The sequence below is a fragment of the Erigeron canadensis genome, chromosome 1 (genome assembly GCF_010389155.1).
Source record: "Erigeron canadensis isolate Cc75 chromosome 1, C_canadensis_v1, whole genome shotgun sequence".
In the NCBI taxonomy this organism is placed as follows: Eukaryota; Viridiplantae; Streptophyta; class Magnoliopsida; order Asterales; family Asteraceae; genus Erigeron; species Erigeron canadensis.
Genome location: NC_057761.1, coordinates 27457691 through 27525311, shown reverse-complemented (window position 1 = coordinate 27525311; position 67621 = coordinate 27457691). Strand labels below are relative to the sequence as shown.

Genomic DNA, 67621 nt, shown 5'->3' with positions numbered 1-67621 from the left:
CGCTTTTTACTAGCCCACCAAGTTCACAACCACATGATATTTGTGTAATTGGACGAGTCAATCGTAATCATTTCGTGAGACTAGTGTTACAAGGAGATTTTCCAGTACCTCCTACGCATCCACAATGGTCTAGTCACGCATTTGATCGGGCATGGGAAAATCCTTTTTTGGATAGACAAAATATGTACAACCTGATTAAATTCCCTAGACATAATTCAGTAGGTGTGAGAACTTGTATTAATATTGATTAAGAAAATGATTAAAATATTTTATTATCTATGAGTATTATTTATATCTTCTATTATTATGTATCTTCTACTATTATCTATAATTATATAAGGTGTATGTTAATGATTTATTATATTTTTAGTGTTTCAATTGCAATAAAATGTATGATATTATAAATAAAAATAATGAAATACAATAAATACATACATATATATATAAAGAAAAAAGTAATAAGACAACATGATTATCAAAGTAAACTAAAAATAAAAAAATAATAAGACATCATGATTAGTATATCATGATTATTAATTTTTTATAGTAAAAGTAAAAAAAAAAAAAAAAAAAAAAAAACATCATAACTACATTATTATTAAGATTTTGATTAAAATATTGGTGTCAATTGAAAATAATTTGTGTGGATAGTCATCCCCATCAATAAATGTTAGTGTCTAGTCCCATCAATGTTATCGGAAGTTCCGACCAAAAAGTTATAGACTTGATGATTACTATTCCATAGCTCAAATAGATACAATTTCCGATGATCAACGAGTTCAATCACTATATCGTAACCATCTTTCTTCCGATGATCAACGAGTTACTAATTAGCCGCTAAAAAAAATGAAAAAAAAGAGTTACTAACATCTTCTTTTTTTCTATTACAAAACCTAAAAAAATAATAATAGAAAGATATACCCAATAAAAGTTTTGTAAGATCAATTTAATAAAAATAATTTTTTCTCGACTTCTTTTAACAAGAGTATTAGAGTTAATAGTCCAAAGTAATATTATCTTGGTTCGATCTTATATTTTCTGGGCATCTAGCGTTTTGACCGTGACCTTTTACTTTAGTTATTACCGTTTTAAAAAAAATAAATAAAAGAAAATAGTCCAATGTAATAAAAGAAAAGAACACTTATACTAAATGTATAAAACCAGTAATATGGCGCAAATGTAAGGTACCATTTCAGTAATTAACTCTTATATTAATTCCCGCTACCATATAACAAGGTTCGACGGCTTTTTAAATTGTGAGTGAAGCTTTTAAGTTTTATAGTGTGAAATGTGAAGTTTAAAATTCCTAATCTCGCCTTTAGTTACGACTAGATATTTGATTGTGGAATAATCAGCAAGGGTTTGAACCATAACTAGGCTTAATGATAGAGTGTTTGCATTTACACCATTTTATGTCTCATGTCTTATTTGTTTTGAAATATTTTTTAGTATTAGAAGACTAGAAGTTATAGATATATGTGGTTGTGGAATGAAAAACATAGAAGTGACATTTCTGTCTGAAGACTAGTCTAACTGCTTAGAGACACTGCACTCAAGGTTTTTACCTAAGGTTTTGAGTTCGATCCTTAGGGATGATAAATTCTGAAGTTTTTTTCTCCGAATACTTGTAGCGACCCATAGTCATCATCTTGTTGTCTAGAGTACATCCAAGGCTTTACCATTGTATAGTGAGATTTTCCTGATGTCGCATGCCGACTGAATGTTAAAAAAATACGAGTATAAGTGACATTTCTATGTGACAAACTGAGCATAATGTGTGACCAAGACTTTAATTTCTTCTGGGATGGTATCCATTTCTCACATGTATATGTTGAAGAATTTTTTGTACGGATACTACTTTTTTCGAGCCTCGTGGTGCATATACGAACTTTGTTTCAAAATTTTGTAAAACTATGAAGTCCGGTGTCTTAGACACCGATTTTAATGTTTTAGAGGCACGTGGCGCGATTTCTGACAAAGCTGGTGTCTTACATCTTCACATCCAAAACCAGTATCTTAGAGGCCGGGTTTATTGTGTTTACAACAGCGCCGGTGTCTTAGACACGGGTTTTAAGCAACTAAATTTTTTTTAACAAGCGAGGATTACTAAACAATGTTTACAACGAATGAAGTATGTTTTGTTAGTTTTGTGAAATTAAAAGTTTGTATGCTAATGGAGTTTTCTACCATCTAGTTTTCCAGATGTGGGTTTCACGAAGAAGAAGTACTGTACATAGTTTTTCTTTGTTTAATTTATTTCCTTAAACCCCTTATAATAATCTAGAATGTTTATACTAGTCCCTCAACTATGTACGTCTTGTTGTAGAAAAGCTATGCAACTCTTTGACTATATATATTTTCCAATATTTTAGGCTATATTATCAGCAAGTATTTTTAATTTTAAATAGTTGGTTGGTAATTAATAAAGGTTTTGACATTGCAACTCTTGTCAACAGTTTTTACATGTTCAATAATATGTTGTTTTAATCATTCGACCTGTTTATCAAACTTTTTTCAGATTTATACCCATTGTATTTATTAAAAATATACATATAATACTTTGTTGTAATAAAGTAATGATAAGATTAAAATGGGCAAATCCTGGTTGTCCGCTCTGAGCATCGGATAACTCATGACTGGCACTGAATTCATGTATATTTTTCATATTGTTTTGTAAGCATGCATATCATCAATAAAACCATAAATAATTAACACACTAAAAACATTAAAATGAAAACAGTTTATTAATATGATGATTGTATGTGTTTGAATAAAAGTGAAAATATTATGAGTTACTATGCATCACATCTTATTTTTTTAATCCATAAAATTCATAGGGGGTCAAGCATTTACATATATATTAGAAAATTAGTATGTGAGGAGTTTTTACACCCAAGTTTGGGTGTATAACAGCCACATACTCCATTTTCTCATATATATATATATATATATTAGGGGTGAGATTGGTCGGTTTTGGCCTAAAACCGAAACCCGAACCGATCCGTTCGGTTTTTAGAAAACCAAAACCGTTGGATTCGGTTTTTGTTCGGTTTGGTTTCTCGGTTTTTTGATTCGGTTTGGATCGGTTTCGGTTTTACTTTCGGTTTTTTTATATATTAAAAGTTTTTTTACGGTTTTTGTTTATTATATTAAAATTTTATCTTTTTAAAAATATATATATAATTTAGAAACTATACAAATATTTTTTCTTAAATAACTATATATCTTTTAGGTGTTAAAACATACATTTATATTGATTTGTATACTAAAATTGGTATAATTTTATATAAAAAGGAATGATTTTGTTGTCCGCTTTCATTTAAACATAAATTTATATTGATTTGTATACTATAAAAACAAAAGGTTTAAATATATTTAAAATATTTACTAACTATAACTAATAAATATACATGTAATATGATATAAATATAAAATGAAATGAAATAAATTTGATTCGGTTCGGTTCGGTTTTTTGGCATATGAAACCGAAACCCGAACCGATCCGTTCGGTTTATAGAAAACGAAAACCAAACTGATCGGTTTCATTCGGTTTTCGGTTTTTTTGGTTCGGTTTTCTCGGGTTTTTTCGGTTTTCCGGTTTGGTTTTTGCTCACCCCTAATATATATATATATACATTGGTTATAGAAGTAAATGTTTAAAACTATTGTTTTCTCAACATTTCACATATTTTTTAGACTATAACTAGTTTTTTGTCCCTGGGCGTTGCCCCGGGAGACATTACGTAACATGTAAACATGTGAAAAATTATATAAAATGAAATTTTCGTGCCAAAAGTTAAAAAGTTAAAAGTTATGTGATAAAAAGTAAATAAAATGAAACGTTGGTAGCTGAAGTTGAAAAAATAAAAGTATAAAAAGTAAATAGAACAAAACTTTGTGTGAAAAGTAGAAGAAATAAAAATGATGTGGCAAAAAGTAATATGACAAAAACTTCGTAAATTTATGTGATAAAAAGTAAAGAGAATGAAACTTTCGTGACAAAAGTTAGAAAAACAAATGTATAAAAAGTAAATAACACAAAAATTTCGTGTAAAAAATAAAAGTTATGTGACAAAAAGTAAAAGTTTAAAAGTTTATGTGATAAAAAGTAAAAAGAATGAATTTTCGTGACAGAAATTAGAAAAACAAAAGTTTAGAAACTAAATAAAACAAAGTTTTCGTGCCAAAAGTAAAAGAAATTAAATTTATGTGACAAAAGTTAAAAGTTTCCGTCATAAAACGTAAAAAAAATGAAATTTTCATGGTAAAAGTTAAAAAAACATATGTTTCAAAACTAAATAAAAGCAAACTGTTGTGCTAAAAGTAAAAGAAATTAAAATTATGTGACAAAAGTTAAAAGGTTAAAGTTATGTGACAAATATTAAGAAATTTAAAGTTAAAAGCTTAAAGTTAGCTGATAAGGACCATTGTTGTAACAAATTTAACGATAGGGACTATACACTACTACAAATTTGAGGCAATAGAGACCGGTTAGGAAGATAGAGACCTATTATTTTATAAAGAGGTGGTCTCTAAGCCTAAAAAACCGGTCTCTATAGGTACCGGGTATAGAGACCTGTTAAGTAAAGAATAGAGAGCTGTGAATTAAAAATACACCGGTCTCTATTCTTCAAAAACTTTAGAAACCATCTCTTTTCTATCTATCAGGTCTCTATAATATTTCTATTCTATATAGCATTTTCATTCTAAGACATTTTCATTCTGATGAAGTGATGATTAAATACTTCAAACATTATTTCCTTCAACTTTTCTCTACAATTAACTCTCACCCACCAGTCCACCACCACCTCCCTAACCTCCTGCCGGATTTTTTTTCCGGTAGAACGGAGGGTCTCTTTGGTTTTCATTTCCTCTTTTTCATCTCTACAAACCGTGGATCTTGGATTCTCAGATAAGATCTTGTACTAGTTGTTGAAGTTTTGAGCAAGATAGTCCGATTTTATTATGATGTAGGCCGATATTATTTTGTTATGAGTACCAATAAATCAATTTATCTTGACGGATTTCAAAAGATGACCACATGTGCAAAAATTAGAAAGATAGTATCAGAAAATAGAATCAAAGGAATCCAAATGTCAAATTTAAAATTTTTAGATTGATGTTTATATATATGAGTTAGATTAATTTATTATTTTCTAGCTACAATACTATTTTTTTAATTAGAAGTAAATGATAAATTAATCTAAATAATCATACCTAAAATTTAACTTATAGATTTTAAAATTTTAATACGCGATTCCACTAATTTGTTTTTTAATTTTATGTATTTGATTTTTTCATAAGTTTATCATTTTATGAGTATGTTGAGTTTTTGGTATTGTAGCCATAAATACAACCTCTAAGTCAATAGAGCAACTTATACACTCAAACAGTACTAGACTAGGTTATAGACCCAACTACCCAAGTTCCCAAAGAATTCATCACGTGATTATCAGAATTCCAGTTCATACTCATCCAATCAAAATACACATTAGAAACTAGCTTTCTACAATGTCGACAAACTTTGAGCAAAAGACTGTTTGGTTTTAAATGTTCACTCATCCTTATCTAACTAGCTAAAACCATGCCCGTACTGTATATATGCATAATGTTGTGGATGATTTTATCAAAAATTAAAATAGTAATGAATATATAAAACTCATAAATGCATTTTTTACATATGGTGTCGCCAGCTTTGCCGAGATTATATGACACGCGATCGAGTATATAAAAAAGCATTCAATTTAGAAGAATTGTATTTATATATATTGAAAGCTTTACATTTTGAAAATCATAATTTTCTAATATTTGTTAATGGATAAATAATAGGGGCTTTATTGTTTAATAAATTAAAATATCAAGATATGAGATGTTCTGTATTCAAGCTTTAAGTATCAGAAAATCATATATTCACATTCCTCTTATTATTATTGTTAGAACATTCAACTATGTAAATTAATATGTAAATAATTTAAACATTAATTGATAAAGTACTCGTATATACTTAAAAGTTTATTATAAATAGATAAAGCATATGGATATTGTTTTTGAAATTCAATTTTAAAAACACTAAAATTGCTAGATTATCATTTTACTTGATAGTTATTTATGGAGTAGTACATTACAAGATACAAAATAGTTAGAGAAAAGTGAATATAAGGTTGTCCGGTTTCTAAGCTTAGGTGTTGAACCTTTCACATACTAATTCTTTAACATTTGTTGAATTTTAATTAAATCACATGGCCTCATGATTTTTATGGATTAAAAAAAAACAATATGTGAGTGTTTCACACCTAAGCTTAGGTACCTAACAGCCTTATATTCCAATCCCCAAAATAGTTAATATCTATTAAAGTTTGTTAAAAATAAATTTAAAATATTTTAGTAAATAATAATGATGTATAAAGTTCGATATCTTAATTATACTACTACTACTACTACTGACATCGACTCCGCTAAATGTTTGTTGATAATTTTGAATATTTTGAAAAAATTAAGAAACTAGAGTAATTAAACTATTAGAATTCACGTATTGTGTGAATACATTCTTAGTTGAAGTTGAAAGACCAGAACTAGTTAATTTATATTTAAGACGTATGTAAAATTTCTTAAAATGGATTCGTGCCTACCCATAGAAAGATTATGTCTATTCTCGTAGTATATAGCATTTATATAGAAGTTGAAGTTAAGGATATATCGACTAATTAGAAATGCCTTTCCAATCTTGGTCACTAATGTGAAATCATGTAAATTTAAATGTATATACAAGGAAATCGGAAGTTCTAATGGAAGACGATATTTTCTTAATGTATTAGCCAAGTACGGCTTTTTAAATATATATATATATATATAGGGACAATCAAATAAGAACAGTTTTAAAATAAGAACGGTGACAACACCTTAAAAACATCATTTTGATGCATTAAAAGTTTATAAAACTGACATAGTGCATAACTAATTATCATTATTTAAGTGTTTAACAACACATTGATTCATCAAAATCGAAAAAATCACGTTTTTTGTTGGATGCATCATTTTGATGAATATGCATTCAAGATGGATGCACAAAACAAAAAACTTGATTATTTTGATTTTGACGGATGAATTTGTTGTTAAACACTTAAATAAAGATAATTTGTTATACACTATGTTAGTTTTATGGACTTTTAATGCATCAAAATGATGTTTTTAAGGTGTTCTCTCCGTTCTTATTTTAAGAGTGTTCTCACCGGAGTGTTACCCTATATATATATATATACACTAGGTATTTTACCCCGCGCGATGCGCGTATTATTATAAGTTATTGTTAAATTAGTGTTGATTTAAATGTTTTGATGTAGACATACACAATAACAAATATTTTGTTTAATTAGTTCAATATGATTGTTATTATTAATTTCGTAAGCATGTGAATATAAATAAAATAATGTTAAATATGGGTATAATATATCACTATAAAATGTTATTAAAGATAAATATGAAAACAATTGATGTTTACACTTAGAATAAATTCAAAATGTTCATTGGGCATTATGGAGGTTTTTACCAACTAAGTTGATGAACATTTCCTTTAACCTTAATCATAATAATAAGAACATATATAAAAATTAAAGAGAAAAGTCCTCCATGTTTATAAAAAGAATTTAAAAAAAAACCCTTATATTAAATAAAAAAGAAAATTGTTTTTACATGATCACCAAGAAAAAGATAATGGAAAAGAAAACTAAATTAATATATCAAATGATAAATGTGATATAGTTAGAGTTTATAATACGTAGGATTGAATATAACTATTTTAAAAACTAAGTATTTTCCAGTTATAAAAGTATATTTTAAGTTTATACAGTTAAAAATTTTTTTTTCTTTGCTTTTGAATTTTGGAAAAGACATATGTAAAATAGAAATAAATATTGTCAAAAATTATAGAGATGCCACATACGATAAAAGCCTATGTGGCAAATTTTAAAAATAGTTTTAAATTTGAAGAGGCCTTTAAAAGGCTAGGTTAACTACTGTTTTAATAATTATATATATATATATTTTGAACGGCATTAACGGTAACTTTGGACTTATGCTATGTTTTTGAGTTTTTTTAAGGGATGAAAAGAAAGGAATCCAAATGATCTTAAAACAATTTGTGTACTTGAGTTTTTTTAAGGGTTGAAGAGAAGGAAAATGATAGGAAGTTGAGTGATAATTTAGTTGATTTTGTTACTTAAATCTTCCTCCCATTTTTGAGATGATTTGAAAGGATTGATTATCTTCTAATCTCATCATTTCATTTCTTTTCTTTTAATAAGGAACTCAAGAACATAGCATTAAAGACATGCGTTTGTCATATGTAATTCTTAGGCCCATTTGTGGGGGAACGCTTATTTCCATTCTGCATTTTGCTCACTTGAGGTTTCGTTAGAAAAAAAAAGAAAAGAATGTGAAAGATTTTAAATATATTTGTGTTGAGTTTTATTAAAAAGAAGAAAAACAAAAGAAAAAGAATTTGAAGAAGAATTCAATACATTTTGTTTATTAATTTTTTCTTCCAGTTTAGAGATGATTTAAAATAAAGGAAAATTTACTCCTTTTATTCCATTCATCTCTTTTCATTTCCCCCCCTTCCTCTATAAGAAAACTCGAGAACAAAGGGTAAAATTTGAATTCAAAACCTCAAAGACTCTAAGTTACCCCAAATACCAATCTACTGGATATATATTTTGAACTATTATTAAAATAAAAGAGTCTAATAATAATATTACTAAATAAATAGTAGGGTTATATTTGAAGTAGGGGTTTGCTGAATACAGCCCTTAGGGCTGTGTTTAAGGTGCATAAATTGTTTGTACATTTACCATGAAAATCAAGGGGCGAACTTTTAATATGGAAAATACAAGTTTTTTATGCACGTGCATTTCCCTTTGAAATATTACTTTCGGATTTGAACTTAGTATCATAACGTTTAAATAAGGAAACTTAATTAAGTGCTTCGGGGGTAAGCAAACAATCCTTATAAATAGAGGAAGGGTTTAATGATGTATTTCATTTATTTTAAACTAGAAATTTCAACGCCCGCTATCCGGGCTGCAATAATCATGGATACGTGAGCCGCAAGTAAATAAAAATATATTGATTTAAAGGCAATGTTACGACAACTTTAAAAAATGTTACTCCATTCAAGCCCGAAAAACATATAAAAACATATATATGAAAAACCAAAAAGTAACTCGTGTTTGGAAACCCGAAAAAATGTGTCGTGGACGAATAGTAACCCGCCACGTAGGCGGATACTGTTCACGGTGGTGGATAAGTAGGCCTTTCTTGCAGAACGATCCCATTAAATACATAAATTTACTTTTTAAAAGAATCTAAAAAACAAAGCGAATAAAACTATTAAAAAAAATATAGATGAGCAAAATCCAAAATAAGATAGCTTAAATCTAAAAAAACTTTAAACAATATGATAAACTCACTGAAACGTCTGACATATAAGTTTAAAAAAAATAAAAATAAGCAAGCTAGTAGGCAGCTGCACAGCTATCTGGGAGCCTGCTTCACTATTCATCATTGTATTTGACGAATAGTAACGCGTCACGTGGCGGTTACCGTTCATTACTCCATCTCCATTAATATAGGACACGTGAAAATCAGTGACTAAAAACAATAATAACCTAGGAAACCAATTACGATTAAAAAATAAACTCTTGCAATTACCTTAATCGATTGGAATCGCAGCATTCCCTTCACCAATGGAAACGAAAGCGAAGACAACATACAACATACAACAGATTAGGGGTGTTCGCGGTTTGGTTTTTACCCGGTTAAACTGTAAACCGAACCGTTTAAAAAACCAAAAAAAACCAAACCATTTTTAAATTTGGTTTTGGGTTTGGTTAGTAACCAAAACCGAATTAAATATGTGATTTTTGGTTTGGCTATGGTTATATGATAATGAATTTGGTTAAATCGAAAAAACCGAATAACTTATATTACTATTGTTTATTATTAAAAATATTTAATGCATATATTTTTTTTGTATGGATAGTTATAGATGTATTTTTTACTTTTTATGTCTAATCGTCTATTATGTTAACTTTTTCTTGAAATTAGAAAAATTCAATTGACAAACAATGAAGAACTCAATGGAATTTTTTTTAATAATGATGACAAACAACAGTTTAGCCGCTTTAGTTATGTTTACTTTTTTATCCATATTGTGTTGGAAGTCTAAACTACTACTTTAGTGAAAACTGAAATTATGAACCTATTTTGATTGAACACACTTAGACAAAAAAAATGGTGAAGTTGTGTTTTTCATATTTGGTTTTTTCGGTTTTAAACCGAAACCGAACCGAATTCTAATTTGGTTTTTGGTTTGGTTTTTTAATTTTGAATTAGGTTTTGGTTCGGTTTTGGTTTTGAAAAATAAAAATAAAAAAACCGAAAAACCCGAACCAAATAGACCGAATAACCGAAAACCGAACCGATGAACACCCCTACAATAGATATATATGAAATAAAGATAAAGATTTTCCTATTATATTCCCCACTGTAAAAATCGTACACCAATAATTCATCCCATATATTTGCCACCTAGACTTAGACTTTTAAGACAAGCAAATAATAAAAATGAGAGGCGAAGGACTCGATCCCGGGTCAATGCAAACCGGAAACAAACCCCAAACCAACTAATCTAAAAGCAGTTTTATTAACTTTTTTGTGTATTAAATACATACGCAAACTTTGTTTGGCCACTGTTCACATTAGGGATGGGCTTTTAGCCTGAAAACCCGTGACCCGTTACTAACCCGCCCGTAACCGACCCGACCGAAGCACAAACGGGCCGGTTCTTGGGTCTTGATTTCCATGACTTCCCGGGTTCGGTTCGGGCCGGGTCAAAATCCGCGGTTTGGCGGGTTGAACCGTTAGACCCGTGAGTCTACCTAATTCACTGTGTGGGCTTCTCTATCTTCATATTTGATTATATCTTGAGTCTTGAGATGACCATGAGAATGATAAGCAACAACATGTAAAGAACGGGTTTGGCTATTTCCATATTTGATGTACGTATTACCTTTTATAAAACAATGGTTATTAAACCTGATGCAACACCATGATAACGTTTCAATTGGGAGGAGAAAATGACAGAGGAAAGTATTATAGAAAATGAGGATGAAATAAGGACCATATGTGAAATGGTAACATAAAGTTCATTAAATATTAATGTTATCTTTCTAATTTATTAATATATATATGGTACATAAAGTCTTGACCACATTCACATTGCTAGTACTGCTACTATGAAAAGTAACCCATAGGCCAGCTGTTTATTGTTTAAAAATAAGCCTAGCTAAATAAAAAATATTATATTACTAATATATGAAAACCACCTATATAAAACAATGTGCTTTACTTTTCATACTTACCACCGTATATTTGTTTTATATATATCTTTTTTCTCTTGACATCATCTCTCTTCTACCTATGATATCTATCTACGAGTATTATATATTTCTGTTTTTATCTTATTCTTCTTCAAAACCAAGTTCAGATGTACAAATTACGACGAAACCATATTTATGTTCTCCTTCCGATATAAATATAGATGTACAACTTGCGACCAACTGATGATGTACTTTGTAGTATTGTGATGAAGTATGAAAAGCTACCGATGTAATTGTAGTATGCATTACTGATCACTGATGCAATCATTTGTAGTCATTTAGTTTAAAAGAGATGAAGTCCAACAGATTTTGAAAGTCCAAAAGTTGCAGTAGCCCATCAGGTGACATTTAAAGCCCAGCTAAAAAATCATTTTCGGGTCACCCTTATAAACCCGGCCCCAACCCGGTGTAACCCGAGCCCGAACCGCCCCGCCCACTAGTTTCACGGGCCGGTTCACGGGTTGTCATTTCTTGCATTCTCGGTTTTCGGGTTTGTACGGGTCGGGTCAGTTCGGGCCGGTTTTGACCTGTGCACATCCCTAGTTCACATCCAATTAACATATTAAAGAAAGTAATATTCAGGGATGCTTCAACGGAGAAAGCAAATTTTGGCATTTGTCTAGAATTTGTCTACTCTTACGGTCAGAGTTTTGTTATTAATTGGCGATAACCATTAGAAGATTACGGATTTATAATTAAGGTCATGAGAATCTAATCAACCTTAGTTGTAAAGGTACTCATCTAATCAATTCATATTTTTTAAAAATTGTGAAGTACAGTAATTGTTTTCTATTTAATACTATTTATATTTAGACTGATGATACAAAAGAAATTCAAGGATTTTGGGATAATACAATTGTTTTTTCAAATTTTTACTTATTAGGATTGGTTCTAGTATAGTTGTTTGACTCGTACACCCCGTGTCGGATTTGCTCTAAAATAAAATATTAGTGTTTATTCTTAACTTCTAAAAGTGATACTTTTCCCTAAATTTACCCTATGTTCTCGAGATTTATTAGAATGAGAAAAAAAAAGTTTAAAATAAAATGAAAAGATTGTTTAGTTATTTTTTTATTAAATCATTTCCTCCCAAATGAAATGAAAAGATTGTTCAGTTATTTTTAATAGAAATGAAGACGAGATTAACTCTAAAAATAACGAGAATCTTTTTTAAATTAAAATTAAAAAAATATTTGGATAAACTAATTTATTATATATATATATATATAAATAAATGGTTATACATGTTCATAATACTATCCATGTACTTTTGATCACAAATTATCTTATAAAACATTTATTTACAAAATACTTGTATATCTATGTTTGACGGGCATACATACCCTTCTAGTAATATCATATTTATCATATTTAGGCATGTATGCTCATGGAATTCATGCCTTCACGTAAAATAAAATTATACTTAAATAACTAAAAAAAACAATGTTTGAGTTTAATTTTGGGATTCATGTAATTTTTGAGAATCCTAACTTAAAAATTATTATCAACTGTTCACATCTTAAGTTGCTAAAAAACTACTATTATTAGGATATTATACTCTCTTGAATATGGTTGTTTTTTCTCCATTATCAAACCACACACGATATAAATTCGTTAAATACGGCTAGTGAATAATATTTACTCATGTATCATAACACGTACAAGGTATCTTTTAATATACATATAATTTTAAGCTTTTTTCTTAGATAATCTAAATGGCCGCTTAGAAAAGAGTTTAAAGTTCTTGGTATGAAATACATTTTGTTTCATTGTATTATTTTTAGGGAGATTTTTATATATGTCCTATTTTAAAAACATAATTACATATATTTTCAAAACTTTAAAAACATTGTATTTATGCATTAAAAACTTGCACCTAAGGCATATATGTAATTATGTCTTTAAATTGGGATATATATGAAATTTTCCCTTAATTTTAAATCATATAATTAATAAATGCTCAAATGGCCGTTTATAAAAATGAATCCCCATAGAATCTTTTCAGGGAGATTTTTATATATGTCATATTTTAAAAACATAATTACATATATTTCCAAAACTTTAAAAACATTGTATTTATGCATTAAAAACTTGCACCTAAGGCATATATGTAATTATGTCTTTAAATTGAGATATATATGAAATTTTCCCTTAATTTTAAATCATATAATTAATAAATGCTCAAATGGCCGTTTATAAAAATGAATCCCCATAGAATCTTTTCAGGGAGATTTTTATATATGTCCTATTTTAAAAACATATTACATATATTTCCAAAACTTTAAAAACATTGTATTTATACATTAAAAACTTGCACCTAAGGCATATATGTAATTATGTCTTTAAATTGGGATATATATGAAATTTTCCCTTAATTTTAAATCATATAATTAATAAATGCTCAAATGGCCGTTTATAAAAATGAATCCCCATAGAATCCTCCGCATTTCACATTAATATCGCCTTATCTGTTTCTCGTGTTTATATTTCATGTTTGTTTAAGCATGCAAGGATTTTATATATAGTTTGATATCCTATAAAAGTATGCATGTAATGGGCATGTTAAAAATCTTTTTTATGCCGAAATCGATTACCCCATTCTCCATTATTGTCTTGATCAAAGCCCAATCGCATGCTCACACACACATACACATACAATTAAAATATATAGTTAAGGTATAGTTTGTGTATAAATTCAATTTTACTTTTTAAAGTATGGTTATTAAGATCGGAAGTATTTAATAGAAGTTTCTTGTGTAGATCGTGTTAAGACTCGTTATAAACTCTTTATGATCACATTTGGTTTTTCACATTAATTAGATATCAATGATCTATGAGAACCAACAGTTACATATTTCTTTGAATGATTAGTAACTGATTTAATGATTGACAAACTTTTTGTTTTATTGGATATAACTCACTACAAATCATATTGTATTTGTTCACACTTTTAGGTAAATGTGAACAAATTAAAAATTTTGTCACGCATATTAGTGTGTAGATATATATTGAAAAAAAAGTGTGTGGAAATTTCTCCACACTAAAAAGTGTGTACAAATAAAAGTTCACACTTTTTGATGTGAACTTTCATAATTAATTTGTTACATCTCATTTGTCCACGGTAACTAAAAAAGTTACCGTGAACAAATGAAGTGTGACAAAATAATTATGAAAGTTCACACTAAAAAGTGTGAACTTTTATTTCCACACACTTTTTAGTGTGTAGAAATGTCCATACACTTTTAACTCAATATATTTCTACACACTAAAAAGCATGACAAAATTTTTAATTTGTTCACACTCATTTAAAAGTGTGAACAAATGCAATATTGTTTGTAGTGACTACAAAACTATAGATTCCTTTTAAGTTGTTTTAAACGTTGCATGTTTCATTTCTTAATCATTAAGTGCTGAGTGTATTAAATGACCGAATTATTTAAATAATGTCTGTATATATCAAGTAAAAATAAGGACATGATGGTTATTTTTGTTTAGTAAATCAATAAAAAAACATGAAATTTGACTGAATATATTAAGCTTTTAACTACTAAGTTAAAAAAACATGAAATTTGACTGAATATATTAAGCTTTTAACTATTAAGTTGAAATTTGACCGGATTCTATGGGTAGTGATTAAATGAAAGATAGTTTATGTAATTTTTCTATGTGATATTTTTAATTTTTTTCCACGTTAGATTGTTATTGAGTTGTTATTTTTTTCTATTTAAATTGATATATTTATGTTGTTATGTATGATCTTAATTATTAATTTTAATTTTGACTCTAATCATCAATCATAGTCTTAATCATTAATATTTATTTTTCTATTTTCGATATGAGTACAAAAATGCGTATATACATTATAATATAACTTTTTATTAATTTAACAAATTTTTTTTTTCAAATTAGATAGTTTATTATATTATTTTTATTTTTTAAAAAGGTATTTATTATATTATATTTAATAAATATATATAATAAAAAAGATTATTATGATTTTAGATATTTATGTTTCATTAGTCATGTTTTAACATATTTGACATATATTCATATATTCATAAACTATAATAAAATATATGCATCGTAATCTGACAGTTTTTTATGATAGAATGTTTGTCTTATATTATTTGCATGAGTGACTATTTTTTATATAATAAGTTGTAAAATAATAAACAAATAATAGAGTTTTGTTTTAAGAGTAATTTTATAATTCAAATTCTTATTAAATTAACAACGGAATAAGGAAACCTAGTTGCTTCTGGAGCAAGGAGACAATTCTTATAAATAGAGGAAGGGTTTAATGTTTTCATTCATCCTAAATATTTGTGGGTTTTTCGGCCAGAAACGGAGAAAGCGAATTTCGGCACTACTAGAATTTGTGTATTACACACATACGGTTAAGGTTTGTTATTTAACCATAACCCATTAGAAGATTACCGGTTCATAACTAAGCTCGCGAGAATCCAATCAACCTTAGTTGGCAGGTACACATCTAATCATCGATCTCATATTTTCGTAAGATTTCTGAAGTAATTGTTTTCTATCGTATGAGAAGCTATTTATATTTAGATATTGTTAGTTTATAGGGATAAAAAAAAAATTCACGGATATTACAGAGTATGAATTCGCTTTTTTCACTGTGTGTACTAGGATAGTAGGATAAGTAAATTTATTACTAAGAGTTAGACTTGTAAAGATACATGAGCAGTCTATGATATTCATTTATAAGTCTTCTTAGAGTGTTTGTAATGGTGTTTGTGTGGACAAGGTGGAAGGCTTCCACCTTGGTGTCATCAAGGTGATCCATTACAAGAGTTGGTGTGGTTGTGATGTGGAAGCCTCAAGGTAGGTGTGTCCACTTTGGGAAGAGTTGGGTGGTGGTGGTGTGGTCAATTTTTTTCATGTTTTCTTTTGTTTTTGATTGCTTATTATAATATTATGGAGTATAATTTTTTGGGTTATTGTTATGGAATTTGTGTGGTTGTGGTGGAGTGATGATGTGGCACTATTACCTTGGTGTGGTAACACTACCATTACTAATGCTCTTAGGAGGAAGAGGGGGGGGGGGGGGGCGGAGTGGATATGGGGGAATTTATCAACCCTCCCAAATTCCACCAATAAAATCCTTACAACTCAATTTAATCTTCCAACCCTCCCAACCCTTTTTACTGGCGGCTGATAAATTCTCAACCCTCCCAAATTATTTTTTTTCTTTTTCTTTTTTTTTTTAAAACTTAAACAATTTAACAATAATACATAACATTTTATTTAATATTAAAAAAACATAACATTACATAAACTAGAAAAAGAAAAATACGATGCAAAATTTTTAAAAAACTGAATAAACTACAATATACTAAGTCAAATTTTCGATCGGTGGTGGTTGAGCTGCTGGGTCATCGAGGTATGCCAAATCCAACATCGATACATGCTCCGTAAGATCATACCGAAGACGATGATGGACGTTTTCGTCATGTAACTTCCGTAGAACTCTAAGCTGCAGGCACCTGTGGATCCATTATATGAACCGGTGAGATCCTCTCGTCGTCCTTTATGATCATATTGTGCAATATACAACATGTGTCGACGACTTTCCCTATCTTCTCCTTATCCATAATCCGGATTGGACGTTCCAAAACTTCCATTTTCCCTTAAGCACCCCAAAAGCCCGTTCTACATCTTTTCTCGCCGCCTCTTGCACTCGCTTAAATTTCACTTCCTTTGGATCAACTGGATGCGGATACGCTTTTACAAACGTAGACCACTTAGGATATATTCCATCAGTAAGCAAATACCCACGTCTGTACATGCAGCCGCGTAAAGTGAATGACGTGTTTGGAGCCGTTCCATTTCTAGTAGTATCATACAACGGCGACCGATTCAACACATTAATGTCGTTGTTTGATCCAGGGGGGGACCAAAAAACGCATGCCAAATCCATAAATCTTGTGACGCAACACCTTCAATCGTGATAGTCGGCACTTTGTGATCCCCTCGCGCAAATACTCCCGCTTGTACAAATGAATGACCGCATCACAAAAATACTCAAGAGACTCCCGACTTGTTCTTTCGGCCATACATAGATAGTCATCATAGTTGTCCACCGGTTCACCCGTTGAAAGTAGTTTAATTGCCGATGTGCATTTTTGAATCAGCGAGAAACTCTTTCTTCCACTCGTGTCTACTCCATCTCGAAAATACGGGAAAGTAGCTTCAATGTCGGCAACAATCTTCAAAAACAAACGTTGACTCATACGGTACCGATGGCGAAACCAACTCTCCCCAAACTTTGGGTCTTCGTTGAATGCGCGACTTCTCTCTTGCGATCTATATAGGTTCGGGTGTCACGAGAGCTTCCCGAGTCTTCGAGCTCTTCTATTTGTTTGATCGCGTTTTGAAAAAAAATCAAACGTACTACCCGTAGATAATTGGGGAAACGGAGGTGGGATGTTAAGTTCATCGGAAGAACTTGAAGACATTTTTAGGTGAAAAGGTTTTTGGGTTTGAAGAATTATATGTTTTTGTTTGAGTTTTTAAAGTTAAATTGATAGATGTATGTATATATATATATATATATAAAAAAGAAAAGGAGATTTTTTTAAAAATAAACTAATGTATGTATTTGGTTGAGTTTTGTTTAAAAAAAATTGATAGATGTATAGATATATATAGATATTAGATGAAAAAGGGTTTTTTTTTATTTAATTGAGCAACAGCTCTTTTGACCAGCTGGACCCCACCTCGAAATCCTCCCCCACGCTCCTCCACACTCCCCCACATCTTCTCTCTCCATTCATGGCCAGAGGGTATATTACCTTTCATCCATAAATTTAGTACTGGTGGTGGTATACTCCTAGGGCTGGGCTTATAAACTTCCATAAATTCCCCCCACTCCGCCCCCTTATATTTTATTTAAGTGTTGAATTTGTAGGTATTGTTTAATTGTTAGTTATCTCTTTATTTATGTGTTTTTTTGACCTAAATTTCTTACGTACTTTTTTGTTTGTTATTTCCAAATATATATTTTTTTCTTTGTTAACACGTTAAATAGACTTAAGTAAACATTATGTATTAAGTATTCCGAAGTCTATAATATTAAAAAGACTTAATTAAACATTAAGTATTAAGTATATAATATTGACACATTAGAAGTCAAATTGTTATAATGTTTTAGACAACAGACGATCATGAAATTATTAATGTATTATTTTGGCATACATTGACACATTATAGTACAAATGAATTAAAAAATGTTAAATACTAAGTAAAGTTTAAAATCTTGTATTTAATAACTGGATATTTAATGCCCCTTATGATTTTCAGCCAATTGTTGGTCATGGGTTTGAAATCTTTGAAAGACATATTGGAAAGTCATGCCCTTGGATTGACTGTACTGGTGACGTGGTGGATCTCTACCGGACGGTGAAGAGGCCGCTGAGTCCAATCACCATTGTTGTTAAAAAAAAAGGTGTATAAAAAAACTGTAACTTTCGTATCAAAAGTGTACTTCCTTAATTTTATTCAAATGTATAACTATTGTATACACTATACACCTTAACTATAACTATTTAGTAATACCTAAAAGTTTATATAGAATAGAAGATAATGAGGTTATTAATGCATGAATTGTTATTATTTTAGGTTTGATTTCTTTTTATTGTATTGTTTCGCTTTAGATCTTTTGTTTCTACCCGCTTTAAACATAAACTACAATAGGAATACATTATATATTAAGGACAAACGCCAAAAAGTTTCGGTTGACGTTGTTCAACATCCTTGATAGGTATGTAGGATAAGATTTATAATGTCAGTACATAATAAAGTTGGTTTTCTTATTTTACATTCATTGTTATGTTGGCGTCTTAATTAATAGTGAGTGCATATATTCTTTAGGTAATAATATAATAAGGGTAATTCTTTAGGTTTATGATTGTCATTATATATGTGATTAATTCAATATAGTTATATATTATATATGTGATTAGTTCAATATAATAAGGGTAATAATATTATAGTTATCCCCATATTACGCGGGTCATTAATCTAGTTTTCAAACGTAAGAATCAAGTGCATTAATTTAAAATTTTATATATAAAAGCCTTACACTGGTAAAATCCTTACTTTTTTTCCCATATTAGATGTAATTATTAAAATATAGATTTTGAACTATAGTTTTAAAAGTTTATGTATAACTAATTTCAAGAAGCTTTGTTGCATTTTAATTTTTACAAACTTTTCACTTTCAAACTAGATCTACTGTTTAAAATGGAAGTGTTAGATAACACATATGAGCCTTTCGTTTCTATAAAACGACAACTAGCTGCTGTCGATGATCGTGAGCTTGAAGATTTTGTGGAATCCAGAAGAACAGTGTCGAAATTCCCCCCTCCGGGAGTACAAGTTGTTCGTGATTTCCCCCCTGCAGGTTGTGGAATCAAACTGGAGAGGAAGCCTTTGAATAATCTAGATAATCGGAACTTATGTGAGAATATATCATCTAATGACATAAAAAAAAAGTTTAAGGGTTCTACACCTATTGAGAATAATATTGAATACAAATGCTACAATCCCAAAAAACTTGAGCAAACTAAATCTAATTGTTCAAGACCTTCTGGCAAAGTAAAATGCTTGGAACTCCCATGTTTAAAGAAGGGTGAGAAGAATAAGTTCAAGTTTAAACCCAAAGAAAGGGTGAAAAAGAAGTCTTATTTTGCGTCAAGGCCACCAAGTAAGGTCAAACCTTGGGATCCCACTTCATTGAAGAAGTCCATAACGATTGTATCGAGGGAGGAGGTAGTTCAACGTGGAAAGATCAAAGAATTAATTGATTTGTTTAACGACTTATATGATCAAAAATCATTTGAAGATAAGTCAGTGCATTGGAAGACTGCCCAACATGAAGTAGCCAGGATAGTTAAACAAAAGTTAAAATGGATAGAGCCCGAAAAGGTATTAGGCTCAGTTTGTGGGGTTCGAATTGGTGATAAGTTTAGGTTTAGGTTACAGCTTCATATGATTGGTCTCCATCGCCAACTAGAATCAGGAATAGATTATACGGAGATCAACGGGAAGAATCTAGCTATTAGCATCGTTGACTCACATCGATACTTGAATGAGAGCATATCAAGTGATATGCTGATTTATTCCGGTCATGGTGGTATTGGATCATGGGGTTGTAATGTACCCATAAAAGATCAAAAACTTGAAAAAGGTAATCTTGCTTTAAAGAACAGCATGGATGAAAAAAATCCAATTCGGGTAATTCGGAAAGTTGAAGTGGTTGGGAAGAGTGACGTCTTTTTGTACGATGGTTTTTACTATGTGAACCGTTATACAGAAAAACTAAATAATGCAGGTAAGATTGAGTTCCGATTTAAGCTATTTAGATTACCTGGCCAACCTGAAAGTTCAATAAATTTTTAACGCTAGCTATTGTGACTTCGTCATCAAAGTAGGTTAGTTAACTTGACATTTAAATTGATTTTGAAGTCTTGGATTAGTGTAGATGCCTAAATTGTATGCTAAATGTAAAAACTTTGTACTTATACATGAAATAGGTGGCATTGCCAAAGTTAAAACTTGTGCTTACATATTATGTAGATTTCAATTTGATTATATGGGTGCTTGCTACTACTCGCTTATTAACGCGAGTTTCGTGGTTCCTTTTCATACTGTTCTAGTGAACGAAGTCAAAAACCATTTTTATTCTTTTATGTTATTTAGATATTTTCAGTCTTCTACACATGTGAAATCTATTCACATTTAAGCAATTTTGTAAAACACTTTGAAAAATCAGGATCGAAATTAAGATCGGCGGTGCAAGTAGTTTATTGCGATTTTGTCGGGCATTTTGCGAATCGTCAGGAATCACAATGCGATCATGAGAATCGCAATGCGATTCCGCATAACCTCATTTAGATTTTGAAGTTCTCATTACGATTTTGAAGATCTCTTTGTGATTTTATCAGTTTATTGCGATTTTATTGGGTATGTGAAAATCCAAAAAAACTTGGCTAATTTTGTATAATTACAATAAAATTTGGCTAATCGCTTAGTTTTCTCTATCATTTATCTCATTCTTTATATATTTTTAAATAATAACTTTACTCCCCAAGTTTCAATAATACCTTTTTTATATCATCTTTCTTATAATTACATTTAATGTCCTTATATTTGAAGTTTATTTGATTTTCTACTATATATAACAAATAATTTTGTAAAATATTGTTATCTTTGTATATAAAACTTCAAATCCGATTTCTCCTCAATCCGTATCTGATTTTCACCGAGACTGACCAACCCAACCCCTCCCCCAAGAATCATCTAGACATGTTGTAACATCCCGAACTTTTTATTTAACGGTTGACATGAGTCGTTAAGTCAACACAACGTGTCCGATAAGTCTCTAGGAGATTTAATGCTTAGATGTGTTTAATGTGCTATATGTGTGAGGCTTTAAATCTTTAACTATTGGAGTACTAATGTGTTTAAGGTATATTTATATGTCTTTAGATGTGCTTGAAGTGTTTAATGTGTTGTAAGTATTCCCTATAGATGTTTTGAGTTAAATAATAGTCGTTTGAAAGTTTAGGGACTAGTTTTGACATAGGGTTAAACTAAAAAACGGGATTAGGGTCTAGGAGATGGTCATTAGCTTCTAATTACTGATATTATCATCTTCTCTTTGAACCCTAACCGCCCCTTTGACTCCACATCGATTCCATTGCAAAAATCTTCCAAAAAGTGTTGATTCGGGTGTGTTTGATCAAGTTTTTGCATCCTTTTTGTAACCTTTAGGTAATAGAAGTATAATAACATTTTATGTCATTTCAATCATATGATTCGCTTGATTACTGGTCTAGGTCATTAGATGATTAATTGATGACAAAAACGTATGCTTTGATTGATTCGGTAACCTAAAATTTTTGTTATTATGAAGCAAATCAATTAGGGATTAATCACTGATTTCATTGCATCATTATGGTCTTAAAATAATGAATTTTGATGTACAAAAGTCATTCATAAGGTTTTGGGTCGTTTGGGGTGTGTTTGGTTAAGTTTTGGAGGTTAAACAATGAGTTGTGTACAGAATCGGGGCCAGTTGCGGCGCAACGTTGAAAACAGTGACTTAAGTTGTGACGCAACTTGTCCATTGCGACGCAATAGCGATAGAATTTTCAAATGGCCATAACTTTTGAACCGTAAATCCGTTTTTGACTAATAAGCTATCCATGGAATCATGAGAGAGTCTACTTTCTAATGGTAATGTTTTCAAAAGATGATTGTGATGTCAAGTTTCCAGAAAGGTTAATTTAGTGAGTGAATGCCGAGTTTTGTCGAGTTATGTAAGCTCTAAAGTATTAATCGAATGTCTGATGCATCAAGCATTGCCATGGGTCATGTTTATAGATATGTAGGTTTGATTCATGAAAATAAGTAAGTAGGCACTTGTTTAGCTCATTATGTCGTATAATGATTATAGGTAGTCGGGAATACTTGCAAAGCTCGGTAACTTACGTTATCATTTTGTACGCTTCTACGAGGTAAGATACACTACTTTGACATGCTAAAGGTTCAACAAAAACATGGTTTTCATATAATAACTTCCCAAATGTTATCTTGTTTGCTTACGAGTATTTGGGGTTACATGGGAGGTGATATGGGCTATGTATATGACTATTGAAGCCTGAAATGATATCCCAATGATATGAGATGTTACGCTATGCTATGAAATATTATGTATGCATTGAGATGTTTTGAAATGTGAATATATGTTGATGATAAATGGAATGTGCATGAATGTATGACTTGTTCATCTAGTTCATTTGACTTAATAGGTTGCCATGACACGTGCACGTTTAAGGGCCCAAACATTAATATGATATGTGTTGTTGTTTAGGTAATATGAACACTTAAACAATAAAGATGTGAAATAAAGCTCGTAATTTAGATGTGAAAGTGTTAAGCTAAACCCGTACTTGCCCTTTCCCGGCGGGTGCGTAGACGTGGTTGCTTGGGTGGCTCCTTGCAACATGGTCAAAGATGTGAAGTGTAATACAGGAGGTCCGAACCGCCCCATCTGTCTTGAACATACGGATTACTCCAGGATTGGCTTGCCATTCCTTAATGACATTGTGGTACAGCCGTAAGGTTTGTCCATCTAGTCGAGTGTGACTTATGTTGTACTTATAAAGATGTTAAGATATTATATGAGATGATCCAAAAGATAATTAGGCACATTAGGATGAATTATCCTATATGAAAGATGTTTAATGCTACGTGAGATGAACTGAGATGATATGTGTCGTAATGATGAAATATTACTTTTATAAAGTTTTAATTGGACAAATGCTTTATAAATCATGTGTTATCTTACTTAGTTAATTCGTTAGCTAACACTTGTTTCTTGAAATATGTTGTTCCCTCAGGTTTAGCAAGCTTTTGAGTGTTGAAGAATAAAGAGTGAGGCACAGGTAGATTGCTTGATGATGACCATAGTTTACCCATAGTAGCTGCTCATTTTTGACCTTTGAATTATGCTAAGATGTTTATGACTTGTACTGATTCGTGATCGGTTATTTTATGTTGGACAACCGATGGATTTCCATTTAGACTTGTTTCAACGATATGGCAAGTAACACCATTTAATGAATAAATCAAACAGAATTTATAGTTTGGACTTGTAAAAGTTTATTCCACTTTCTTTGACGTCGTTAGTTGAAAATTTTTGAAAATTCTTATTTTTAAACGACAAGTGTTACACATGTGGTATCTACTCACACTTGAGATGGTATAAGAACAATAATATCTTACACATGTAAGATACGTATATTTATAGCTAACTCCTTAACTACGGCTGGGAGCCGACGAAGAGATATTCGTAGTACTATGGGTTAGATAACTGACACATACAGTTGATATAAGGGTGAAGATTCTTTCAAGTTAATTTTAATATGACTAGTCATGTTAGATATATCTTGACTCTTGAATCGAAATCAAGGGTTAAAATTCAAAGATTACTTTTAAATTTTGAACATTGATTTTAATATACTGATTAAAAACTTTCTAACATGACTAGTTAGGTGTGAAAAGTTGAACCCTCCCTAATATAATAGTTGCTTAGACCAATCATTGTCCCATTTGTCTTGACCGGGTGAATAATTAATCATTGAATTGATTTTGGTTGATAGGTTCAGTTGTGTTGTTGCATATTATATAAGTATATGCTATTTTTCAACTTTTTTTTTTTGAAAAGTAAATATTTTATTCACACTGTCACACCCCACCTTAGGCGGAATCGTAGGATATGACTAAAAGATATAGCAATGGCACATGGACTTTATAATAGAGTCATACTAAATGGAATTCAAATAAATGTAAATTCCATAAACGGAAAGTCTAGGCAGCACGCCTCAAATAGCAAAGAAGTAATAATTGCAAATAGCGTTCAACGTTTCACATGCAATCTAGGAGTCCATGAAGGATCTCTTTATTGGTCTTCCTAAAGTCCATAAGCTCAATCTTCTTAAGCATTGTTATTACCTGAAAATGAATGCTCGAAAATGTCAACATAATGTTGGTGAGTTCGTAGGTTTAAAGGAATACAAATGAGTTTGTTGTGCATGATATATCAAGTTTTGGACAATAGCGTAAATATAAACATGTAGTAGCATACTAAATAATGATCAATGCCATCATAGTTATCCAACAACAAAATCCTCATCACTCCTGCCAACAACTCAATCATGCTTTAAATACCAACAACTACCAGCTGGAGTATAAAGTTGGTCGATAGTTTTCCAATAGTCTTCAATAGATATCAAAAGACATCTATTGCATCAAAGAAATCAATACAAGCAAGCTAGCATACACAATTTCATAATTACACGTATTTGTCCATGAAAACAAACAAGTTTTGGCACAGCTAGTAAAGAAATGAAAAGTGTTTTGAGCATCATTTTCCCCCAAAGAAATAATATAAAAAGGGGCCACGAAACTCACCTCAACAAGCAAGTAGTTATGCAAATCCAACAAGGTCGCTAGAATCTACACAACATATAAATATGAACAAGTTACAATTATGGACATGGTCAAGAACCGTCCATTGTAACCCGTATTTGATGAAATACACATATGGCTACATTCAAAATATTCACAACTGATTTTTTTCATATATTATTAAGTTACAAGTCACATAACTTAATATATAATATTTGTTTTACTGATTTAAGATTAAATTCTACAAGTTCATATTAACTGAAATTTTTGGTAACTTTATCTATTTTTTATTAGGATGAAACGAATGATTCAAGATTCCAAATCTTAACTACAGTTACCTTAGAGTGTTATATACTTACATGAATTTTTACATAATTTATTTGGCACGTTAACTATTTTTAAAAATTCAATGATTACAGACTAGTCAGAAAAATCACTGTTCGCACACAGAAAATTTTTATAAAAGTTAAGGGCTTTCGAAGATTCAAAAAAATCCAATTTTTTTACTGTACAATCTTAACATCTCAAAAAAAGTTTCTGGAGAAAAATAATTGTCCAGTTCATAAAATCGACCAAGATATGACTATTTGAAGTCGACCAAAATCTGTTCGGAAAACTCAGCTTTGCGCAGTTTTGTTATAAAATTCGTTTGACAACCTTAAACTTCATATTTTGACACGAAACCGCTTCCACCAGAAAGTAGACTTCCTGAACTTAATTTTAGACACCAAAACGTGACTTAACCATCTCCCATGACCAAGATACGACCTTTCAAAGTTAACAAAACGAATCTGTCCAGATTCTGAAATAACCCAAACTTACTGTTTTAAAGACTACTACAACTAATATTTATATATAAACTTTCAAATCTTTCCAACACCTAATTAAATCTGTTATTATGATTTTCATGCCTTCATAATTGGATTTCTTTTATTACATTAATTATTATGCTTCATTAAATACTTAAACTTTTAACATTAATATGATTTATACTTCAAGCTTTTGATTTAACCCTAAAAAAAAAACCCTTTCATTCATTATTATAAATTTGCCATAATATATATTCATCAAATAGGTTACTTATAAATGAAAATTAATAAATAAAAAAAAATATGCTTATATATATATATATTAATAATTAAAAAGACTAATATATATGAAAAGAGAAGACAAGTGATTTTACCCCAAGATTGATGATCTTCTTCTTAGATACCTTGAAAAGAAGAATAGAATATAATCTTTAAGAATTTTATTATTAATTGTAATTTAAATCAAGATTCAATAGAATTATAATTAAACTTACCAAAGTTTGTTTTGACAATGAGATGATTAATAATAATAAAAAAAATATATTCTATGTTGTGATGTTTATTTGTTGATCGGCAAAAGAAAATCAAGAAGGGTTTTGGTTTGTTTTTTTTTTATTATTATTTAGGGTATAGTTATTATATATATATATATATATGGAGATAAGTGTTTTAGTTAGTTTATGATTAGACTTAATGTATCATAAGAATTCTAATGGAATTAAAATTCCTTGCTCACCATTAAATTGTTGTAATATATATATGACTAAAATTTTTTTACTAAACATATGATATTTTACTATTACTATTACCATCTTACTACTTATACTAATTATATATTACTTTTATAATTATTGATTTCGTTCACCACTAAATAGCGTATACTAATTTATCAATGTCTAGAAATAAATATGACTAACAATTACAAGTCTAGAAATTACGGGGATAGTTATAGTCATCTACGTTTAGGAAGATCAAATATCTCAATCCTAAACTATTGAAATTCAAGTAATAGAAATCCCATATTGGAAATGATCACCACATTTCTATGCTTGTTATACTATATAGGCATATTGACTAGTCAAGAAATTTGGAATGTAAGTTAGAGACTATAATAAATTACCAGTTTTGGTGACAGATGTCAAACACACTCACCTCGGTGCAACACCAGCGGTGTAATATACAACAATTTACATGAGTACAAAATTACACCAATTACTCTAAGAAATACCTCTATGTTTCGTTCTACTTCTAAACCACAAAAAACAGAGTGATCTAATATTTTGAATGATTTTCATGGTGCTCACTCTAATGTTATCAAATTTCAACTCGTTTCTCGCTTTCCAAATACACCAGCAGCTGATTATGATCAAAACCTTCAGAACGTCCTTTTCTATTTTATTCTTCCTCGATGTATCCTGAAACTCCAATAAATCCTTTATGTCGAAAATGAAAAATGGTGCAGTATTACACCATCTACTTATGAAATGCCAAACTCTAGCAGCCGTCTCACACTTGCAAAAAAGATGTTCCACTGTTTTTTCTTCTTCCCCACAAAGCACACAGACCGGATCCAAAGCAAAACAGTTACGAGCCCGCAGCGCAACCATAGTAGGTATACGATCCATTGCCGCTCTCCACATAAACACATTACATTTCTTAGGAACCCAATTAATCCAATCAAAAACATACCTGTCACTGAAATCCTTGTCGCCAAAAAGGAAGTCTTTTACATTCCGAACAGTTAAGATGTTATCAACTCCTCCCAGCCAAGCCCACCTGTCTGGTTTGTTTTCTATTGTTAACCCACCGATCAAACTGGTAAGGCTATCCATCTCGCGAACTTCAACCGGGTCGGAAGGCATTCTCACCCAATTCCAAGACCCATTAAGTCTCTCCACTACCCTTGCTTTTTTGTCCCTTTCCAATTTGAACAGAAGGGGGAACCTGAATCGAAGCGGCTCGCTACAAGCCCAATTATCAAGCCAGAAGTTAATGTCAGTACCGTTTCCCACCTCCCCCTTTAGAAGATTATTAATACCCACGTTGTTGACTTTAACCGTAGTAACTCCTTTTACAATATTCTTCCATGTTCCGGGTAAATATTCATTCACCGGGAAGCTATTCCAGCCTCTCTTCGTGCTATGTAGGCTATCAATAACTGTCCTCCAGAGGCTACTCGGTTCATTTTTAAACCTCCATAACCACTTAGACAACAAAGCAATATTTGTATCCCTTAATCTGCAAATACCCAGCCCACCCACACATTTAGGTGAGGCGACCCTCTCCCAAGAGACCCAGTGGATTTTCCTGCCCGAATCCGTACTTCCCCACAGGAACTTTCTCATTAAAACTTCCAGAGCTTCGGTAACCTTTCCAGGAGCTTTAAATATCGAAAAAGAATATGATGGAAGACTTTCCATTACCGATTTAAGAAGAGTAATTCTACCTGCTAACGATAAGCTAGAAGCCTTCCAACGAGATAATCTGCTTTCAAAAGTATCTATCAAAAAGTTCCAGTTAGCCGACTTGTTCATGTTTGCGCCAATCCAGACTCCCAGGTGCTTGAATGGGATCAAACCAGCCTCACAATTGACCTCTTTAGCCATATCCACGACCTCCGTATTGCTCACCCCTACCCCAAACAAGCACGACTTTCCAAAGTTTATCTGTAGTCATGAACATAAATTAAAAACCCTTAAAACCTTGGCCATCGCTTTTAAATTGCCATCTGACCACTCCCTTATCAACACGCAATCGTCGGCATGAAGAAGGTGAGAAAGGATAGGACCATTCCCCAGTTCAATCCCTTTCACTTTCCCGTATGCCATCGCCTTCTTCCAACTGACTTCAACTCTAACTTTACATCAATACTTTTAGTTTAAACTTACGAAGTAAAGAACAATGTGCTGACACTTTAAACATTTATTTTCAGGTAACAAAACAATAAGTAAAGAGCTAGAGGCTGAGGACTAATTTAATCAGACTCTAAAGAAGTATCTTTGCATTAACATTTTAGTTAATTTCTTTGTTTGATACATTGACATGTTTTATCCGGCTTGACGAACTACTCCATTTTGTGGGAGAGATCTCATACATGTTTTGAGTTCTAGTGATTCTATTTTTATCATTCAATGTTTTATGACAGTACTCCTCCGCTAAGGAAAGTGATATTTTTACAACACACTTTAGCCATCTAAAACAATTTCTTCATGATACAGTTATACACTGCACAATAAATTTTGTACCTTTGTTGTAGATGGCTAAAAGTTATATAAATATCACTCCTCCTCCGTTAAACCTCTTATTTGCATCATAAACGACAGTGGCGGATTTAAAACTTTAAATTTGGGTACGCAAAATTAAATGATATTCTCTCATCAGTAAAAATCCGAAAATTATTTGGTTTTTATGGATTCGGGTCGGATTTTCATGTTTGTTATTGTTTTTTTTTTTTTTGTTATCAACCTTTTATACAACTAGTAAAATCACATTTATATAGTTTTACTCTTTAAAGTATACAATCAATTCTGTTAAAAAAAAAAGAAGCGTGCAAGTCAATTTGTTCGTATTTTTAAGTATCAAAATTTTTTAAACATATAAAATGTACAAGCTGACTATTTGAGGAGATACACTCCAAACTATAATATTTTTAAAAATATTTTTTAAAAAAAGCCTATGACTTTTATAAGCTTTTTCATCCAATTAGGAATATGTTTTTTTTAAGTATATGTGCCAAAATGGAAAATAGGCGCCATAGTAGAAAATAGACTTTATGATATTGTTAGAAGCTAGAAATATTATTCTAACTATAAATATATTGTACTCTTACTCTATTAGGAGAAATCTGTTAATTCTTATACTATAATAACTAGATTTTAGACCCGTGTCCAACACTGGACACGAGATTTACGATATTATCAATATTAGATTTTCATACATTTAATTTATAAAATCTTATAATTTTGAAGATATACGGTTTCAATTGTTATAATGTGCAAGTTGTAGTACAATAATCACATGCTCGTCACTGTCATTATTAGCTGAGACATATTGATGGAATTATTTGACGTAGTCATTCCACAAGGCATAAGCTACAATAATTTCCCAATTATATAAGTTTTTGAAACCAGTTAAACTCATAATTTAATATTATTATTAAAATATAATTAAGAATTAAAATATAACTATATTTGTGATCCTGTACTTGACATAAGTATATGTATGTGGTTATGATGCAGGCTCTTTTTCAATCACCTGTCTTATGATAATTAGATAACAATTATGATTGTTTTCAATTTCTTTGATAACAATTAGGACTCTTGATTTAAGTGACAATTGTAACTTTAAAAAATTAAATATAAATACTTTTTGTAACTTTTTTTAGAAAATTAAAAAAAAAATTCTCAAGTTGATGGTTAAAATAAATATAAATTAAGTATTGAGAGCTAAAAAGTGTAAATTGTTGATGGAAAACATAAAAGTGTAAATTAATGAGATTTTTTCTACAAATTAATTTAAATAATATTATAATAATATATTTGGATAATTATTATTAGGATTTTTAATTTATAGTTTATCTAAATGACGACATAAGCGAGAGTCAATTTGATAAAATTGAGCAATTTGATTGGTTAATAAGTCATTAGTTCAACTGTCTTATAGTATATACCAGATTTTAGACCCGTGTCCAAAACTTGACACGGGGTTTACGATATTATCAATATTAGATTTTCATACATTTAAACCATATAAAAGCTTATAATTTGAAGATATATGGTTCCTAAGTGTTCTACTTTGCAAGTTGTAATACAATAATCATGGGTTCGTCACTATCATTATAGCCGAGATGTATTGATGGAATTGTTTGTCGTAGTTATTCCATAAGGCAAATGCTATAATAATTTCTCTACTATAAATATTTTTGAAACCAATTGTACTCATAATGTTATATTATTATGAAAAATAAGCAAGAATTAAAATATAAATAAACTTGTGATCATGTACTTGACTTTTAAGTATACGTATTTGATCATGATGCGGGCCCTTAACATGAATAGGTTTATTCTCAATCACTTATCATATGATAACTATTGGTGGCTAAAAATATATATAAATTAAGTATTCAGGGCTAAAAAGTGTAAATTATTTATAGAAAAAGATTAATAAGTCAGAGTCAATTTGATAAATTTGAGCGATTTGATTGGTTAATAAGTCGTTAGGTTTTGAAATAATTTTTTGTAAACAATATTTCATATGTTGAAATTGTTTTAATATAAATTTAAAAAAATTCTCTCAAATTGATAGCTAAAAATAAATATAAATCAAGTATTTGGGGCTAAAAAGTGTAAATTAGTGATGGAAAACAAAAAAGTGTAAATTAATGAGACTTTTTCTACAAATTAATATAAATGCTAATATATTAATGTATTTGGATAATGAATATTAGGATTTTTAATTTATAGTTAATTTACATGATGACATAAGCGAAAATCAATTTGATAAAATTGAGTGGTTTGATTGGTTGGCAACAAAGTTAACCTAAAGTATTACTTTGTAAAATCTACTCAGTAAAATCAAAATTGTGGAGAATATCTTAAAGTAACGACTTAGATTCCAAAATTTATAATAGCTTATATTTTAAAGGACTAAGTCAATAAATAGACTAAAACTGAGGGACTAAACAATACATTTATATGGTAAACATAACTTTCTAACTTTCTCCGTGGAAAGACTTTGAAGTTTAAGATTTCTTTGATGTCTATCAATCTCCTTGCTTTTTTCAGGTTATGCACTCTTAGGGATTAGGCTAAATAAACCATGCGAAAATTTTTATTTACCACTATTAGAAGAAATCATAGGGTGTGTAAGTTCATACCCTATGATATACATAGATCCGCCCTTGGTAAATAAGGTGTGACAGTTATTGATATGTTTTTTATTATATCTTTTAAATTTGTTTTTTTATTACATTAGAAAGTAAAATTTAACACAAACCATTATTTGTATGTTTTTGGTCCCTAAGGATAAACAAAATATCCTTTTGCAAAGATTTAATGTCACGCAACTTGTGGAGGGATCTATAATATCTGTCTCGTTTCTTGGTACGAATTTTAAATTTGTTTTCAATGATGTGTTATTGGACTAAATATTTACATAATTTATAAACATTAGATATGACCATAAAGGCTTAAAGAAACTTTAGAAGACATAACTGTAAGTTTGAACAACTTCTATATTGAATAATCAAAAACAATTATAAGGTAGCCTAGAATAGAAATGTCTACGAAATTTAACTACCTAGTTGAATGACAAACTACAATCTGTTTAAATTCTAAACGATATACTCGTTCAAACGGAGTATTTTAACATGTTGGTGTTACTTTGGAGCCGATAATTATTGAACGGATATACATTCCCCCAATAACAAGCCCTGCACTTATCTCTTAGGCAGTTGGTTACGAAGGAGATAGATAGAATCTTCTATGAACGACATCAAATCTACTCCAAGAAGGAAAAACCTTACTTGGAGAACAAAACACTTTCATCCTATAAAAGGGGATACAATATACGGTTTACAACCATCTTCAACATTCATAGTACACACACAATACATACATACTTCACGTACAAAAGGCTTTGTCTTACCAATAAGGGAATTGCCAATATACAACCAAAAACCCTTCATCCCCTCCGTTCTAGGACCCCAGTTCAGTGTACAAACAATTGCCTCCATACGTGGGAGTATACTTCTATCTTTCATACCTAGCTTTATGCTAGCCGCTAGAAAAGAGGACACATTATGGAAACAACCACCAACCTTGAGGATCTACAAGACTGTACCTTGTACATTTGTTTCCATGTAATCACAATCCTTGATCTATCTGCAATTGAAGAGAGAACACATTATGGAAACGACAACCACCAACCTTGATCTATCTGCAAGATTGTACCTTATATCTGTTTGATTGTTTCCATGTAATAATCACAATTCCAAGAATGATTCATAACTCATATTGTAGATACATCTAATTAGATCTCAAGTGCCAATAATTTTTCATGCTGATTCATACACTCAACTTGGTCTTGTATCTTCAATTTTTTTTGTCTTGGACGTGGACTAAATGTCATCTTTAATGTTGATGCACACTAAAAGAATCACATCATGAAGTTCTTACATTACAAAGAGAAGTGATATTCACACTGGTATTCTTTATTTGTCTTAAATTAATTTAATATGAATTTCCCTGTATACCCCTATGCCTCTTAAACTTATATTTTTGTCCCCTTTATTCTATACACAATTACACACCATGGAATAAACACAATTATAAACCAAGAAATCAATCATTAAATAATTAAACAAGCTAGAAAAATCAGTTTAGAGCTATATATGTCCTCGTCCCATTTTCGAACGATGATCTATATGTATAATTTGGAAACTATGAAACTATCACCCGTGTATAGTAGCCTCACTACTGCAACCAGCATCTTGTAAAAGATCAATCAAAGATGAGGTATCATTAACCTAGCTTACTCACACTTCACCGACTACTACTTGTTTTACTAAAATGGAGTAAAATTTATACCAAATCAAAGATGGGGTATCATTAACCTTACTCGCACTTCATCGACTCGTGAAACTAATCTAGTAGTAAGTTTGTGCTCAAGTTTAACTTGAGTTTAAAAACTGATATGCTCGTTAGAAGTTCGGATCAATTTCACCCCTTGGTACAAACCTGTGAGTCAAGTTTTGGGCTTTGTATATTTTCAACATTGCATGATGATGCCATCATTAGTAAGAATTAAAAACTGATGAGACCATCATAAGTTTTTGTAAGGTTTTTTTTTTTTTTTCTTTTTTCTTTTTCATTAGGGAAAAATCCATAAAAAGGTAATCTATTATATAAATTTCCTAATAAAATTAACCTATTTTGTTTTCGTCTATTTAAAGGAACCTATTTCTAAAAATTTCCTAATAAAGGGTATCACGTTAGTTTTTGACAGACAACAACGCCCGTTAAGTGTCATGTCACCAATGCCACATCATCAGTTTTGCTGACGTGACAGTTGAATTTGACTAACTTATATATATGTATATATATGTGTATATATATATATATATCAGTTTTTATATATCAAATTTCCACGTCAGCAAAACTGATGACGTGACATCGGTGATGTAGCACTTAACAGACGTCGTCTGTCAAAAACTAACGAGATACCCTTTATTAGGAAATTTTTGGAAATACAGTCTTTTAAATAGACGAAAACAAAATAGGTTACCTTTAATAGGAAAGTTTAGTAAATTAGTTACCTTTTTATGAATTTTTCCCTTTTAATAATAGTACCCATTATGAAAATGAAATTATGCCTTTGTCTAAGCTTTTATGTCGAAACAGTAGTCAACCAAAATGACATTCAACGATTGCTACAATTGCATTCTGAAAAACATGGGTTTGTCGGAATGCTTGGAAGCATAGATTGTATGCATTGGGGTTGGAGAAACTGCCCAACAGCTTGGAAAGGACAATACACTCGAGGTGATCATGGTCATCCAACCATTATGCTGGATGTTGTGGCATCACACGACCTTTGGATTTGGCATGCATTCTTTAGAGTGGCAGGTTCAAACAATGATATCAATGTTCTTAATCAATCACCAGTATTTAATCAATTCTTAGAAGGGAATGCACCACAGTGCAACTTCATTGTGAATGGGAATGAGTACACGCAAGGATACTATCTTGCAGATGGTATTTACCCAGAATAGTCAACACTGGTAAAGAGTTTCGTTTATCCTCCAAACAATAAACTTAAACTGCAATACTTTAAGCGACGACATGAGTCTGGTAGAAAGGATGTTGAAAGAGCATTTGGTGTCCTCCAAGCAAGGTGGGCAATGATACGAGGCCCTGGAAGATCTACAATCATACCAGTGTTAGGTGATATAATGCATTCATGTATCATTCTACATAATATGATTGTAGAAGATGAAGGTCATATGATAACTGATTGGTCCCGTGAAGAAGATGAGCCTGAGCCACCAAGTTATAATGGAGGTGCACCCACTGAGTTTGCACACTATCTGCAGAGGTTTAGATCCTTACGAAGCAAAGATACTCACATCGCACTATGCAACGATCTAATGGAACATCTCTGGAATCTTAAGCAAGCTAATAAGAGTAGATTTGTTTGAGTAAAAAGCTTAAATTTAGGTTATGGTTTCATTAAGTTTTATTTTGATTTTTAATCTTAGTTCTACTTTAATTTGAATATTTGTATTTTACTTTTTTTAAGAAAATGTAACTTTTTTTTATGTAAAGCAAGTTTAATTTTTATATAATTTTATCTTGTTTTTTTATTGTTTATTTTATTAAATATATTTTCACATTTGTTTATTAAATTTTTTTTAAGATTACAAAATAAAAGTTTTTAATCTAAAATTAAAAAAGAAATGATGATGTTGAAGAGAGAGGTTGCATGTGGAAATGGTTGGAGTTAAAAAGAGGAAAGAGAATGTATGTAGAAAAGATGAGTAAAAACTGATGTAACGGTAATGATTAGGATGCATGTAGTAAATGCAGGCCGTTGCATTGCGGGTAGTCTTAGAGAAAGATGAACTGCTTCGAACCAAAGAAATTGATTAATTAGCTTGTATGGGGCTCAGAGTCGAAGTGTCATAAAAATCAAGTTTTTGGTCCTGTCACCTGTGGTCCAAACCCAATATACCGAGATGACTAATTATCTTTTTTCATTTTATTGGGTTTTGGGTGGGAGTGTGAGACATATCATGCATGTAAAAAAATAAATAAATAGATTCGATAGGAACCGCTTGATCTCACGTACCAAATTTATATCCACATAACTCCCAACAAGGATAGTGTCAAGGTAAGTCAACCACTTAAATTCAATTCTGCTTCTGTCAAGATTCAAACATAGGTTGCTCCTAGAAAGTAGCTTATCTCTTGATAGAAGAGTTGGTTCATATCATGTATGTATGAAAATAAATTAATAAACAAATAAAAAATGGGACCATTAGATTGAGAATATGCTTTTAATGATAATTTCTGACTATATATGTTTCATATTTAACTATTTGTTCGTCGAGTAGTTATGCTGGAATAATTGAACTGGAATTTTTGGCATCCATATCATTTGTTGGTAAGTGTTGGGGAAATTCGTGAATAACGAACAGATAACCGGATATAATCAAACTCTGAAAGGCGTGTAATCACTTTCAGATTGAATCAATTTGGCGGTTCACCCAAACTATTCAATCGGATACAATTCAGAGAATTAAGTACGTTCTGTGTGTTTATTATTTGAGAGAAAAGAACCAGAAAGAAAAAAGAAAAAGAATGATCAGAAAGTTTGTTACGGGTTGTATAAATATCCACCAGAAGGCAGTTATTTGCAAGGTTTCGAAATTGCCATTTTTAGTCCCTCAAGTTCCGAAATTTTAATTTTCGGAGGGATTTTTACTATAGCATTTTTAGTCCCTCAGCTCGACCCCAGCCAGGGGCTCTGCCCCTTGGACCCCGCCAGGGGCTGCCGCCCCTTGGACCCCGCTCCCAGGGGCGCTGCCCCCGGACCCCCGTACCTTAGGGGCTTTGCCCCTAAGGTCATAATAAATTCAAATAGACGTGCATTCCGCACCACCAATCCTATATGATGTGTTATTATAACAATACCGATCAAACAAGTTAACCCAATTACACTAAAATATCCAACAGTAAGTTTATTCTTGGTTATTTCGGTGGTTGCATTAAAGTTGAAGACAAGCCTAATTCGATTCCAAAGCAAATCTGCTCTCTGGTAGTTTCCACTTGTTCATCTTTCGACATATCATTATCGCACCACAAAATTTTACACTCTGAGTCTTGCTAGAATGTTTGACTAATTCTTGTGGTTTCTTCTGTATTGTTGCAAATATTGTTGAAATGTTTCTTGTTGGAAGTTTATGATATGTAGTTGAGATTTTACTATCGTTGCCAAACTCGGAAAGGGTACTGTCAAAATTCCTTAACTAAATTTAACCGGGTGAGTCTTAGAAGACCCAGGATTAAAGTTCTAAACATATGTCATGTTTATCTAGTTGACTGCAAGACATAAATTTACCTAACCAAATTCAGGCCTTGATCTTCAAGAGAAGTTTCACAGGATCAATCAGAAGGAACAATGCGTTGTTGTCGTCAGTGCTTAATACCATGTGTGTGCCATCTGACATACGAAGGTTACATATCTGATACAGTAAAAAATATGAACTTGTCTACGTAGTCACGTAACATAAGAGGATACATGTAAAATCAAATAGAAGAAAGCCATTTACAGATAACAGTAAAATAAACATAAATGAGTCGGAAAAAAGCTATTATAAGCCTATAAGGTCTATTTTCATTGTGATTATATATAATTAACTAGTACTAAAACAGCCAGGCCAATTCACATAAGTAGTAGCTTGTTACAGGACAACAGTCGATTCATTCAAAGTATATAATAACATTGCCGGTAACACACAATCGATGAAGCATATACCTATTAACAACCATTATACATTAAAATTATAAGCATGATTTATGACCGCATATACAATAACTTAGCCGTAGCAGCGAATAGGGTCATTGCAACCTTTGTCAGTAGATTGCTTGAACCCAAATCGGCCACCCTTTGCAAGATACTGCTGATGGTACTCTTCTGCCCGGTAGAACTTCTTTGCTGGCAGGATCTCGGTGACGATTGTTCTGTTCAGTTTCCTCTGGTGTTGCTCCTTTGACTCTATTGCTGCTTTCTCTTGTTCAGGTGTGTAGAAATATATCCCAGATCTATATTGTGTTCCCACATCATTCCCCTAGCCAAATGAAATACCGAGCTTTTAGTATGCTTTTGCAGAGTCCAGACAGAGTACGTGTTTAAAACCCGAGATATTCTAAAGACTGAAGATTTCGTAGTTACTTACTAAATGTGATAAAATAATTAAGTGTATATCAGATATTCAGAACGGATACCCATTTGCATACTTACTTACAAATATATACATAGATATAAATCAGAAAAATATTCCTTAATTTCTGTAAATTATTTTTTTAGATCAAGAACAAGCAATTTGCACTTAATTCAAGTAGTAATTGTGATTCATCAAACTCAGTCATTAGTGGATCCAAATTCTGTGAGCAAATGACAGTTGAGCAATTAAGATGTTCTTTCGTCTAACAATACAAGGGTGTCTCTGTTACAAGATAGTACAAGAACTCCTACATAAATAATAAGAACTTAGCAACAATCATAGAAGAAAGTTAACTGTTGAAGCATGATAAATACTGTGTTAGCATGTCCCGAATGATATGTCTATTATTCATCATAATTCAAGAAGCCAACAATAGAGGTTACTAGAATGGAGATAGACACATAAGCTTTACACAAATAATGCACAAATGCCTTTACCATAATATGCCGTAATGCACCTATGAATCTATTATCTTATCTCCCCAAAGGCCAATCCATTTAATACCAGGATAAGGGTACATGATGATTAGCAAGTTCACACATTATAACAAATTAGTGATTGTGATGCATATGTATTCATGGCCAATAATATGTATATTTATTACAGTAAATCTTCAGAAATAGATCCAATTTGACTCAAATTTCTTACAGTTAGTAATATAAATAAGAAGATGGTTGTATGCACTAATAATTTCTATTCCAATTTGTAATTAAGAAACCAGGGTAACTTATGCAGCAGTGAAAAGATGGCCAGTATATATAATGCGGTTATCTTATCTGCACTTGATTGCAAGAGCAATAATGATTCTAAAGACAATAGACCCTGACTTACAGAAGTTAATATGCAAAATTTGTGGATCCAAAATTTGAGAGAAAACCAATAGAACAGTTAACCAATTATGATGGCAGCTTTCCATCCCTTTTACTTGGGTGATTCAAGACTTGATTGTCTTCAAATATGTATTTTTTTCTTATTTAAGACTTTCAGCATGGTCATTGTTTCATGAAGATACTAAGGATTCACAAGACATATATAGAGAACCATAAACATTCTTTCACGACGATACTAAGGATTTACAAGATATAAAGAGAACCATAAACGTAGGAAAACTTACTGGACCACAATATACAATGTGTAGGTGTATACAAAAACATACAACAATCTTCATTATTCATACAATCATACATCAAATAACTCAAGAGCGTTGAAATAGAGCTTCCTAAAACAGATTTGGTGAAACTTAAACAATTTAAAATTGTACATTTTAAATGAAATTCTAATTGTAATACCTATTATATGTTCAAGTTGATCTATAACTTCCGCTGAATAACGATAGGATCAAAAACTAGATAAAGAGAGAATAGGGGTATATACAGACATGATACATGTACGTATATCCACAACCCCTTTATCTATAATCTCAGACTAATTTGATATCAAGTGCTTATAGGTCCAATTGGGCTTCAATTTGTAAAAAATATTGATAACGTGAAGAAAAGGACAATTGCCCGCGTTAGTACCTTCTTTCCCAAATTACTTTTACATGGACGAAAACAATTTCTATAATTTTTCATTCAAATTTAACAGCAAAAACGCAAATTTCACTAACCGATATACTAAAAGGCCAAGTGCACCAAAATGTATCCAACTGTCCCATTTAGCTCTAAAGTGTATGTATCCAAATCTTTTACCATGTATTATATCAAACATTTTTTTCCACGTTTAATATATCCGACATCTTATTACTTTAAACCAATGATGCAACACTCTTTTGATGGCGTGACAACTTATATAGCCAAACGTAAGTAAAAACACCAATTAAATAAACTAAAGCCAACCACTTACACACAATTACAAACACCCTAAAGTTCGACACAGACAATAGCAAAACGTTACAATTCATATACACTTTAGTACCCTTATCCTAAATATAATCATATAATTGGGCATGTATAGTTATATAAAAACAATGACAACAATAAAAATTTTTTTAAAAAAAGGCCGAAAATTCGACAAACCTGACGATTAAGAGTAGTAGGATCATGTCTATCCCAAAAACACTCCAAAAGATTCTCAAAACTACAAGTTTTCGGGTCATACTGAACCCGAACAACTTCATTATGAAAAGTAGTACCAGAACAAACATCATTATAACTCGGGTTATCCGTAAACCCTTGGGTATACCCAACTTCAGTTTTAGTAACACCAGCTACTCTTTGAAAAGCCAATTCAACACCCCAAAAACACCCTGCACCAAACTGAGCAAACTGTTGACCAGGTGCAGGTAAGTCAACGTCTGGGGATTGAGCAACTGGTGATTTTTGGTCAACTGAAGTTGTGTCAGTGGGTGTACTGCGTGTACCGAAACCTAGTTTGTTTAAGAAGTTCATGATTTTCGGCGTGGTGGATGATGAGAGGTGGTGGGTCGGCGTGATGGGTTTGGATGGGAATGGGAAGGAAAAGGTGGGTTTGGGTTTGAGGTGGGAGGAGATGGAGAGGAGAGGGACGGAGATTGTGGCGGTGGTGGTGGTGGTTGTTTTGAAGAGGAGCATTTTTATTTAGTGGGGTGACGTGTTTGGTTTATCTTCTTTATATTTTTCTTTTTATGTTGTGAAAGTACTTTGAAATGAGAAAGTGTTTTCAACACCACATCTATAACTCAACCTCTATTTTCTATTTTATTGTGTTGTGTATATTTTAAGGTTGATCAAAATTTTTTTTTTTTTATGGGAGTAACATTTAAGGTGAATTGAAAAATTGTATATTTTATGTCAAACGTTTATTTCTAAATTTTAATGCATTTTAATTATAGTTTTTGAACATTTGTTTGGCAAAATCTTTCTTTTGTTTATATTTATAGATTTATATTTTCAAATTTGTGATATACATATATTTTTTTAATCATTAATCAACTCTCTTCCATCAAGTAGTTAGAATTACAAAGGTCAAATATTTGAGTGCAACATTAAGTGTTATTTACTTATTTAATAATTTCTTGGTATTATTGAACATACACAAGAATTTCATCATAGAATATGTCCAATGTATGTAAGTTGTTAATGAGATGACTTGTCACCATAATTTGTTCCAAAAGATGACCAAAAAAGTGGTTTAACTTTTTGTTTAAGTAATTAATATAAAATTCATGTTATCTACTAACTCTAACATTAATGAAAATTGTGAAAATTAAAAGAATATTTCAAGTTACAAAATCAATCTTTAAAACATAATCTAACAATTTCTTCTCTTTTTTTATAATAGATCACTAATAACAACCATGTAATACCAACTGTCGATGTAATTATGTAGTCGACTTTCATTGCTCGTCACTTTTAGCGGTTTGTATATTAGTTGAAAAGTCAAATGGAAATGCAAATGTGAGATGCCAATGTAAAAGAAAAGAATAGTTAGTAGAGATGAGCAATTTAAGCCAAACAAGCATCGAGCATATGCAATCTTAGCTATAAAAAAGATATACTCTACCATAGTATTCAGAGGGTTGGCAGCCCACCTCACACTTTATTTTTCATCACTCACTTTTAACCAATCACCTTATGACACCTCAATTCCACCACTCACTCACCATTCATCCAAATTTTGTTGGCATCCGACCACTCACTTCACCACTCACTACTATTTATAAAAAATAACTTAAAAACAAAAGAAAAGGTGAAATCACAAGCCAATTATTGGAAGAAAGTGGATGGTGGTGTGCGTGGTGTGACCACGCAGTTTCATGCCACGACGTGTGGTCATGCGTTGGCGGCGGTGTTGAGTGGTGTTACCGCGCCCATAATCCATCCACCATCCATCCGTTGCCAACCCCTTAGCAAAAGTTTTAAATTTGAAAAAAGAAAACAAAACATGAAAATATCTTAATTTTCTAAGAATAATTATTATAAAATAAATAAAAGAAAAAACCAAGGAAATGAGGACGGTTTAAAACAAGACATACGCACATTGACACCTCGCGCTAATAAGATTCACTCACTTGGATACATCCCATACGAGCCACACATTCCTTCATTCTCACTCTCATTCCCTCCCTGCAAATTTCCACAATAAAACATCAACTCATTTCTGAATATAAATCTTTTCAACTTCAAAGGTATGTACTGTAATTCACTTCTTTTATTCATATATGTTACACCTCATTTATTTAATTCATGAAAATATGTTATCTCTATATTGCGATCATCTTTTTTAGTTAGTGATTAATATATAGCTATATAAGATTTTTGATCACATTCTGATTGTCATGTTTTTGCTTTCTATAGGATACATACTATTACAGATATAGATGTGCTTAAAGATGTATCTAATAATAATTTGTGGCAAAATCAGTGGTAGATAAAAGGTGAATTTAGTGTTTTTAAACATCCAGTGGATTAGTTAAGTTCATTTTTCAGTTGATAATTATTAGGCTTGTTATGTTTCGTTATTCTTTTAAATGTTATGTTACTTTGTATATGTTATGTGATAATAGAGTTAGGCCCCGTTCTTAATAGATTTAATAATTAAGAACTTGATGCATTTAGTCAAGTTTCATGTTTTTTTTTTTTTACTCAATAAACAAAAATAACCGTCATTTACCTATTTTTTACTTAATACATACAGACATTAGTAGTTATAAAATTGAAAATTTTTCCTTGAAAATCAAAAGTTTTACTTGTTCCGAACGGCAAATTTGTTCTACTTCTAAGGCCTCAGCCAACCCTGCAGCTCTTCCCGACTCTTCCTCACTGCCACATCAGCTTTTCTCTCCTTAAATCACCTCTTCCTACTCACTATCAACCCTACCTTTTCTTTATCTCTTCTTTACCAAAAAAAATAATCTCTTATATTAATATAACAAGATTGTGATGATGTCATTTTATATTAAAGAAGATTTCTTAATATATAATTTTGATTTTTTAATGACATCATCCAATAATAATTAAAAGTAGGCAAAAAAAAGAATAATGGAAATTTATTCTAAGATATTATGACTTTAAAATATTTTTAGTAGATAATCATGGAAAGTTTCTATTGAAATGGGAAACAAACATGTAGATCGAAAATGATTATTATAATATCAGCTTACTCAAAATATACAATATAATAATGTTCAACGTAATAAAAAGTTAAACATGTTCATTGTGGTGTATCATTATAAAATCAAATTCTATTCAAATGCCCGCATAATATGCGGGTTGATTAGTATTTAAACATAAAAGGGTTTTTTTTTAGTTTACATTTTGACCGGGACCACCACTACCTCTTCCTCACCCGGCGATGGGGGGAAGAGGCAACATAGGAAGAGCTCAAGATGAGGTGCTGCCAACCCAAGATGAGAACAGGAGATGTCACGGCGAGCTTTTAGAACGGGGTTGGCACCGGCCTAATTACCCCAAATATCGTAAGAGCCTGTACCAAGTGGGCTAACCCCACATTGGCACGAATAAAAAGTCACTTACCTTGCCATTTGCTTTTTTTTAAAATCATATTTGCTAACTTGTATATGGTTTTTCAAATTGCACAACATGATTTTTCCGTACACTGTAATCTGATGATTTACCTAGCTGTGCATACAGTATGCAGTAAACTGTTTGTAACTGTTGTGTATTGAAATAAATTGCTGTATTCATGTCGCCCCCATAACTATTTTGGAGCTCATAAGGAGAAAATCGTTACATACGTACATTTATCAGTAGAATTTTATTGATGAATTTTACAAAACAAAGCACATTGGTATGATAATAACAGACCTTATCTATTTTAGGGGTTCTTTTATTTACAGTCTTCATGTCTTTTTCCCTTGCCAGGAATATATCGATAGTTATCTACAAGAAGCAGGAAGCTTTATATCGACAGATTTATTGTTTCGAAAGAAAGTCTTACGGTTAATTTAGAGTAACGCTAGTGACGTATATGTCATGCTATTTCTTTTAAACGAAGAAAGCTAAATGATGGCTACGACTGCAGTAGCTGGATTACGTGCAGGGGAAAGGCTATTGGGTTCATCTACTTACTACTCGGATGTAAGTGAAAAGCTTTCAAGTAGTAATAGTAGTGATCTCGGATTCATACTTCTCCCTGCTAAGAATGTGATTACTGCAAAAAAGTCATCCAACTATGGCCGTGGGTTCATATCAGATCGACATAACCAAGACAAGCATTACATAAGAGCTCTTAAGGAACATGTGGATGCTGTTTCTGACCCGTCCATGATAGACCAATGGGTTCATGGTTATGACCACTTGGAACCCGAAGGGTCTGATCAAGAGTTTTCAGTTGAAGCATTACTTTTGTTACAAAAGTCTTTGTTAGAAAAGCAGTGGAATCTTTCAACCGAGAAAACATTGACTACACATAATCCGATGGAGAAAAGCAGCAAAAAGGTATATGTCAGTGGTTCAGGGAAGTCTGCTCGTAGGCGTAGAATAGACTCTCAGAGGACTACACCAAATAGACGATCTTCTTGTAATGAAGTTGGTGTGAAAAAGCCTCTGAAGTTTGTCATCAGTCCAGAACTGCTCCAAAACCGTTCAAGAGGATACGTTAAAGGCATAACAAGTGATACATTGCTAACTCATACAGAGGTGGTGGTTTTATCAAAAAAGATCAAGATCGGTCAACAGTTAGAAGAAAGGAAATCGAGGTAATTAGTATGCCTTATAAGCATAAATTTCAAAGTTCACATACTTTTTGCTTCATATTAACTTTATTACCGGTTTGATGTGGATTTTCAGATTGAAGGAAAGATTGGGACATGAACCCTCAGAGGATCAACTTGCAGCATCCCTTAAGATTTCACGAGCTGAATTGCAAGTTAAGCAAATCGAGTGCAAATTGGCAAGAGAGAAACTGGCCATGAGCAATGTCCGTCTAGTAATGTCAGTTGCACAAAAATATGCCAGCATGGGAGCTGAAATTGGAGACTTAATCCAGGTATCGTTTCTGTTATCTTCAGTAAAATCAACTTAGAGAAGCAATATACTATTTGGCACAAAAACTGCGGTATCACATGATAATAGGCATCGAAATTGACAATTTATTACTCAACATTTTTGTTATATGTAGGGAGGTTTAATTGGACTTCTTCGTGGGATTGAGAAATATGATTCATCAAGGGGGTTCAAGATTTCTACCTATGTTTATTGGTGGATACGGCAGGTGAGGACGATACATTCATTTTTTAGTGTCGTCGCTTAAACAAGCAAGGGGAAACTATTACTTATTTTGCACATTGGAAAGTAGAAAAGTATCTATATCAATCCATTGATTTATCCTTATAACTTTTATCTCTGTTATCTCAGGGTGTTTCAAAAGCTTTAATTGAAAACTCTAGAACCCTAAGGTTACCTATCCATATGCACGAAAGACTGAGTGCAATACGACATGCCAAGGCTAAGCTTGAGGAAAAGGGAATAACTCCATCAATTGAAGTAAGTCAAACACTACAGCTATCTAAAATCAATGTTAGATTTTTATAGATACCTTGATCTTGAAGCTTGACCTAATGAGCTATATTTTTTGGTGATATAGAAAATTGCAGAAAGTTTGAACATGTCCACAAAGAAAGTATTAAATGCCACTGAGGTACTTCAACTATTTGGTGAACTTATTTTTGGCTAAAACTTTTGTTCATTTTTCATCATCTTAACATGAAGGCCCTTTCATGCAGGCAAAATGCAAAGTGTTTTCACTTGATAGGCCAGCATTTCCTACTTTAAATGGTCTTCCAGTTCCAGGGGATACCTTTCACAGCGTAAGTCTTGTGTTAATTCACATATACATATGTTTTTACTTCGGCTAGTACTGTTTACAGGTTTCAAAATGGATGGGTTAGGCAAGTTGGGTGATCAATCAAAACGGGTAGTTTATGGTTTGATTTGGGTTGGGCTGACCCAAAACACGTGTTCTTTTATTCATTATCCAATTAGGATGGGAAAATTTATGATATTATAATAACCTAATTCTATGGATTAAGTAATTTAGGAGGTTTTATGCTTTGAAAATACCCTTTTAGGGTAATTTCGACCATATCGAATATGACTCTTTTCCTATTTAGCTTGCTTTTTTCACTTTACTTATCTGATCCGATGCTCCTATGGAGATAAAGCACACCTCGAACATAAGTAAATGGATCGAAATTCACACCTCTAAACTTAAAATTTGACCAAAAGGCCACTTGGTAGTTATTACTATTGAGCATTAAGCTTTATTCCTTTACCGTTGCAGTACATGGCGGATGATCACCCACAGAACGACCCTTGGCATGGAGTAGATCACGGGGCACTCAAGGTATATCACTTGGCCTACAAAGTTCATTCTCTCTATTTATTTCTTGTCTTGTCTTTTATATGAACTCTAGCATACTGCTGTTGGGTATGATTTGTACCCCAAACCTTAAACCCTAACAAAAATTTGTTTTAAAAAACTAAAGCCAGTCGATCATCGTTTATGGTTATGAAATATAGTCTTAAATTTACAGCTATTGCAATTAATCATGATGGCTTTAACAACTTTTCTCTTTAGCCCGTGCTTCTAGTTCTTTTTGAAAATATTGTGTCAGTACTCCCTGAAAATTGCAACATCTGTTTTTTATTTAATTTAAAAAAAATTTATAAGTTAGAATTTTCTATCTGCTCATTTTTATCATTACATTTGACTGTTGTTATTTTGTGGTCTGCAAGCTTTTATATATTGTTAATTTGTTATATTATGTAAGCCCACGGGTCAAATCATAACGCTTTGCATAGGAACATAGGACGGACTTATATTTCTGATGGAAGACTCTTCGATTAGGGAACTGAAATTTATACTCCCATATGTTATTGGTGAAATGAAATGATCCAATTGTGAATCGTCCTTGAGTCCTCACACTAAACTTTTGTTTTTACGAAATAGCCCTTAGTTGCAAGAACAGCATTGGAGACTGATTATAACTTCCAAATTTAAATCGTGACTCTAGAATGCATTAGCAGTTACGAGTAGTATTCTTCAGCTGTTCCAGACTTCCAGTTAATGTACTTTTCATGTTGCAGGATGAAGTGAACAAGTTGATGACCACCACACTAAGGGAACGGGAGAGACAGATAATCCGTTTGTACTATGGTCTAGACAACGAATTCCTTACTTGGGAAGATATTAGCCGAAGGTACCAACTTTATTCGCTTTATGCGAGTTCTAAAACAGATAAGCGGATTGATTATGACCTTTATATTCAATCAACGTAATATTGTTATGCAGGATGGGGTTGTCCAGAGAACGAGTGAGGCAGGTCGGGCTTGTTGCACTTGAGAAACTAAAACACGCTGCACGGAAGACAAATCTTGATGCTATGCTAGTGGAGCATTGATTTTTGCTATTGCGGGACTAGCTAGGCAAATTTTGCCTGTATATACAAACCATAGATACATATTTATACATATATACATTGTATGTAAACACTTCATATCTAACGATAAAACTTGGTTCCTTGTGCAGAAAAAGTTCATACCAAGTGATTAAGTGAATACAGTTATGTTTTCTAGTGAAATGATATTTTGTTGAACTTCACATATCTCTTAATCGTTTAGGCATTGTCTGGTAACATCTATATTTACTTTAGCTTGGATATATCTATATATTCTTGTAATGTAATGTATATATCCAACACATCTCAACTTTACCAACTAGAAGCTTTTAACATTGGCTTTGTTAAAAAGCACTAATGTAAATACACCCTTTTGCATTGTGTTTTGATAAAGATAAGGTTAATATTTAAATTGGATAAAAACGAAAAGGAAAAGGAACTACCCACTGTCGTCTATCGTAAGTTTTAAGCTCTAATACTTTGACGATATATAGGGAAGGTTAAAATATAGACAAACCTTACATGTACCTAGATAGAGAGACTGTTTTCACGTTCAACTTAAATGTTAAAAAAAGTAGTCTTTGCATGAGATGAATACCGAACTTATGACCTTTATCTCCAAAGGTCAAAATGTTACTACCGAAACCCACACTGCTTATGCCCAAACATGCCCTACATTCACATGTGACTACCTCAAATATATGCAAAATAAGAGTGGAACCTAACACATGAAACATATATGCATATATATATATATATATATATTTTAACGAACATTCTGTAAAAGTAAAACATCAGAGAATTTTCACCTTTGCACGTGCAATAGACAAAGAGATATTAAAAGTGAGCCGTTAAAAGTATCCGAAAGAAAAAACTTCAAAGATTGTCATCCCTAAGAATTAAACACAAAACTTTGAATAAACCGAAATCCTTCTAACTAGCTGGACGCCCGGACTAACCATCATCCGCTCAAGATCGAAACATATATACATACATACATTTGGGTTACAAGTTACAACTAATAAAGGTAACAATGATGTTGACATGATTAGAAGTAATACTTTCCTCTAAAAATAACAATAATAATAGAATAATAATTTTTTTTTAAAAAAAAAAGCCTTTGAAAATATCATCAAACATATAAATAGTTAAATAAATAATTAAATATATATCTCATTCTGTTTTGTTTCATCCTCTCTGGCGCTCTCTGTTTCTCTGTTCCTATATACCATCCCCGCCAATCTTACAAATCACACCCTCACCGGAGATCCAATTTCCCGGTCATATCGACGGCCGTCGGAATATAATCTCCTCAACAATCCGTCCAATTCTATTCTATTATTTTAATCATGAATCCCGAATAGTAAGTCTTCAATATTTTTTATCCTCCACATTATTTTCTGGATCTGATTAAATTCTTTCTTATATATATGCATTTTTTTTTTGCTGGGTATTATTGATTCAAATTTGAATAATGTATATAGATCTTTATGTATTTTAGATATATATTTAATCTTTTATAGGATAACAATATTTGTTTATTTTCAGCAATGTAATAAACATGTGAATTTTAGTATTAATGTGTACGAGAATTATGCTTGAAATCTATATTGTATGTTTTTCATTAGCTGTAGATACACAATTTTGTATGTATATCGACAGATATGATTGTAATTTTTTCATAATGTAGCTCAGTTTCTGTCATATAATCATATAAGTTGTATTGTATAATGGTTTTATTGAATATATTACAACTAATTCAGCTGCTTTTTTTGGTGAAGAATATATGTTTTTGAAGTATATAGTTTCTGATGACGAATACTTGTTATTTAATATCGTGCAGCGACTACTTGTTCAAGCTTTTGCTAATTGGAGATTCAGGAGTCGGAAAATCTTGTCTTTTGCTTCGATTTGCTGTAAGAATTTTATTAATTTTAACAAGTTTACTGCTTGTTTTGAATGCACCTTTACGATATGAATCATAGGATATTTGTAGTTTAATTGTTTATAAGATTCCTGATTTGCCAATAATAGCATCTAATTTAACAAGTCTAATTTTTTCAACAATGTAGTACTTGGGCCAGTGGGTCATTAAAAGTTGGTTGTCGTATAACTTTTGACCAATGTGCAACCATGTGACTGGTAAAAGCCCTTAAATTTTATTATTTGGCGATATTTTGTTGATTGTGTGTTGACAACTTTTTTGTGAGTGAGCACCGCCGATGACAACGTTTTTGCAACCATATGTAATTATTAGTATTGTTCTTTGTCGGTTACCCTGTTGTGTACTGATTGTGAGTTAAAAGACAACCAAATTAATGACCCCATAACCCAAAACTTAGTAACCTGTCTTGATCGGGACAGTTTAGAAAGTAAGTTGTTCATCTGGTAAGTCCTATCAGTCATGTAGCCTATTTGAACACTTTTATTCCATTATTAGTACTGCTTTTCTAACGGTTTATTTGTGACTTTCAAGCAATTATCTCTTTTCCTCCTAAAGTTAGTTGGCCAAAATTAAAATCATTAAAAGAAAGTATGAACAAATGGTAATAAAGCTGAATGATTCTTATTCTTTCTTGTATGGTAATAGGCTAATAGCGGCTGCTTAATATACCAGGTTCTTATTTTTGAAACTTTGGTCTCTTTTGTACAGGATGACTCGTATCTTGACAGTTATATCAGCACAATTGGTGTGGACTTTGTAAGATTCTCTACTTATTTGTTAAGATGCACTTTTATGAATTAAAAAATTTGGCAATTTTGTTTTGGGTAGCTTTGTGTATGCTCAAGGTTTTATTCTTTGTTGTCTTTGCAGAAAATCCGTACCGTGGATCAGGATGGAAAGACCATTAAGCTTCAAATTGTGAGGGTTTTGTTTTATATAATGCAATTTTAAATTCTACTTGCTCCTATATGTATAATGTATTTATCAACTTTGTAACATACAGTGGGACACTGCTGGACAAGAAAGGTTCAGGACAATCACTAGTAGCTACTATCGTGGAGCTCATGGCATCATAGTATATTTCTTCAATTCCATACCTTTAAATTTCATAGATATCTGGTTTGCTTAACATTCAAACATTAAATACTTATAAGTTAAACATCAGTATAAACACAACCAAACTCTTTTTTCTATGGTTTGTTACAGTTGATTTTAGTCCTCCACCTTGTAACATCTTTGTATCTGGAATTCTGCAGATAGTTTATGATGTTACTGACCTAGAAAGTTTCAACAATGTAAAGCAATGGTTGAGTGAAATTGATCGCTATGCAAGTGAAAGTGTAAACAAACTCTTAGTTGGTAACAAATGTGACCTTACTGAGAACAGAGCCGTGTCATTTGATACTGCCAAGGTACAATTTTATCATTCTTTGTCATTCTATCTTGTAAGAACTGGGATCATCCGGTTTGTCAAATACCCCATGCTATTGTTTCTAGTGATTGTCCATTTCGTTACATTTACTTAGAAATGGGTTGATTTGGCTTATAAATTATCCTTAACAGGCTAAATTAAAACAAAAATATATTTGATATAAGGGATACCGATTAAATGGGTCTAATGAGTTAAAAGTTGTTCAAAGTGAATTTTTAATGCTTACTACATACATATTCGTTTTATTTTAAAAGTGATGTCATCGTGTTTGTAATTGTGCATTCATGATATATAAAGAAAAATGTTTGCTTTTTAATGAGCCTTATTTCGCCTTGTACTAATTATAACACGTCCAACCTGAATCTGTTCCAATTATAACATGTCCAACCTAAAAGGTTGTTTATCTTGCTGTATAGAAAGCAAGGAAGATAAACTTGGTGTTCTTTCTTTGCTAATTAGGAATTTGCTGATGGAATTGGCATTCCTTTTATGGAAACAAGTGCCAAAGATGCTACCAATGTGGAGCAAGCTTTCATGGCTATGTCTGCTGATATCAAAAACAGGTATCCCTACCTTCTATGATAATTTTCACTGGCATGCATTTTTTTTTGTGATCATTACCTAATCACTTCTCCTCTTCAAAACACTAAACTTACGAAGTTAGAGATCTCAATTTTGGATCCTCATAATAGCCTAGGTGGGTAACTTTGGGTTGTGTTTGATTCTCTACGGGTTATTAGAAGGGTTAAATAATTGGGAATGGGTCACACAGATTGGAAGTTTCCCAAGTTCTATTTAACACACAATTTTCTATATGGTTTTTGTAATCATACTCACAAATGAGTTATCAATATCTATACTATATTATAAAGCAAATCTCTCATGTCTACATTTTAAGTTTCAACATTTACTTTCCTAAAATGTCCATATATCAATTCTATATTTACCTAACACCCTTATCTCTCCTCAAATCTCAACCAATCATTTTTTTACTCTCTCATCTATAAATCATTTATTTTCCCGATTCATTCAAAAAATTTTATTTCAAAATTCGTACATCGATAAATTATAAAAATTATATGGGTGTTTTATAAAATTTCATGCTCTTTCATTAGAGATGTCATTCGATATACTTTCGACAAATTTTTAAATCCAAAGGCGGAACCCGTACGGTTAAGGCATTTGGTTATCACTCTCTATGACCTATCACACTTTATGACCTATAACCTCCACCACCTCACCGCCGTAACGCGCAGGTACTTACTCTCGTATAAACTAAAATGAAAAGGAAAAAACATTTTTTTGTGGGCAAGTTCAAGACCAGGTTATAAATATATATATAATTTGGGCTGTTCTCACTTCTCACATGGGCAAATTTCTGCGTTTGAACAACCCAACCTCGTTCCGATCTTTTACCCATCCCATGCGCATCTTCCATTACTCCATTAGTATTAGCAAACAATTGCACCGGGTTAAAAAAGTTTTGTGGGTCAAACTTATATCATTTTTGTTGGTGATCACTACAGGATGGCAAGTCAGCCTTCTTCAAACAAGAGGCCACCTACTGTGCAGATCAAGGGGCAACCAATTAGCCAAAACAGTGGCTGCTGCTCAAGTTAGGAGGTTTCAATCATATACGTCATCACCATAATTTATCGATAACCCTCCTTTAAGTTTTTGCTGCTTATATCATTTAAAGTTTTCATCATTGTTTTCATTATTATATGCGGTTTAATTGCAAGCATTGTCCACTGCTGGCTAGTGTGTATTTGGCTGCAGTTGCAATCTCTTGCAATCGTAACCCATGTTTGTTTAAATGTTTAGATGAGGGAGCATATTCGACTTATTATAGTAATCCAAATAATATACCAATTGGTTAGTCGGGCATTGGCAACATTATATGGTGATCTTTTTAACATAACCTTTTTAATTATCCACTTAACATATAAATAATTAAGACAAAGCATAATTATAGAAATAAGAAGAGAAAGTTAATCAATTGCATATGAAATTAGTGAGGATTTAGAGAAAAAAAAAAATTGACGTCTTCACATGAATTCGTATTAGATAGATAAAAGCCTCACTATAATCATTATTATTGGATATATTATATACTAGTCTTTACGCTCGTTCGATAGCCGGAGAGTTTTAAAACTCGTTTCGATGTGTTTTGAGATTTATTATTACTGTATAAATTATAAAGGTTTGTCATGATATTAGAGCATATTTAAGATTAAGACAATCAAACCAAACTATGGTAAACAAAATTATAAAGATTTAACCAAATTGGATTTTTATATCAGCCATGACAATTGAAATAGTATCTATCTCTTTGACAAATAAACAAAGGTGCTCAATGCAAACATTATTTTATCCATTTTTGACACTTTCCTAACTTGTTAAGTCACTTTACGATTAAAAAATAACATGTCACTTCTTAATATATTAGGAGAAAGATCATTAGGCTATTTGATTAAAAGGATTTATCATTTTCCAAAAGGGAAATGGGTCACTCATGAATCATGATATTTTCTAAGATAGCGTAACGCCGTAATATGTCTCAACTGGACGTTTCAAAAAATGCAAAATGTAGCTCTATGGGACATGTCATACCATTTTGAAACACTTCAAAGAAACATTGAGATCTGTATAGTGGAAACACTTAATTCGAAAAGAATTATAGGTAATTTAAGTATATTTTGTCATAATCTGAAAAAGGAAAATGATTAATATATATAGATAGATAGATTATTTAAAAGGAATTGGGAGGTCATTTGCATTATAATGTACATACGTATATCATAAATCTCCTAACATTTCTATAATAAATAAAAGATAATTGTCTTTCAAAAGTATTTTTAGAAAAAATATGATGTGGCAAGTCTACAATTTTACTTAAAAGTTTTTTATTTTATTTATAATGTCATAAATAATTTACACTATTTTTAATTAAAAATAGGTCAATAAATACTTATTTAAAGTTATTAATCTTTTATTTACAAACAAAAAAAAATTATTTTCTATAGTATATAATATCGTTTTATGTTTTGTTAATGCAATAGCTACTTTATCAATATATAAATATTGTGTAATTCAATTGACTATCTCCAAAAATTACTTGCATATTTTTTAGTTTTATAATTTTAATTAAAATGTCCGGGTTGAACCCGGGTAAATTCGCTAGTATTTTAATAAAACTGATCATGATCACAAATATATATAATTTCGATCAAATTTACAATCGACTGAAATTCGGCAGTTATATTCCATGCGATTTAACAATTCCATAATAAAGTGCATTAGATATACGTGACATAAATGCTTTGTTCATAAGGTTATGAATACAATATCAAGTTAATTAATTATCCGTTATATTTTTTTCTTTTGAGAAATGATCAGTCTTTCTAAAAATTAATTAGTGTAAAACTAATCTCTTTTAAATTGTAAGAAGATTGTAACATGTAATTTGATTGATTTTCTTTTCTAATTTTACCACTTGTTATTAATTATAGATTAGAAAGTAATTTTAGGTTAAATATTTACAATTTTTAATCATTTTTCAATTTTAAAATATGAAATACTAGTTAAGTGGTTTAATTTTCAAGTAATATAACTGTAGTATAAACCTTATAATCTTGAAAAAAAAAAAAAAAAAAATCGTGACAATAGCCAATTTTCGTTGCGATCGTACCAAAATAGCCAAGGTTTTTCTGATTATCATAAAATAGCTAATAAAATCGCAACAAAAAATGAAAATCGCAACAAAATTAACGCAAAATCGCAACAAAAAAAGGCGAAATCGCAACAAGAAATGCCAAAATCGCAACTTAAAATGCCAATATCGCAACAAAAAACGCAAAATCGCAACAAAAAACGCAAAAACGCAAAATCGCAACTCGCAACAATTTGACTTTGACTTGCTTTTTTTTTTTAAAGGATACTAGTTTATTATATAAGACATGAATACAAACTTCAAATAAACCCTAAAGTTTCATTAATTTTATAAACACAATACAACTAAAAACATAACATTTAAAACAAGATGATTCAACCGTATACGCAATGGACTGCTACACTTCAGATGTATATCGACATGCTTATGTCGAGATTGTCATAATCTGAAAAAGGAAAATGATTAATATATATAAATAAATTATTTAAAAGGAATTGGGAGGTCATTTGCATTATAATGTACAGAAATCATAAATGTCCTACATTTTTTAATAAAACTGATCATGATCACAAATATATATAATTTCGATCAAATTTACAATCGACTGAAATTCGGCAGTTATATTCGATGCGATTTAACAATTCCATAAAGTGCATTAGAGATACGTGACATAAATATATGCTTTGTTCATAAGATTATGAAATACAATATCAAGTTAATTATACCTTTCAAAAAAAAAATTATCCGTTAGTGTAAAACTAATCTCTTTTAAGTTGTACATGTGATTTCATTGATCTTATATATATGGATGATGATGATGTTGTTGATATATGAAATAAAATTCATTTGATAAATAGATCAACCGAAAACATATATAGAGTCGCATGCAATTTTATATAATAGGCAATTAAATCTTTGTGATTGTTAGTTTGATTTGAACTCGAAAATAATTAATAGCTCAAAAAAACTAAAATGTAACTGTAATTCTCTGTACGTAAATGTTATTGATTACCTATAATTTATGGTACTTAGAGGGGAAGGAGTGGTTTTTGACTTAATACCCAAATGTTTATCCAATCAATACTCTCCAACTCACCACTACTCAATTTAACTCAATTCTTACCCAAAACACTTGAAATACATATCCAATTCATTAAACTTACCCAAATTCATTTTCTTTTTCTTTTTATTTTATTCCACCAATAATTTAACTAAACATTTTATTAAAAACTTAAAAAAACATTACATAACACTTAAAAAAAACAATACATAATTAAAAAAAAATTAAAATAAAAACAATACATAATAAAAAAAACATTAAAATAAAAACACTAGACTTATTTTTTTTTTAAAAAAAAAAAACTAGTCGTCGAGATGTCCCAAGTCTTGAGCCCACACGTGTTCAGTGAGGTCATAACGAAGACGATGATGGATGTCTTCGTTTAGCAACTCCGCGTAAAAGGTATCGTCCCACACCGGTTGGACCGGTTTGTCCATGATGTGAACCGGCGAGATAGCTCGACCATCACCTTTTATCACCATGTTATGCAAAATACACGCCGCGTAAACATACTGACCAATCTTCTCTTTGATCAGTGGTCGGAGAGGACGTCTAAGAATCTTCCATTTTCCTTTTAGAACCCCAAAAGCACGCTCCACATCTTTCCTCTCCCCCCTTGTAATTTCTTGAATCTTTTCTCCTTCGGGTCAGTAGGATACGGGTATGCTTTAACAAACGTCGAGTACTTGTTGTAGATGTCGTTGGTTAGATAATAACCGTGTTTGTACTGTCGACCATTAACGACGAATGAACTATCCGGGGTCGTGCCATTTCGCTCCGTATTATATAAGTCGGATTGGTTCAACACGTTGATGTCGTTGTTTGAACCAGGAGCACCAAAATAAGCATGCCAAATCCACAAGTCTTGAGAAGCGGTTATCTCAAGCATAGTAGTGGGAACGCCATGGTCGCCTCTCGTATATTGTCCTTTCAAGTGTCTTGGACAATTTAACCACTCGACATGTGTACAATCGATGCTACCAAGCATCCCCGGCATGTGATGGCGCTATTCGTGAGCTTGGAAAATACGAGCAACGTCGTGTTGGGTAGGCCTACGTAAGTACTCATGGCCATACAACTCATCGTACTCGTCGGGCGGATTGCCCGTTGCGAGTTGGCGTACCGCCGATGCGACTTTTTGGAGCGGTTTGAAACTGCCTCGCCCACGTGCATCGAACCCGTCTCTAAAATATGGAAAATTCGCCTCGATGTCGGCGACGATTTTCAAAAACATGCTTTTTTCCATTCGAAATTAAGCGTCATCGTATTTTGGCTCATCAACGAACCAATCATTAAGCAAAATTTGATGACCAATTTCGCGTTGGCGCTCTATGGTTCGGCGGTTTTGAACCGCGTTGGAAGATGTCGTGTCTTCCATCCACTGAAGTGCGTTATGCAGGAACATACCATCGGATTCGGATGATGAATCCGATCCGACAACGACACAACAAGATTCCGATGAACTAGACATTTGAGGAGAAAGGGTTTTTTTTGTGTGTTAAAATGATATTTGTGTTTGGTGTGTGTGTTAAAATGAATGTAAGTAGTATATGTATATATAGGGAGAAATGTTTTTTTTTTTAAATTAAAGGGGTATGTAGCCTTGGGGGGGGGGGGGGGTCCACATGTTCCAACGTTCAAATCAACACCACGACTCTCGGCTTCACAAACCAATCTAATACCCGAAATCTACCTACCCGAGTCCTAGCCAAACCCTGGAAACGGTGTAGTCGATCGTGGTCGGTGAACCCGAGTGGTAGCCGACTCCCACTCCTTCCCCCCTTACTGGTTATTTCCACTATATATACACGATACAATTACATATTACGAACTCATCATACAATCATACATTACTTATTATTGCGTTTACTAAAGTAACAGCTAGAAATGGCTTCCTCCTTTCTTAAGGTCGGGGCTTTTCATCCAATCATCTCTTCATCAGCAAACTTGCAGTCTCGTCATGACGTCCTGCAGCCGCAGAAACAAGTATATTTAATTAACTATATATATTGTAAATGATTTTGATTAGTTAATCAATTTATACAGTTACATATGATGATTACGTTTACACTACTGATCGATCGATGGATCTATGGCTTCCTGCTAGGTACTCTTTTCTTCCAATCTTCCCTTTAGCAAACTCTCCATCTCGTCTCAACCCGCCATGGCAAAAGGTATATATATATATATAGGATGAGATCAAATGAGAAGGTACCTTAAGGAGAGAAGGGTGAGAAGGTTCGTTTTTGATTTTTTTAAATTTGTTTTAAAAACTTTTTTCCTTTTTTTCACTTTTTTCATTCTCTCTTTAATTAACTTATTTTATATAAAAATTTTAAAAAAGTTTTAAAAATATATTTTTTTTCAACGGCGAAGCCTTTCAGCTTATGGCGGAGCCATAATAGCTAAGGGCGAAGCCCGTTAGGTAGATCACCCCATCACCGATCACCCACTATGAACTATCACCCTCTATGATCTATCACTCCTACCCGCTACCCCTTATGAATAACCTTAAGGGCAAAGCCCGTACCGTATCCTTACATTTATAACTCACTAACTCGGGTTAGAAATTTTTTATTTTTATTTATTTTTTAAATTTTTTTATGGATTGAATTAATTAAAAAAAGAATAAGAAAAGTGAAAAAAATAATAAAAGTTAAAAAATCAAGCTAAAAAAAAAACGAACCTTCTTTTTCTTCTCTCCTTAAGAACCTTCTCTCTAGATCTCTATCCTATATATATAAGCTTGAGATAAAATTTTTATTAAATAAATAAAGAAAATTAAGAACGCTAGCAAGAAACTTACTTGCTATTACAAGAGATCGAATACATTATATATATAGGTATAGGTTTTAGATAAAATAAAACAAGTATTAAAGTAAAACAAATAAAACAATATGTTTCTTTTCATTGAAAATCATCGTGCATCATTAAAATCATTGTGTATCATTTGTTTCGTGAATTTTCGTGCATCAATTTAACCATGATCCAAGGGTCAAGATCTTGTCTTATTTGTTCTACATTAATACTTGTTTTACAATACCCAACCCCTATAGTTATATATTAGAATTAATTAATGTTCGGCCCGGTGTTTTCAGATGTGTTTGGTCGGTTCTCATCATCGATCAAGTCGAGCTATCCGGAGGTGGTCTTATTCATTAAGGAGACGATAACTCCACGGTCGTTCAAGAGAGAAGACGCTGAACATGTCTATTTATTTGTAGACATGCCTGGAATCACCAAGGACGACATAGAGGTAACTGTTGATCGTCATCGTTACTAAGATCATCAGATAACCTTGAAGGTCGTTGCCGAAGCGATCAAGGATTACGAGTGCGAGTCGAGAAACTACAAGAGCTCGTTTGATTTGGCAAGGTATAAATACAAGACAGTGATATTAAGGCCAAAATGAAAAAAGGAGTTTTGAAAGTGACTATTCCCAAGCTCAAACAAGACAACAACAATGAAGAGGATGCGTTTCAAGAGTTGGAGGTTAAGGTCGACTGATCTATATATGATCATCTTAATTAATTATGTTAATTATGCATGCGGCCGGCCTTAATATATTTTGGATTAATAATACTCGTAATAATAATAATAATTAAGTTAGTAGCGGGTTGATTTCTTTTTTTAATTTTTTAATTGTGACTGGGTGGTTTAAAATCTTATGATGTTATATCTATCGAGCTAAATTAATTAAGTGACTTTTATTTCAAATTCTTATCGCAATATAAATAATTGTAAGCATCATAACTTTTCGAGTGTCGATTGTGGTGCTTCAAACTAGTTATAAACAAATCACATTTGAGACTTTGGGTTTTACGTACTCTTTACAAAACACTAGTGTCAGGTACACAAATATGGACCTTACACAATAAGTCGATACGTATATAAGAATTGATAATAGCAACTAAATGCAAGCACCACTCTATTTGGTTAATAAAATATATTAATCTTTCTTTTTGTGTTTAACCCTCCTTCCTTATTGATCCTATTATTTTAATATTTACGAGTATTTAATAAGTTACCTACGTTAATTATAAAAAAAAACCTTTTATCTTTAAAATTCTCCCAAAATTAATTATCCATATATATATATATACAACCTAGAAAAACCCTCACATATTCCCAACAAAAAAAAAACCTACGACTACCAAAAGGGTTCTTTTATTTATATAATTTGTTCATATTTAGTCATAATTAGTATTATTTAACATTGAATTCTTATGTTATTGTTATTGTTATTATTATCTCTTTTAATTTACTTTGTTGTCCATTATAGGTTCATTACGGTTTTTCTTTTAAATTGTTTAGTCTAAAATTTCTTGTTGAGCCTAACTCTAAATTGTTTAGACTAAAATTGTTGTTTGTGTTTGTAGTTAGTTTAGATATAAAAAACTGCAAACTTTTATTTAACTAAAGAAGGTAAACTGGAATCAATATTTATATGAAGTTAATTTTCATATATTTCTTCTTTAGTTTTTGTATTGAGTTGTGATATTTTTTAACTAACTAAAGTTGAAAAAAAAATAAACTGGAATCAATATTTTAGCTTTGATTAATATATTTTGAAACTACCCGTCAATTGTGTGATATTATTATAAGAGATGAAGCTATATCTTAAAAAATTCCTATATATTCTAAGATTTTTAATCAATGTATATATGATTCCAAATTTACAATCGATTGCAATTGCCATTATATACATTTGCGATACGTGATATAATTGTTTTGTTTGGAAGACTTTGAATACAATTAACAAGTTAATATATTTTTCCCCGATATTTATAATTAACTAGTTATGTTACCCGGGCGTTGCCCAGGGAAACATTACATTGCCTTCAGAAACCTTATACAGGGGGGAGACACGTTCGTTTATTTCTTATTTAACGCGTATCCGAAAATGTATTGTCGTATATAAACATTAAATATAACAATCAATTACATAATTAATTATATGAATAGATAAAGTAATAATAAACGAATGTTAATCATTTAACGAGTATCCGCAAATGTATTGTTGTATACAAACATTAAATATAACAATCAATTACATAATTAATTATATGAATAGATAAAGTAATAATAAACGGATGTTAATCATATAGTAACTATATATGATTTGAAAGGAAAATAAATAAATAAATGTAACAAAACAGCCACAAAAAAAAAAGAATAAAGGAAATGCACTACATTAAACTATTATAGTTGAACACAAAAAGAAATGAAAACTAACTTACAAATCATTTTAGTAGATAAAAATAAATGAACCATTATACAATAAATTATAAAAAGTAAAAAATGACAATTTTAGGTAAGTGTATAAGACAAAAATAAAAACGTTAAACAAAAAATACGCACTTTTGTTAAATTGGGTGACCGATATAACAATACCAATTTAACAACGATACAACACAAATACTATATACTCTTACGTCCGTCAGAGAAATAGACCTGATTTGCTGTAGTTTTTGTAACTGTCGTTACATATTCAAGTAGCATCTAACGATAATTAAAGAAAAGGACCTAATTTGTATTCGTTATTTAAACTTTTGTTCAAACAGAAGTTAACGTTCGTTAGCCCTCGTTAGATTTTTAGTAATATATTTTAACGATAAGGACAATTGTTGCTCAACATATAACGGTAGGACTAATGTTTAAAAAAAAAAAACTTAGATGGCTTTTGTGCCCCCATCAAAACAAAATACAGTAATAAAATAAATTTTTTTGATATGGGACGGATCTTTAAAAAAAAACAATTAAAAGGCATGTGGGTCCCACCCTAAGTAATACTCGTAATAAAAAAAAGATTGAGAGATGGCATGAAAAATTACGCACGATTTTTAATTATATATATATATATATATATAGAATGTTTGGGAAAGAGATTTTAGAGCCTTCTAGCCACAAATATAATAATAACTTTAATAATTAAGTATTTAATTGTAGTTAGCTAGTTAGGGAATTATTATATACGGAGTATTGTAAAATAAGTATAATCAATAAATATATATATATATATATAACTAGTGTTCAGGTCCGTCCATTGGACAGGTATTTTCAAGATATATTAATCTTATAATAATTGTGAAACAAAAAGTGTATGACCAATATCACAACTTAATAAATACGAAAGCTAAAGAAGAAATATATGAAAATTAACTCCATATAAATATTAATTCCGATTTACCCTTTTTTCAACTTTAAGTTAAATAAAAAGAAAAACAAAAATGTATAACTAATATCACAACTTAATGAATATGAAACGTAAAGAAGAAATATATGAAAATTAACTCCATATAAATATTGATTTCAGTTTACCTTTTTTTTTTTAACTTTCGTTAAATAAAAAGAGAAACAAAAAGTGTACAGTATATAATTTGAAAAATACATACCAATTTATCAACAAAGGTCATCTCGAACGTTTTGATTTTCTTCTGGTTGTTCCACTCCGAAATAATCCATACATGCACAACACGGAGTCGTATATGATGGTTAACATGTGTTGGCTAAGATTAACTAATGTTAATGTAGTCTTATTTTTTTTGTTGAAGAAGAAGTCGTAATGAACCTATAATGGACAACAAACTAAATTTAAAGAGATAATAATAACAATAACATAAGAATTCAATGTTAAATAATAATAATAAAGGTTATTTTATTTAAAAAAATTAAAAAATAGAGGATTAATAAAGATGAAGTATTAAGCTAAAGGAAAAGGATTAGGGGTGTCAAGTGTACCCCAACCCCCTCTTTTAGTTATATTATAGATTCCAAAATATTGTAATTTAATGTATAAAGTAATTTATAAAAGTAAGAAATGTTATAGATATTTGATTCCAAAATGTTATATATGATTCCAAAATGTGGTAAATCAAAATATATAAAAATATATATATATAACTCTTATAAAACAATAGTTAATCAAACATTTTAAAGCCCTCTTGCAATCTAAAACTAATTTAAAAAATTGCCACATAAGATTTTATCCTATGTGTCAACTCTATATTTTTCTTTAAATAAACTATATATTTAGAAAACAAATGAACGTATATATGTTAAAATAAATAAATAAATATATATATTGTAAGAATCTAAGCTCTTCTCATTAGATAAAATGATATATTCTCTTTAGTTTAAAAAATCACGTCTATACCTAATGATATTTCATTATCTTTTTTATTCAACATTTATATGAGGTTTCTTTCGTTTTTTTATAGTGATTATATGAAAGTTTGCTCAGGGCGTTGGTTAGTTGAAACTCTCATCGCATTAATCATTAGTGGCAATATTTAAAGTTTATAAGTTTTTTTTATCACCACTAAATTATATTCATCTTATATGAGTTTAGAGCTTTGTATAATATCATAACTTTCTGAAAGAGTTATGTTAATTCTTTCGTTCATATCACTATGAAAATTATGTACAATTTTTGGTTTAATTCTTTTATTTTTTTTGAATTTTATGATAATGGTTAATATAATCTCTTTTTTCTTTTGTTTTTTAACAATACATTTTTTTCATTGTGATGATGAGAAAAATATTATGATGGTAGACGAAAAGTTAGTTCAAAACAAGTGTATATAACAATTAGTTTAATGATTGGATAATGAATACGTTATTGCTAATTTAATTAAGTGAAACTAAATAGATTGTTCGTCCATATGTTTTTTTTACGATCATTATTGATCCATTCCATTGACTCATTTGTTCATATATTAAGCGTTTCATTAAATGTTTTTTTAAGCAAGTTTAACTCAAATCTCACTTTATTGAGCACCTTTTTAAAGCAGCCGCACATTGTGCGGGTAACAAAATCCTAGTGTATATATATATATATGATTATAAGTTATTTGTAATATTTGTAATACTTGTAATATTTGTAGACCGTTAACACTATAATCTAATAAATTTATTAAAAACTTAAACTATACCATGTAGGAGATAATTAATATAGAGATTAAATAAAATAACATTTTGTACATAATTTGGCATTGAACAATTATAATTAACGGAAGAAAGAGATTGAATATATACTAACATTAAGTTCATAATGTATCTCTGTAACACAAAAATTATTGCATATCAAAATAGAGAAGTTGCGTAACACAAAAATCATGATAGAGCAGAATTAGTTTAAAGACTAAAATCTAGAAGTTATTGTTCCATCACGAAAAAGTTATTAGACCTTTATACTTTCATAAGTACAAAAAATAGAAAAATACGAAAATTAATGAAAGTGATATCTAGTCATCTAGCTACCTACAAATTAAATAATTAATGGAAATCTGATTAATAGATACCATCAACATGTACAACAAAAACAATTGTACCAGTCCTTAATTAAGCGGGGTAAAAGAACGGCAAAATGTAGAGAGTCATACCATCAACGTGCATATATATATATATATATATATATATCTTTTTTAAAGGTGAATTTCGCTGAAAACTTCGTGTCGTAGTTCGATAGCGAGGGGTCTGACATACTTGTCTTAACCGGACCCGCGCTAGAGAGCTCCATCGAAGTAGAAATGTCTATTTCAAATACCAAATGGGGGAAAATCTCCTATGAATCCACTTGAAAGCATGACGATTAATAGGGGTAAACCCTGCCCCTTCAGACTTGAACTTAAATCCTCATAAAGGAACTTCCTTATGTCCTCTCAAAGCTTGTATACAAGACCTCATGAATGGGGGGCCATCTTTCAACTATTGAGCTAATGCTCAAGGACATCAACATGCATATACCTCGTTATAAGAAAAGAAAACTAAAGTCATAATAGAGGGTGGGCATGAGACACTAAAAACTAATCGGTACATAAGGACCACACTGTTATAAATATTATATATAGAATGGATGTCCATATATTGAATGGTAATCTTTTTTATGATTAGGAGATTATTTTTTTAGAGGATACTCTAGCTTGTAATTATATATACCTCTTTATGAGATGAATAAAATAACTCTCTACATTCTCTTTGTATTCTTTGTTATCCTTATTGTTCTTGTTTTATAGATTTACAATACGTTATCAGCACGCTCTAACATTAAAAAATAAAATTTGGTCGAACAAATTTTTGTTTTACGTATTCCAATTGAATCATTATTAAACATAATCCAAGTTTTTAATAAATTATGTTTTTCGGTGGTCATCAAAGTTCATTTGGTTAGCATAAAAGATTTTATTATTTTTTTTGTGAATTTCTCATCATTCAAAATTCTTAGTTCATGTTGATTAGAACAAAGTTTAGATGAGTATCTTTGATCCGTATAGACATGGATCGAATTTCCAAGACATGGTCGACGGGACGACGGCTAGAACCTTCTGCTTCCATCCACAATTATATTTAACAGGTCGGTACGATTCGTTAAACCATATATATATTAACTATTACTTGTACACTATTGCTTTTGATCGCTGTCATGCTTCACTAAATAATATCCTTATGATTAATTGAACCGACACATAGCATGTATATGTGAATATTTTGAAGGTAGTATCGATAATCGATTATAACATTGATTATTATTAGTTATACAAATTATTTGTTAATTATAATAATTTGATTGTTATTAGTTATACATAGATTCGGTATAAGCATTATAATATCATGACTTGTTTAAAATATGAAGATTTTTTATTTCTGTGAATTATAAAAACCCATCACAAAATGTATATTGGAGCTTTCATGGTTAACTTTAAGGTTAGTCTCAATAGTTAATATTGCCGATTAATTATTGGGTGGAAAACTTTCATGCTAGAACAATATGCATCTTCGAGCTATTCTTTAAAAGGCATGTACAATCTTCTACGCCATATAGTGATTTAGTTCTATATTTAATTAATTTTAAATATACTGTCTACATTAATTTATCTTTTTGCTATATGAGATGATTTGAAAATTGTTAATTAGCATGTGGTAATCGAATCCCAAAAAATAATGAAACTAATTATTACGGAGTATATATTAATATATCTTATTGATATATGTATGTGAAACTAAGATCGTAATTTATTTTTCTTTCATAGTCGTAACCTCGTAATGGTAGTTCTTTATCTAGATTGATTGGCATGATCAAATTATTTATAATGTGATATGGAAGCTAGTTTATTGAGGATAAGTTTAATAATTTATTTACGGAGGCTACGGATGTTATTTAATAAATTTGATGAATATGTAACCAATTCTAGCAGAAGATGGTTATGTATTGTTGATATGAATTTTTTTTTTAAAAAATATCTTTGTTTTCTATTGTCCTAATAATTATGCCGTAATAAATTTTGCGATTAGACAAGGTTGAGTTATTTGGGCCCGATCGATTTGCATTTAGATACTTAAGTTGAATTTAGTAGACAAATATTTTGTGTTTGATTTAGATTTCTTTTAATATTTCAATTTACTTAATTGATATTGATATCATCAATGGGTTATCATAAATATAGAAAAGATATGTCAATCATATCCTTGCAAAGACATAAAATTCTTGTCTTGGTTGAAAAGATATGGCATATTATTATGCAAACTTATGTTGTAATGTCAATGGGCTATTTTATCATAAGATGCGTGTCCATTATATATCGTGATTCTTTTAACAATTTATATATTTCGTAATAATCATCACCTTGTTATATAGTATATGGTTACTATGATATTAACAACTTAAATGGTTTACTAAATGATCGAATGTACATTACCGATATTCTATGGTTATAACATAAACTTAAACATTATCGAATAAGATGGCTTATATGCATTTGATTGTTATTACTGATTATTTAGCCTTATAGCTTATTTGAATATATAATTAATGTGGCTGAAATGATTTATTATTTGATTGCGGTAGAGCAAACTAATGATGCTTTACTGATCGATACTTCATGAAACTCATCAAATTGGTTGTAGACCAATAAAATGATAAATGTAAATTTTATGAAATAAATGTGACTGAAAGTCATGGTACATGATGAATTGATTAAATATCATAAGTGACAATATAAGATATAATATAAGGGAGTAAAGGAAAATGGTGATAGTAAGTATTACTTTGAATGATAGTAATTAAGTAAAGTTCTATGTATATGCACTTTATATGTTTTATAACGAGATATATTGTTGATTGATAAATGGTGAAATATGTGCAATTTCATAATTATGTGCGATTTCATAATAGGTTATATAAAACTATGGATATGTTTCAGTTTTCAGCATTAAAACAAATTATATAAAGTCATGGATTGGATTTTCATTACATGGGTATCACGTAATCCTCATCATTAGTCATTATCGAATCCAGAAACATATTAGTGGAAACAATTCATGATTAAATATATCAGAACTATTAAACAAATTGGTTTTGATTGTGAATCAACTAGTATGCAAAGGATTTTATTGTCGGATTAATAATTATCATCTTTGTTTATTTTCTCAAATATCCTTTTGCTATTGAAAATTGTTTTAAATGGATACAATGAAGTTATCAATGCTATGCTTAATGCACCTTTAAATTGTCGATTGCTACATAAGATTCGTAAAACATTGAGCTGGGATTATTGTAAGTGTGTTTTTTCTATTGCCATATATTACACTTAAATGGCTAGTACAACTTGGGAATTTTGATGATCGCATTAGAATTATTCTCTATTATGGCAAGTCTCGGAGGTTATATGACCGCCCTGCAATCAGCATAGTGTATGTTGAAGGTTCATTGAATTTGGTAGTTGATCCTCGGTAAACATATAGCAACCACGTTTCAAGGTAAAAGCTTGTCAACTTGGGTAAAATGTGTGCGAGTCTTTGTTTTCATCACGGGATATACGAGTCTCTACTATTGAGGTAATATTTTTAACTTAGTTTGATTATTTGTTTGACTCAATATTTGGTTCTCGTGAAAATCTTGATAATTTGTATTTTGTATTGACAATT

General features: G+C 31.0%; 6 protein-coding genes across 6 annotated transcripts; 3 read left to right on the top strand and 3 right to left on the bottom strand.

The window, feature by feature from the left end:
- Positions 1-17031: 17031 nt before the first annotated feature.
- On the bottom strand, positions 17032-17376 carry LOC122588790. The gene has a single exon (XM_043760994.1). It carries the CDS (start codon positions 17374-17376, stop codon positions 17032-17034), a length of 345 nt encoding a protein of 114 aa, XP_043616929.1.
- A 2324-nt stretch (positions 17377-19700) lies between these two features.
- LOC122588781 (histone-lysine N-methyltransferase, H3 lysine-9 specific SUVH5-like) lies at positions 19701-20858 on the top strand. Its single transcript, XM_043760982.1, has one exon. It carries the CDS (start codon positions 19701-19703, stop codon positions 20856-20858), a length of 1158 nt encoding a protein of 385 aa, XP_043616917.1.
- Positions 20859-37683: 16825 nt separating this feature from the next.
- LOC122580156 (peptide methionine sulfoxide reductase-like) lies at positions 37684-40876 on the bottom strand. Its single transcript, XM_043752430.1, has 2 exons — positions 40265-40876; positions 37684-38090 (listed from the first exon to the last, which is right to left on the bottom strand). Exons 1-2 carry the CDS (start codon positions 40796-40798, stop codon positions 37839-37841), a joined length of 786 nt encoding a protein of 261 aa, XP_043608365.1. The 5' UTR covers positions 40799-40876; the 3' UTR covers positions 37684-37838.
- Positions 40877-42249: 1373 nt separating this feature from the next.
- Positions 42250-47789, top strand: LOC122603913 (RNA polymerase sigma factor sigA-like). Its single transcript, XM_043776770.1, has 10 exons — positions 42250-42354; positions 44051-44886; positions 44978-45176; positions 45309-45401; positions 45545-45673; positions 45774-45827; positions 45913-45996; positions 46470-46532; positions 47276-47388; positions 47481-47789. The coding sequence occupies exons 2-10, from the start codon at positions 44192-44194 to the stop codon at positions 47587-47589; spliced, it is 1539 nt and encodes a 512-aa protein (XP_043632705.1). The 5' UTR covers positions 42250-42354; positions 44051-44191; the 3' UTR covers positions 47590-47789.
- Positions 47790-48772: 983 nt separating this feature from the next.
- On the top strand, positions 48773-52862 carry LOC122603021 (ras-related protein RABD2a-like). Its single transcript, XM_043775637.1, has 8 exons — positions 48773-48949; positions 49430-49502; positions 50240-50287; positions 50402-50449; positions 50535-50606; positions 50788-50943; positions 51423-51526; positions 52490-52862. Exons 1-8 carry the CDS (start codon positions 48936-48938, stop codon positions 52581-52583), a joined length of 609 nt encoding a protein of 202 aa, XP_043631572.1. The 5' UTR covers positions 48773-48935; the 3' UTR covers positions 52584-52862.
- Positions 52863-55998: 3136 nt separating this feature from the next.
- On the bottom strand, positions 55999-56693 carry LOC122588765. Its single transcript, XM_043760961.1, has 2 exons — positions 56414-56693; positions 55999-56336 (listed from the first exon to the last, which is right to left on the bottom strand). The coding sequence occupies exons 1-2, from the start codon at positions 56691-56693 to the stop codon at positions 55999-56001; spliced, it is 618 nt and encodes a 205-aa protein (XP_043616896.1).
- Positions 56694-67621: the final 10928 nt, after the last annotated feature.

Excerpts from the sequence above, each read along its gene's own strand:
- LOC122588790 (XM_043760994.1), bottom strand. The coding sequence starts at position 17,376 with ATGGATTTGGCATGCGTTTTTTGGTCCCCCCCTGGATCAAACAACGAC.
- LOC122588781 (XM_043760982.1), top strand. The coding sequence starts at position 19,701 with ATGGAAGTGTTAGATAACACATATGAGCCTTTCGTTTCTATAAAACGA.
- LOC122580156 (XM_043752430.1), bottom strand. The coding sequence starts at position 40,798 with ATGCTCCTCTTCAAAACAACCACCACCACCACCGCCACAATCTCCGTC. Across the intron at positions 38,091-40,264 it reads CTACTACTCTTAATCGTCAG|GGGAATGATGTGGGAACACA; the intron begins GTTTGTCGAATT and ends TCATTTGGCTAG.
- LOC122603913 (XM_043776770.1), top strand. The coding sequence starts at position 44,192 with ATGATGGCTACGACTGCAGTAGCTGGATTACGTGCAGGGGAAAGGCTA. Across the intron at positions 45,997-46,469 it reads CAGGGGATACCTTTCACAGC|TACATGGCGGATGATCACCC; the intron begins GTAAGTCTTGTG and ends TTACCGTTGCAG. Across the intron at positions 47,389-47,480 it reads TGGGAAGATATTAGCCGAAG|GATGGGGTTGTCCAGAGAAC; the intron begins GTACCAACTTTA and ends ATTGTTATGCAG.
- LOC122603021 (XM_043775637.1), top strand. Across the intron at positions 50,288-50,401 it reads GCACAATTGGTGTGGACTTT|AAAATCCGTACCGTGGATCA; the intron begins GTAAGATTCTCT and ends TTGTCTTTGCAG. Across the intron at positions 50,607-50,787 it reads GTGGAGCTCATGGCATCATA|ATAGTTTATGATGTTACTGA; the intron begins GTATATTTCTTC and ends GGAATTCTGCAG.
- LOC122588765 (XM_043760961.1), bottom strand. The coding sequence starts at position 56,693 with ATGCCGGGGATGCTTGGTAGCATCGATTGTACACATGTCGAGTGGTTA. Across the intron at positions 56,337-56,413 it reads TGGTCGACAGTACAAACACG|GAGAAAAGATTCAAGAAATT; the intron begins GTTATTATCTAA and ends ACTGACCCGAAG.